Genomic DNA, 64,986 nt, shown 5'->3' with positions numbered 1-64,986 from the left:
GTGAAGGTGTGTGAACGAACTCGATTTAATCAAATGTTAATCGATATTTATAGCCAAAAAAATAAGTTACAGACATGTGATGAGTAGGATAAGAAGTGCACACACATAGGCTCATATAAAAACAGTTAAAGTTGATAAGCAAATAATTGACAAAGTCAAAATGTGGTTTAGGAAGAATGAATAAATTGGACTGTACGGAAGCTAGAATAAGCTGTGTGTGCTTAACATAGTAACTGACACTACAGATATTTTAACCGTACACAAGATGCTATTACTTCGGACTAAAGGAAGTACCAAACTTTGTCAAGATGAACAATGAACATTGTCTTTCATAAACTTTTCAATATTTTGTATCTGCGACTTAATATCTTCGTTGCTAGGTTTATAAAAGAAAAGTATCAGAAAATATCAAAGATTTGATTTGAATATTAGATTCTAGAGTGTGAGCGTGCATCAATTTTTGGTGTTAATAGACTGACCAATCAAAAGATGAAATGATGGATTTTTACTTTCTCTTTTTGATGGAGTTTTGTTCTCTCAGATGGATGGTTTGGTCGTGAAAAATATGGAAAGCATCATGGCCCCTGCGCGAGGATGACACGCAAAATCGTGAAGCGTTCCATATTTTTTACGACCAAACCATCCAGCTCAGAGAACAAAACTCCATCAAAATTATCCACCTGAGCTACAAATCTTTTCCACCATCTCAAAATTTTACCTTCTCTGTTTTAATTATTGTTTGCAACGTACGACAAATTAATCGTTTGTAATTATTTCCACATCATAAGGTGCTATGAGAACGGACAGCTTACGGATCTCATCTTATTCAAGTGAAACGATGATTAAAAATCGTGTACTAGTTCAGTGGTTAAAGAGTTTTCTTATTTGAACACACCGATTCCTCACCTAATCATAATGGTAATCAACTGAGTAGTAGAACGATTATATGACGAGAACCGATTGTCCAAAATGTACATTTTATGCTTATCTTAATGAACGTTTTAGGCATCCTATAGAGAGAAACTCATTTATTCTAATTCCTATGCTGTGTACAACAAAGTAACTGAGTTTGTCAGTCTTTCGAGTAACCTTTATGTTATAATTATTGTTATTATTACCGTATATGCTACTTATATCTTTCAAAATAGATATTATTTAACACCAACTAGAAATGTATTGTATGAAGGTCGAGTTAAAGAAAACAGAAAGGGGGATAGAAAGGAATCGTAAATTGGGTACCATCAGCAACAGCCTAGCCTACTGTGGGAGAGGACAAACCAGCTTCCAACTGCAGAGGAAATTAGGAAAAGGTGATGGAAATGGATAGGAAATATATTATGAAAATCACCAAACTGCATCGCGAGGCAATATTTTATGCAGAGTGATGGTAACTAGTAGTGGAATCCAGGACATGCATTTCAGAAGGGGTTTTTGTGGATATTATAATAATTTCAATAGTTGAGATCATGAGTCACTTGAATCTAGATCAAGCTGAACTCAATTTCGTGGATTAGTTGAAGTTAGACATTAACATCGTTGAATATCTGTAAGCCCAGTGGTCTTGTGCTTAAACACTCACGCTCGAGACTGATAGGTCCTGGGTTTGAATCTCGCAAGACGGGATCGTGGATACACACTAACTTCAACTGACTCATGATCTCAACTATTTAAATAAATCACTTGCTTATATTTATTTCATCTATTTAAATTGTAGATGTAAAATTTTAGTTCATAACTTCCAGAAAATAGTTTAGTAAAACAGATCTCTTTCAAAGAAAAATCCATTTTTATAATGGTATCCTTTTCATTTTTTTTTGCATAGTTTATTTGTTATAACTTGTCAGTTAAATGCTACCTGTTATACCTGGTCGTCGCTGGTTGTTGTGTCGGAGACGCCTATCACTTATACTCGAAACAAGGGACCTCCTCAATTCCCACGACGCGAAAGTAAGCACACAAAAACTGGTATAAGTGAAGAGTTATTAACCCCCAAAACACAACCACAGCAAGTCTAGTCGAAAATACACTCATTTATATATTGATTCATACACCCATTTTTGAATAATAATTAGGATGAAATCACATATATGATAAATAATTGGGGTTATAACAAATCATATGATGAGTATAATTCATGTTAGCTTAATACAAGAATATCGTTATGATATACCGAATAAAATGTCATACTGGAAAAACAAAACAAATACTACATTGAGTAATCCATACATTGAATTAAAACGGAACTAATGTGGAATAAAAATCATAATGAGTAGATCAATATAATTTTGACTTTTCATCACGTCATATCAATTTCTTCAAAGATGATTTCCATCTATTCAAAATGATCATCATCATCATCATCATCTTGAACAAGAAGGAATTGATTCACACATTAAATAATCAATAATCATAAATAACAAATAAGAGAAATGTTTACAAAAATTCATCATCATCTTTTCTTTTAATGATTTCATCATACAAATATTCATAGAGATAATAGTTGAAAGAAGAATAACAACAACAACAACAAAAATCATATTCACAATAAATTTTAGCAAGAAGAAATTGTAAGTATGAACGCCTGTTCATTTAATTGAATCAACAACTATAGTAAATGAATATATGTTAACTAGTAAAAACCATGTTATTTAAACATGACTAGGCTTTTAAAGAGATATATTATGGACAAATATTATAAGTTTATAAACATACATTTACATCCATTAATGTTTAACTAGTAGTAAAATTAAGCATTAGAAAGTCACATCGATGCATGTATATATATATATACCTTGCCTTATCCCACGGAGTCCTGTCTCCGGCGGTAAGGTCTCAACAAATACGGAGCTAACACGAAAACTACTCACTAAAATGTCGTGTGTGACCAACCTCAAGCAGTTGTCCCTTGGGCACTGCGGCCACTCCCTCAGGTCACTGAGACCACTTCTAATCCAATTTCCTTTTCAGATACCTCTAGAAGAACCCTTCAACGGTGTGGGCAAGCAGGAAGTGACAACCACCCTCATACCTCTAACAGCACTCAAGAATGACTAATGGGCCACCCACCAGCACTCTCCATCCAATCCTGTACTAGTCAGTCCTTTCCAGCTATTTCCAGTTGTTATTCATCCTTTTCATATCTGCTACTGATACAGGGACTGCTGCTACACTGACTATCTTCGCATTCAATTTTATGGGATAGAAGAATCAGGCGATCTGCAAAGTGCAAATCGTCAAGCTGGATCCAAGCTCTTCCGTTGTATTCCGTGGTTCCCATCGGATGTCGAAGTCTTCATAATCCAGCTAACCATGAGAAGAGAGAGGAAGAGCAAGCAGCCTTGTCTGATTGCAGTTTTCATTTTGACTGCATCTGTCAATAGTCATCCATGCACGACTTTGCATTGTTGTTTGTTGTATGAATTCCTTACAATGTTGACGATCTTCTCAGGTGCGCCATAATGTCGAAGAAGGTTCCAGAAGGTCATCACATCTGCACTACCAAACGTTTTCTCACAGTCGGAGAAGTTGTTGTATAGTGACGAACTACATTTAACTGATTACACAATAATGATCCGTAGTGTTTCGATTTTGTATGTGCACGACCAATCCTTACGGAATCTAGCCTGTTGATCTCAAATTTGGTTGTCTACTGAATCTTTTCTGGTACTGACAGTAGTGTAATGCCTCTGTAGTTTTCACATTTGCTCAGATCTCCTTTCTTTGGAATCTTGATGAGGTGTCCTTCTTTCCAGTCCATCGGCACTTGTTCTCCCCCAGATCTTCTTGAATAGAGTGTGGAGCATATTCGTAGTTACTTCTATGTCTGATTTCAGTGCTTCAAGTGGTATATTTTCAGTTTCTGCTGCTTTCCCATCCTTGATTTGTCTGATGACCATACTGATTTATTCGGTCGTTAATGAAGTGACATCTATAGGAAGGTCTGTGTGTGCTGCTTCGATGTCCGGTGGATTCAATGGAGCTAGTCTATTCAAGAGTTCCTCGAAGTGCTCTACCCAATTTTTCTTCTGTTCTTCAATTTCAGTGTTTGACTTGCTTTCTCTGTCCTTTACTGGTCTCTCTGGTTTACTATATTTCCCTGCTAGTTTCTTCGTTGTATTGTAAAGCTGTTTCATATTTCCTTCTCTTACAGCTTTTTCCGCTGTCGTTACTAGTTCTTCCACGTATTTTTGTTTGTCGGCTTTAATGCTCTTCTTCACTTGCTTGTTTGCTTCTATATACTCATCTTGTGCTTGAACTTTCTCTGCTCTTGTTCGGCTGTTGTTAGCTGTTGTCTTTTTGTTCTTCTTTTCTTGAGTCTTGTCCAAGATTTCGATAGAGATCCTGGAAGCACTGCTGAGGAATCCCACAATTGGACGAGACGGCCGTCCAGTGCTTCCAGATTTTCCATGGTGGTCTAGCTTCAATTGACTGATGATGTCAACCATTGAAAATATATGTATATGTTAATTTAATTTGTTAAACAATTTCTGATAAGAATATTCTATAATTGAGTTACTCATAGTTCACAACTAACACTGACTTTTTCTCAATACAGACTCATTTAAAGATGGTTTCGTACTCTTTTTTTAAGCAGGTTTCTTTATTAAAGTAAACAAGTTGAATTATTTATTGTTTGTTAAATTGTTTATCAAATTTTTAAGCATAAATAATAAGTGACATATTGAATACAATTAAACAATTAATTTCACTTATTTATAGATAATTTACAGCTCTGTACTTTTTTGTTTATTTCACACTTAGTTAAAGTAAAACAAACAAACACCATGACAGATGTTCTTTGCTCAATTGTTCAATTATGTTTTAATATAAATGAAAATTGAATGAGTAACATGAAACAACAAACAAACAAACAAACATGTTTATTGTCAATATTGTTGTTGTCAATGTTCTCAATATAAACAATATCTCATTAAAATGGTATTATTATCTTGCTTAGGACAACATGAATTTATATAGAGAATTGATATTGATTAAGATATTAATTAATAAAATAATTATTGGTCATTGAAATTACAAAGGGCACAAACATTATGCATAATCATTAGAAAATTAAATTAAGTTTTATTCTATAAACCTGAGATCATGAGTCAATTGAAGTTAGACCAACATGGAAAACATGGAGGAACTGGACGACCCTTTCGTCCTATTGTGGGGTTTCTGAGTAGTGTGCATCCACGATAAAGCCTCATGAGATTCCAATCCAAGACCTATCAGTCTCGCGCGTGAGCACTTAACCACTAGACCACTGAGCTTGCCGATATACAGCGATGTTAATTTCTAACTTCAACTAATTCATCAAATTGAGCAACACATCCACCATTGTCTTCAGTGAGTTACTATCTCACAACAAACCCGGTTGAACTCCACTAGTCACTGCTTCTCATTAGAACTCCAGGAAATACCTCTTGAAGCCAATCACTAGTGGGTATATGATGATTATAATCAAAAGGGTTTTTGTGAATATTATAATAATTTCAATAGTTGAGATCGTGAGTCATTTGAAGCTAGACCACCATGGAAAACCTGGAAGTACTGGACGGCTGTTTCGTCCCACTGTGTTATTACAATTTTCAAGTAAAAACAATTACTCTCAAGATCATGATTTCTCATCCCGGTCTTTAAGTGATAGACTAGTTAAATACTTACATCTTTGAAATATGTTTAAAGTTTTATTGTTTAAGCTCTCAGTAGATGAATTGCATTCAAGAGTTACTATTATGTTCTAACAATTTAGGCTTATATACATCATTAGCTGTTGGTGTTTTCTGTATTCACTAACATGAAACTCTTTCTCAGAATATCGTATCTGTTACCATTTTATCAATAAACATTAGATAATAATTATCATTTATAAACATCAATAAGGTTTGATCAACTCCAAAGATTAAACAATATACTACTGAATGGTTAATTCGGGATTTTGTATAACTTTCTCGAGGTTCTTGATATAAGTTTCAATAAACGTGAAAATTTTACACCGTTCCGATTACACATTGCACTTCGGAGTGCAAATTACTTCTACAAGACTAACAGGATTTTATTCCTGAACTCACCCTGGATGGTGAGCAGATAGAAGTAGTCGAGAAGTTCGTGTATCTAGGTAGCTGCATAAATGCTGGTGGTGGCGTGAGTGATGAGATCGATTCACGTATAGTGAAAGCCGGAGCGGCTTATGCAAATCTGGGCCATCTTTGGAGCCTTCGTGATGTTAGTCTGGCTGTAAAAGTTCGGATCTACAACGCGTCAATGAGAGCAGTTTTGCTCTATGCTTGTGAAACCTGGCCTCTCCGAGTTGAGGATGTTAGACGACTCTCTGTGTTGGATCATCGTTGTCTCCGAAGGATTGCTGACATCCAGTAGCAACACCATGTTAGTAATGCAGAGGTTCAGCATCATGTGTTCGGACACAGAGACGATAATGCAATTGTTGTCACCATCTTGAAACACCGACTTCGGTGGCTTGGACGTGTTCTCCGAATGTCATCCCAGAGAATTCCACGTCGTGCATTATTTGCCGACTCTGGGACTGGTTGGAAGAAGCGGAGAGGTGGTCAGTGCATGACATGGTGTCGTGGTGTGAAAGAAAGCTGCAAAGGACTGGCTTCTGTTGGTCCTTCACGACTGCCTGGCTGGGGTCTGAGAGATGGTGCTACACAGTAGCTAGAGACGTTATCAGATATGGCTCAGAATAGAAGCCAGTGGCGATTCTGCTGTAACCTTCTTTTACTTTGTTCATAAAAAGTGGTTGTCTCTTCCTTAACTGAAAGATTTCTTCTGATTGTACCTTTCCGTTGCCCAATTATTACTATTATTATTATTACACTACCCTACACCAATCTCTTCGTTATTGTTCTCTTTTTATACACTCCTTACCTTCTTTTCCTTCTCTTTAAATTCTCATTTTTTGTTTGGCGCATATATATTTGGTGCCCTTTTGTACCACTATTTATGTGTCCAAATAAAATAAATAAATAAAAACATTGAATAGTACTCAAATTTCCGAACTGTTTTAGTTGGAGGCTTGAAAATTGTCAGTTTCTCAGTTACACTATTATGATATTAGCTAATGTTACTCTTAAAGTCATCCACAATTTTTATTTTACTCGACAATAAGTAAATACGATGCTTTAACAGTTCGAGTTACCTACTTATGAATTTATAAGTAGTCAATCAGACAGATTTATTTGTTTTCCTGACCAATCACTCAACTGTTATATGTACCCGATTTGTTTTTCATATAGTAGTTAATACTTTATAAAACTGAAAGATATAAATACACCTTTCTGAAAGCAATAACTGATTAGGCTCTGTGTAATGTATATTTGTTGATGCTGAAAATTTTAACAGTAAACTGTTTTTTTAGGAAATAAGATTATATACTTCGAAGAAAAGCCTATAGGTGAGACTATAGTTTATGAACAACCTTTGAGCGATGCTAGACTGACCTTGAAAGTGTCCATCTACTTAATAGAGCTAAATGACGGTTATAAACCTGTGTGAAGGATAAAGATTATGATTTACAGTTGATGGCTGAGGTAAGGAATTAGATTTAGGGTTTTCATCACGAACTGACATCAGCTTTAATGCCTAAACTCTATTTAGCCAAATGGATTAATTGATTTCGCGCCAAAACCCGAGACTTGTTATCTTATACGTGGTTGGTTCGTCCATGAATTACTGTCTCGCCAAGCCTATAATGTGGTATAAAAGAAATTAGTAAGCTAGCGATCAATATTTACTCAATGCTATCGAAAAATTTAATTTTAGTAGTTGACGCAAGACATCAAGCACGTAAACTGCTGTCTAACCAACTCTTCGACATTTTGTTTACCTCTCAGTAATGAATATTGATTAAATATGTATGTTTGAATTCTAGTCTGAAAAAGTTTAGTTTTCATTCCGCTTCAAAATATATGATTTTCCGGAATACAATAAATGTGCTTTGAAGTATATTATATGACAATCTATGGCCAAATATTCATACATTATTTCAATCTCTGATAGAAAATATATAAAACTTGTTTTGTTTTTGTCTAACTACTTGCAAGTAGTTCAATTGCTTGCAAATATTTTCACGAGGGCAGAATTTAATTTGACAAGGATGATTGACAGAGAATCTGAATATTAACAGGCTTCAGGTAAAGATTTCCTAGACAATTATAGATGAAGTAGATATTATTTCACAAAACAGTATATTGTAAACGTCTTTTATAATTACCGTCATATTAAAAGACGCCAACCAGAAAAAACTAATTCAAACCATTTAAACTCTGCCCTGAAAATTAGGTCTTCATTTAGAAGAGTTATGACGCCCCATGGTAAAAGACGAGTTCCTTTGAAAATCACGAGACTGATGCCCCTCCTAACAACCAGAGCAACAGTTTCTGTAGGTACATTGAACGTCCGGACAATGTAGGAGACCGGGAAAACCAGTCAAATAGTAACGGAAATAGGGAGATAAAATTGGCAACACCGTGACTCAGCGAAACCCATTCGACCCAGGCTGGACAACAAAGGCTAAATGGGGAGAGATGCTGCTATACTCCGGCCACGTAGAGGAAATCCTCAACACACTAAGGAAGTTGCTCTAATGCTGTCCAAAGTAGCACGAAATGCACTTGTAGGATGGGAATCTCACAGATCCAGAATCATCAAAGCATCATTCAAAACGAAGAAGGAGGGGATCACAATAAATATTATCCAATGTTATGCACCCACCAATGGTAGCAATGACGAAATTAAAGATCGATTCTACGAGCGGCTGCGGTCAATCATAGAGAAGTGCCCAAGAAAGGACCTCACCATTCTGATAGGAGATCTAAACGGCAAAGTTGGAATAGACGACACCGGATATGAAGATATCATGAGACGACATGGACTGGGTGAGAGAAACGAAAATGGAGAAAGATTTGCAAATCTGTGTGCATTCAACAAATTGGTCATAGGAGGCACAATATTTCCACACAAACGTATGCACAAGGCTACATGTCTCTCACCGGACCACACCACAGGGAACCAGATAGATCATATCTGCATCAATAAAAAATTCCGAAGGACAATGGAAGATGTGAGAACCAGGAGCGGAGCTGACATAGCTTTAGATCAACACCTAGTTGTGGCCAATTTAAAACTGAAGTTAAAGAAAAACTGGATAAGTGGACAAACAGCACTACAAAAGTTCAATATAGCCTTCCTTCGAGATACTAACAAACTCAATGAATTCAAGATAGCTCTCAACAACAGGTTTCAAGCCTTACAGGATATAATGACGGAAGAAGAAACTACTATGGAGGATAACTGGAAAGGTATCAAAGAAGCACTAACTTCAGCGTGTCAAGAAGTGCTGGGCCGCAAGAAGCATCATCATAAGGAATGGATATCTATAGAAACACAGGACAATATCAAAGAAAGGAAGAACAAAAAGACAACAGCTAACAACAGCCGAACAAGAGCAGAGAAAGTCAAGGCACCAGCTGAATACACAAACGGAAGCAAGTAAATGAAGAGTAACATTAAAGCAGACAGGCAGAAATACGTGGAAGAACTAGTAACGACAGCGGAAAAAGCTGTAAGAGAAGGAAATATGAAACAGCTTTACAATACAACGAAGAAACTAGCAGGGAAATAATAGTAAAGCAGAGAGACCAGTAAAGGACAGAGAAAGCAAGTCAAACACTGAAATTGAAGAACAGAAGAAAAATTGGGTAGAGCACTTCGAGGAACTCTTGAATAGACTAGCTCCATTGAATCCACCGGACATCGAAGCAGCACACACAGACCTTCCTATAGATGTCACTTCATTAACGACCGAATAAATCAGTATGGTCATCAGACAAATCAAGGATGGGAAAGCAGCAGAAACTGAAAATATACCACTTGAAGCACTGAAATCAGACATAGAAGTAACTACGAATATGCTCCACACTCTATTCAAGAAGATCTGGGGGAGAACAAGTGCCGATGGACTGGAAAGAAGGACACCTCATCAAGATTCCAAAGAAAGGAGATCTGAGCAAATGTGAAAACTACAGAGGCATTACACTACTGTCAGTACCAGGGAAAGTCTTCAACAGAGTGTTGCTGAACCGGACGAAAGACTCAGTAGATACCCTTTATTCTTCAGATTCTCCTACATTTATATCTTTCATTGTATCTACATGGTTGCTGTAACTAACTAGTAACTACATCTGGATTGTTAAGCTTATCAGTTTTACAATAAAGCTGATAATTTAAAGATAAATTAGACAACCATTGAATATGACGACGATATTTGATTGTTCATTAGTCAGCTGACATATTAATAATCACCTAATCCTTCATTTAACCATGAAAATATATATGAGATGAAACCAACTGTACGGAATCTGAAACACAAACTCTAATACAGAAATCCGTGTTTATTAAGAGATGGTAAAGTTGGCAAGTAAAACTTCTGATCTCATAGACGATTACTGGTGAAATTTTGGATCGGATACAAGAAATGATTTGGCGTTCACCATCTTGTACCACATATAATACGGGTAGGATATTCGTTTTCGTACGAAGAGCCAAACATACTATAAATCAGTCATCTGTGTTTGACATATATTTGTGAAATACAATCTTTGAAAGTTGAAATCTGAATAGGTAGTTAGTGTTTGATCATAGATGTGTTCACGAAGTTCCACACATACGTTGGAACAACATAGTGGCCTAAATAGTTCGTGTTTAATTCATTTCCCCAACTAGGATTAGCCATTTTTAAAAAAAAGATAACCGGATAATTATAAGATATTGATAATTCAGAGAGTGGGCAAAAGTCTCATATTCAATTCAATTTCTAGCTAAAATTAAATATCAGTAATTGTTTAAAATGAATTTATTTGGAAGAGTATAATTGATTAGGTGTTGTTTTAATTACTTATTTGAAATAAAAGGTATTTGACGCAAAGCTTTATATACATTAAAGAGACAATTAGGTATTATGGGTCTCGTATATGATCTATGGATAGTTGTTTAAAGTTATCTGTGCCAAAATATCAGAATCATAAACATGCTTTCAATACAGTATAATTTCGACATATACACTTCAAAATGAAGAGCTTTAAAGTAAGATAGATTTGAATCAATGTTGGAAAAAACTGAAACGTGTATTCCATATTATTTACATAGCTTAATTGAATTATTTTCCTTATCGTTAGCGTTTCTTTAGCGAGTTAGTTTTCTACAGGATGGGGTCGCTAACCCTGTACTCAACCCTCTTCCTTTATCCGGCTTTGGACCGGCAGTAGCCCCAGGGGGGAGGGCAGGCAGAGTTACGTAGGTTGATAACTTTCATTAAATTGCAGTAAAACAATTATTCAACTCTATTTGTTTTTCGATAATTCACTGAACGATATATTTAAACAATAATTTTCAAGTATACGATCGATTCCCCAAAACTTCTAGGTATTTATTAATCACTTAGTTACTAGTTACTACATCCATGATGAGTTTCTTGAGGTTCTAATAAAAAATCCCAATATATAAAGTCAGCTAATTCGTGAATGAGACTGTAATTGACTGACAGTACTGAATGAATACTGCGTTAAAATATAAATCAACTTTACTTGGAAATATGAAGTGATAATTTTCTATTTAGTGGGTGAATGGTACTGTACTGACTAAAAAAATCGTGATATCTTAGGCTTGACCTTGTCTCTGAGCAAAAACTTTTTAGGATGATGCCAAAATAAAATAGTTGGAGATATTTTTCATTTCAAACTGTTGCTGAGTCGAAAATTATTAAAGATCATGGATTATTTGACAGTTGTTTTGATACACTTAGAAAATTTATCAACAGTATATAAACGTCATACTGGATGGGACCGAGCATAGGACTTTTAAATCATTTAGTTTGAAGCTCATAGTCTACATTTCCGACTGTTATTAACTCATAAGATAGCAAGACAATTAGTAGTTTAAATGTCTTTTTAATTTTCACTTGTTCTTCAGGTGATTCTAGTTTTTGGTACAATTTGTTTAGCGACTAGACTAAGTTATTTAAACTTACTTACTTACTTGTGCCTGTTACTCCCAATGGAGAATAGGCCGCCGACCAGCATTCTCCAACCCACTCTGTCCTGGACCTTCCTCTCCAGTTCTATTCAATTTCGTTCATTCTTCTCATGTCTGTTTCCATTTCTCGACGTAATGTGTTCTTTGGTCTTCCTCTTCTCCTTTGACCTTGAAGATTCCGATTGAGGGCTTGTCTTGTGACGCAGTTGCGTGTTTTCCTCAATATGTGTCCTATCCACTTCCAGCACTTCTTCCTCATTCCTTCCTCCACTGGTATCTGGTTTGTTCTCTCCCACAGTAGGTTGTTGCTGATAGTTTCTGGGCAACGGATCCGAAGTATTTTGCTTAGACAACTGTTAATAAACACTTGTATCTTCTGAATGATGGCTTTCGTAGTTCTTCAAGTTTCCGCCCCATACAGTAGAACTGTCTTGACATTTGTATTGAAAATTGTGACATTTGTGTTGGCTGACAGACAGTTGTTTCGAGTTGCAGATGTTCTTCGGCTGTAAATATGCCCAACCATCCTCCTTTATCCGGGCTTCCCAATTACTTTTCCTAGTAGACTAAATAAACTAACATTATAAGCACCAATAGTAGCGTAGTGAACACGAACACCAGCGGGGAACAATCGAATGTACCCGATGCAAAATTACAAGACTTGTTAATAAAATCTAACAATCATAAAGTAAATGCTTAATTTGCAAAATGTCCATGAATTGTCTCAAAATGACTCAGACTTCATCGTTCTTGCATTTCCATACAAATTTTATCCCGTTTCGATTCTTTACTGTTCGATCCTCTTGTCTCTCTGATGCCAGACATTCTCTTCACGAGTAACGTCATATACTACTTATGTCAATATAAGTAGCACACACTACAGGAGAATTCTGGTTTGTTCCATTGTTAAAATGTATTATACAAACTTATCAGTAATAGTTTCCGATTATAAAATATGTTGGCAAGCGTATGCATAAATTAGTTGTTATTTTTATTTTTAAATGGACTTGGGTAGTATAGTAACTAAGCTAAGTAATACGACTTTTTAATGCCATATAATTGACGGTAGGTGGTTGGAGGATTTGAGCAGCAATCTCTTATCAGTAATGAAGCATTAATAACACCACATTATTTGCTAACTAGTGATAGATCAGTATTAAATATTCAGCTCTACAGTAGAACTGCAGCACTGGTCTACACAAATGTAAGTCTTCAAAAGGTAAATTAACGTCCATACCAATTTAAAAATGATATGCAATTGAATGACTTCAACCGTCAGACAGTTACCTATTTTTATATGAATATCTGCAATGCGACTATTTGAAATGTTTCGTTCCGTATAAACCACATCATACTGCGTAGCGAACAAGCATACGAGAGTGGGCAATCAAATTTGTTTAACACGAAATTGCAGAGCATCTCACGAAAATCTGAGAACCATATAGTAAATAATTAGTTTGCAAAATATTAATTCATCGTCTCAAACCTCACTGTTCCTTTTGAAAATATCAGTCTGCTGTCTCAGATTTCATTGTTCATGCATTTTCATACCGATTGCGTTCCGTTTCTGTTCTTTCCATATCGATCTACTGCTGGAATACATTCTCTGCCTGATCACAGTTATATACTACTTATGTGAATATAATTAACCAACACCAAAACTGTGTTGTCGAAAATCATAAGATTTCATTTATTCTCCGAATTTATTTCTTAAAACGTAATCGCGTACATGACCTGATTTATATCTGTGACACATTTAACTTAATAAATGCTTAGGAATACTTTAGCAAATTCGATAATATTGTGAGCCTATTTTACGACCGATATTATCCACAATTTTCTCAATGTTCACTGTGTTGCATCCAACATTTCTCCATTTATTTAATGGGTAAGTGCTACACCTCCGACATACTTTACCCCCAAATGCCCTGGTACTGCCGAGAGTGGGTAGAGTCAACTCTCTCTTTCAAAATGCTCTTACATTGCCACAGGTATACACCCAGTGTCAGGGAAGCCCTACTCACTACCTTCTCGTGGAAGGGTGGCTGTTTACGAAATTGAGAGGATGAAAAGAGAATTCCGTCGCCTCAACCGTGCTGGTGGATACGGAGGATCCACCTAGGAGAGTTGGAACACACTGATTTCAAACCAGTGGTGTACATGGGCGCCAGGATCCTACGGAAACAAATAGCGCATGAACCAATTGTTGGTCACCGGCTACCATGGGACTACATCTCCTGACGTTACTCCACTGCCTTTTGGATCAGACCTTTAGGTCAAAAGCTCGGGGTGTGGCCCATTGAGAAAACCACCTGCTTCGGTTTGGGCACCCGGGCAGTACCCTAGCCCCCACACGAATCGAATGATTTATGTGGCCCATATCTATTTGGTGCCTTCTTGTACCTATATTTATGTGATTAAATAAATAAAGTGCTACATATTGGTGTATAGTTTTCATAAACGATTTCATTTAAAGCAATACCTTTCACTATATTTGTGCTGTTCATCTGGCACAAATCCATGAAGTCACTGACAAGTGGACTGAGACATGTTGATAGGTGAAGACTACATGGTTGGGATCCGCAAGACGATAGCAACCGATGGTTAGAGACCTTGAATGACATGGCTCAAAATCGTCTGCAATGGCGCAGGTGCATCCACTCTTTGTGTTCTCCCAAATGCTAATCTTCTGAATTCTTCGTGTCCCTTTTTTCCTCTCTCCAAACTTATTACATTGGATTATACTCCTTGAATAACATCTTCAAATCCTAATCTTTTCGATTGCCGCTTATACTGTCACTATCTCTACCACTACGGGATTTGAATCGACAATTGTATGTGTGGGCTAATGTGGTATGGCAACTCGAACTAATGTACGTACGTACGAAGTTCTACGTTGTTGCTGACTGACTGATTCATCGGAAATTTTGGAGTGCACTACATAAAAATATTTAAATTAGCGAATTACAGATGGGTGTAGACTCCTGGAATGAAATATTTGGTGAAAAACACACTTCAATATTCAGCACTCACTCACTAAAACTTAAGTGCGTAATGACTGAAAGTATTAAATACAACCCATTTATTAAACACCGAAGACATCCCATATTAATTCTGCCCGGTTTTATATAGTACATATTTACAAATAAATAACTAAAGTGGTTTTACATTTTTAAAAGAACGAAACTATATTGAACTAACTAATCTATTTTGTTGGAAATTTGAACGTGATACACTGAAATAGAAAATCAGTCTAAGTGAATGAATGAACAAGTAAACGGCGAGACTAAAATTTATGGACGAACCAATCACGTATGAGATAACAAGTCTCGAGTTTTGGCGCGAAATCAATTCATTCATTTGGCTAAATAGAGTTTAGGCATTAGAGCTGATGTCAGTTCGTGATGAAAACCCTAAATCTAATTCCTTACCTCAGCCATCAACTGTAAATCATAATCTTTATCCTTCACACAGGTTTATAACCGTCATTTAGCTCTATTAAGTAGATGGACACTTTCAAGGTCAGTCTAGCATCGCTCAAAGGTCGTTCATAAAATATAGTCTCACTGACTAATTTTGTCTACAAATTAAGTGTACACGCAAAAATGAGGAGCTATTGCAACAGTTTTAATATAATGGGAAGTTTTCAGCAATTAGAATTTATATATCTAATATATCAATGGATGAACAAATGTGTTACGGGAAAAAGGTTGATCATAAAAATTTTGGATGAATATGAATGATTCCTAATTACTACTTAAAAGTTTCACTTAGTATTGTTTTGCTTGTATCTTCCCATTGAGGTTTAAGACTTCAATTGACCAGTCTGTTATTGGCATATATGTATACTGTGCGTACGCATCGATATTGCCTTAATTCACAAGCTTTTATAAGCAAAGATGGATAGCGGCTAGCAGTGGAACCCAGGACGCGCGTTTCGTCCTATTTGGGCCTCGTCAGCTGGATGGTACATTCAGCAATATCGAGGCATACGCACAGTATGCACATATGCCAATAACTGACTGATCAATTGCAGTCTTAAACCGCAATGGGAAGATACAAGCAAAACAGTACCAAGTGAATTCAAATTCACCACATTGCACAAGCAAGCGGCTATCAGGACTCAGTAGCTGAGTGGATAACGCGATGGCGTTTGAAGCGAATGACACTGGGTTCGAGTCGTAGTGTTATATCCCAGTGAAGACTACATTACGAGTAACGACTGAGACCTATTAATGAACAAATATTATTTGTATATTCTCGTGGTATAAATATTCAGTAACTAGATTATTTATATTTATATTCCCCTTGTTATAAGCTTTGTTTTGACCCTTGTTTATTATTGTACGATTTACTGTTCTTAAGCTATGTTCAGTTTATTAACTACTGCCTCCCACGCTCACAGTCACTTTTTGGCTTTATTGTGTACAAATGTTATTTCCTATTTTATGGTGCGTTGCGGTCTGTTTGTGTGATATATAAACCTAGTATGTCTGAAATAAATGATTCGATTCGCATAGTGGAAGCTGGTATTGGTGTTCTGAACTCAAGTGGACGGGCTAGGTGGACATAGGACCAGTAAAGACGCTAGGCTGCTCATACCGGTCGAACTTCATTGGTTTCGCACAGTGCTAATATTGTATAAGTCGTATTTGGATTGGTGGACAAACCACTTGATAAGAAGCCGGACATAAAGTCACAACACCAGAGTGAACATCAACTCTGAGATGCAAGTACGTCAAGCTGACGAGCCCCAAATAGGACGAAACGCGCGTCCTGGATTCCAATGCTAGCCACCACCCATCTTTGCTTATTTAAAAGCTTGATTTACATATTTTAAATATTTACACCTTAAATGTTTATAAAATAAGAAGTTTGGTGTAACTTCTATATTTTGTGCTGAGATTCCTTACTGAATGAAGTGATTATTATTATGATTATCATCGTCTGAAATGATCTTGACCAGAAGCAAACAAATTGAATCAGGTGTCCATCTAGATTGTCGTTCTATCCGATTTGTTTGTGAAAGAAAATGTAACTAGGATGCCCATTTTAATGAAGCATAAACTGTTAGACATTTCTTCGTAGAATTGGAGTCTAGAGTAAAACTACTTATTTGGAACTCAGTCAAATGTTTTACAAGTTTGTTAGTGAAAATTTATGCTAGTAATTGAAGAAAGTTTAAAACAGTCACTGAGAGTATGAAAGGTTGTAGTTGGTAAATCTCCTGCTTGGTATTAAACAGTATGATGGAGAGGAGAAGGAAAAGCAGCCTTAAACTGAATTATTAATTGTCGCAGCTACTTTTGGAACAATAACGGTGTACTACATAGTAGTATTTATCAATGATACATTGGTTATAATATCATGCTAACATCAAGGGCTTACATCGACCGACCGACAAGTTACGTACTTACGAACTGTTAATCATATATTGTTTTGTAATATTCACTGTGAATTTTATAGATATTATTGGCCAGTTTACATTAGCTCAGTAATTTAAATTTAAAACTCTATATATTAACCTGGGGTTATTAGTGAATAATCGGAGAACAATATTCTCGGCTTCTCATTGCAATGAGATAACACCTATTCAAACTTACATCTCACATACCATATGACATGCCTAGCTTTGCTCTGCAGCAGTCGTAATAACTGACGATATTAAGATTGACAATCATTAACTAGTCAGGATTTTGATAAATGAGAAAAGACTTAATATGGCCTCATGAAAGGACATATATCCATGACATTGGGTCAATTGACTAGTTACATTCACTAATAGTCTTTAACTTGAACTTTGATCGGAGAGACTAATTTATGGACGAACCTTGAACGAATCTCAAGTGACCTTGACAATTATTAGCCAATCAGAAGACAGTTAGTATAAAGTAAATATATATTATAAGAAACTAATGAATTACAGTGGATATTCTTCTTTTACGTGATTTAAAAACTTGTTAACGTTTGATAAAGATTCAGATGTTCTGAAATCATAATGCATACGATATAGGAACTCGTTCATATGGCTCCATAATAGTCGTCCTCTGGAGTCATGGTACGGTCTTAAAAATTCCTTCAATCTCGACCACATGGCTTCAATGTTGTTAGTATGAACGCCGGTAGTAGGGTCGACGAAATGGCGTTTATGCACTACGACATGATGGACATACTCAAGTCTATGAAGGCATATATACGCTCTCCAATCATCTGTATATAACGTAGTGCCCGGCTGCACGTATTCCTTTATAACTGGTATTATTGTGCTTGCTTGACGGTTTGTCACCCTCTGGAAATGCCCCTTTTGCGTTGAGCGATCATAAATTCCAAGTACCTGTCAAGTATATTTACGGAAGTGCTACTTAGCCAATCTTCCTTGATACTACGTCCTCTGTTGTATTTTCGCTCTCGCACTACTGTTTCATCTATTTCCACAATACTTCCGACTCCTCCGAATGATTCGTGTAGACGTGTCATTTTAAGTGCACATATATCACGACAATACTCATACCACTGGACGGCTGGAGTTTCAGTAACATCTGCAAATGCCGCAGCCAGTGTTACTGGTGCCTTTATAATCCAATTTGCAACTATTATCATGATTCGCCTCAGTCGCGATCGAGCGAAGAAAGTCCCCGTTCGAGCAGACTTTCTTCTCCAACATAAAGAACAACGAAATACAATCTCATCATGATAGTCTGCACACTGTACCGCAGTCACAGGTACAGGAACTTCTTAGTAGTCTCATCTCTTGTAGCCGCTCAATAATCACCTCTTCTCTAAAATCCGCTGTAAACCGGTCGTATGTGAGTATCAGGTATTGAAATTAACTCTGTGACCTTGAAATTCATCAAACGCTTCTGATTGGCTCATCCATAAATTAGAGTCTCGCCCTTTGATCGAATAGGTTGACTAGTGATTCATTATTATGTTGCATTTAATGAAATAAAATACACAACTATGTACACACAAAAATAAATAACACAACATTTAACAATTAATAACTGAGTGAGCATAAAATCATTTCAGAAAATCATTGAAAATCTAACTTGATGTCAGTTTTGGTACAAAAAATCACATTTCATATAACATTGACATATGATTAGTTAACTCAGTACCATTGAAGTATGTTTAACCAATCGACCATTAGAAAGATAATAATGAATAAAACTAGGTAGTAGTATAAGTATCGATGTTTTAGAATGTTCAACCATTGTACTGTTAGATCAATATAATCTTTATTTAAGCTGAACTAATAATCTCTACCTTATTAAGTGATATTTTGTAATTACATCATACTCTGTTTCCCCCCCCTCAAGTATAGTAAATCTAAATAGATTAACATAGTTATCAAATGAATAGATGATTTTTTTTCTTTCATAGTTGTACCAAATAAAACCAACATTAGATAGAATAAAATATTCGAATAAATCAATTAAAGATTTTCCAATGAAGGGTTCATACATATTATAACTGATTGTATTATCATTATAAGGTAATATAATATTAAGTAAAGATAATTACGTTCAACTTTAAAAAAGATTTTCTCTTGTAAACAAAATTAACAATAAGATTAAAAAAGACAATATGGATCTTATTTTTTTAATAGTTGAATTGATGAGTTAATTGAAGTCAGACGAATACGGAAAACGTGAAAGCACTGGATAGTCGTTTCGTCCTAGTATGAGACTCCTCAGTAGTGTGTATCCACGGTCCTACTTCGTGAAATTCGAACCCAATACCTATCGGTCTCGCATGCAAGCGCGAACCGGTCGATATCCAACGGTGTTAATGTCTAACTTTAACTAATCTACGAATTTGCTCCACCGTCTACTCATGAACTCAACTATTAAATTATTATAACATCCATAAAAACCTTTCTCTGATTATAATTTTGTTTTTATTTATTAGATTCTAAAATTGAAACAAAAAAATTCATATCAAGAAAACAGCATAGAAAAACAAACAAACAACAACACTAAACTGCAATTTCAAATCTCATTCAAATATGCTCATTTTGTTTACATATCAATGTTTGTAAATAAGAATGAATGAATGAATGAATGAATAAGTAAATGGATATATAAATAAATAATAAAGTTAATTATTCAATAAATTAATAAGTAGTCTGAATAATTTGCTTAAATAATGTTCATACAATTTATAAAATTAATAATATTAGTCAAATATAAGATTATCTAATTCTAATTAGATAATCAGTAATAAAAGTATAGGTGGTTGATGTTCCATAAATATGGAGGGGGGGGAAAGCAACAACGAAAAAATAAACCAACTTATACTACTTATTAACAATCAGAAAATACTATCCTATACAAAATCTAATTAGAATTATTCAAAACAAAAAGGAAGAAAGAAATATAGTAACGACAATAATAATCATGATAAAAATTATGAGAATAGTTGTGAAAGACAATAACTCGTAATTGTCATTCTTATTTCAAGGGTTTACAGTACAGATGGAAATTTAAATGATCTAAATGGAACGGTTGAAAATAAAAGTAACTTAAAGCACGAATGGAAATGTGATATATAACGTGATTTGGAGAGTATATATATGCATCATCCACCTATGAGGACAACTATACATTTACGATGATTGTCATACTTATAAATGAAATGATTCTTGTTTAGTTTGTCTCAAAGTTTTAAGTAGAGACAGAAACTATTCCGTTTGTTAGAGTATACAATTGTGGAGAATCAGTAAATGTTTGAATTCTTTTCATTTTTGCCTTACCTGACATTAGATGACCATTTTGATTAATATTACGACTAGTTATATGTGGCAATAGCTGTACAACATCAGTGAGTTCAGAATCAGAATGATGATCAGAGATTAACTTTTCGGTACTCAATTGATCGAATGATAAACGTCTACCATGTCGAGTTTTCCAGTCATACAATGTTGGTTTGAATGCAGTAATACGACGATAAAGTTTATTGTGGATGTCAAATGAACTGTTTGATGACGAGTAGGTTGAATGCTTTGCCTGAAAAAATGTTCGTAAGCTCTTCCATGAGAAATTGGAATCCTAACAAAATAGTGAGGAAAAAACAACAAAACAACACACAATTACAACAGCAGCAAACAGACATAATGAAGATATGGTGAATTATTTTGTAGATTTAAAGGTTCGAACAGCATTTAAACATGATTAAATTGATGTGTATAACTGATAATATAAGAACGAACTGATTAGAATACTTCATTTCATTGAATCAGTTGATAATTCTACTAATTTACAGATCATCCGCTAAGTTATAGTTCAAATAACATGGTACTACTTGGTTAACAGATTTACAGAGGTGAGTCTAGGTTTCATTGAATCTTCTCAAAAATTTATGCCAACCATTCAATCACTGAAAACCAAGACACACTAAACATTAGTAGTATTTAGCTCAACAGTGCATATTCACGATCATCACAAGAATCGGGTATTCAGGTAACACGACAAACACGGTCCTTTCAGATCAGCCAGTCAGGATTCAAAGACCTACATTCTATACCTTAAGTAGTACACAATATAAAACGACCATCATGCAGTATCCTTGGTAAGCTACTGTCTGCTTTCCAACCTGGTTTAGATCTCTATTGATCATGATTTTCAATGAGGACATCAAGATTATCTTTCAAAGTTGGTCAATACTGAACAGATGATCATTATTATATAAAGACAACAAAAACTAAATTCACATTAAACGATCCTCACGAACACTTATCATAAGTATATATTTTAACAAACCAACTGTATTGTTTAAACTAATAACGTCGAATAGAAATCTTACTCTTTACTGTATGACTTCCTATTAAATTAAACATAACGAAAAACTAACTTTTTACCTTTAACCATGGACAAAAAGGTACTACATTAATCAACCATTAAAAGAGTGATTCTTACCGAACAACTTTCGATTAAACAAGTGTAAATCACATAGAAATCAAGTTCAAAGTCTCATGAAATTGTAGACACATTTTGCTGACGAATGATAACTAATACCGTTCTAAACTACATGATGTTCGTCTGCAGTTGCCGGAATAAGTAGATTATATCAAAAATATGGAGATGAAATTAAAAGAAAACCTGGGTTGCGTTTTATTAAACTCATAATCAAATAATGCTATACGTCATCAATTTAATGAGATTTTACTGACTACTTATATCATGGTTTCTTTATGCAAAAAAATTATACTTTATTAAGTTGTAGGACTAGAGAGTTAAGCTGGTATGATTTGTAGTTATTTCGGAGTTCAAGGTATAGATGGTGACAGATACTTCTAATATACAACAGGTATATAGTGACTAAACTGACTGACAATAATTGGTAAACAAGAAGCAACAAGATGAAACTTTAAAGACAACTCTCATATCTCAGTAAAAACCAATAAGATAAGAAGACACCAAAATATATATGGTATTTTATGAGATGGAATAACAAATCCAAATAGGTTTCAACTATATATTATTGCTTAAATTGGACAAATCACAATAATAATGCGAAAAAGGTCATAATACTGAATTTCGCTATGATCAATTTAGTCATAATATTGATCTGGAGCACATGTTTAATTTGTTTACATTTTTTTCAGTAAGTTGTTTTCTACGGGATGGGGTTGCTGACCCCACTCCTATCCCTCATTCTTTACCCAGGCTTGGGACCGGCAGTAACACTAGAAGAGCTACAGGGGATTTTGTATTGACCCCAGTCAACTCTAATTAAAAGCACATACCAAAAAGTCAACACATTCTCAATAAAAGGAAACCAATACCCAAGCATCGATTTCCAGAGTTCATTTTCAGGAATTTTAGACTTATGTCGCTTCATAGTTGATCTTTTCTAGCAAGGCATATCTTCATAATCAAAGACCGTATCATTGAACTATTTAGGATCAGTAGTTTAAATAATTAATTTCAGCACAGGACCAGCTTATGTTTAGGCAACTAAGAGAAGTGGCAATATCATTATTGCTAACACACTTAACTTTTTCAGTATGTGAACCTGCATACGACTACTGATCCAATATTCATAATTTATAAATAGATACTTCTCATAGACAAGATTTCTGATTATTAAACCGACTATTTACATCTAAAACCTTGGAAAAATGTACAACACTCTCAATGTACTAAACGAACTAAATCAATTTGTTACACTGAACCAAAAATAAAACAATTATAATGTCTCTAATATCATAGAATTAGTGCTCAAAACTGCACAAGTATCGATAGCACATAATTCAGTTCCGTCTAACAGAGAGAGAGAGAGAAGTGGTGTGAAAAACTTTTCAGGTTTTCGTTTTAAAAATCAGATCTTTTTTTCATTTTTTTTCTTCATTAGTAAATTGTTTGATCCTTAGTACAAAGTTGTACACCACTTAAACAAACTAACATGCTGACACTCACCTTTAGCACAGTAATCATAACAATACCTAACACTGTGAATATCAAACCGAATATTAAACCAACATAATCCATATAATTCAATGCATTTAATTCATGAAATAACACTGTTGATGCAATGATTACAAAGCCAGTGAAGAACACATATAGTAACGGTGTAATTATGCCAGTACTGAATAAATCTAATGCTCGATTTAAATAATACATTTGTATTGTGATTGCACCAATAAGCCAGATCATCAGGAACCAAAAAAACCATGATGAGAACATTGATGAAAAGCCAACAGTGAATGCATTCTAAAATATTTTTTTGTGTAAAAAGTGATTTTTGTGGGAAAAAATACGAAGAAGCTAAGTAAATGACATATAGTTATTATTAAATAAATGTGATTTAAAAAATACAACAACATTTTTGATAATTCCGTTAGATCATAAAATAATCGATTTGAATAGAATTAATGTCAGAAGGGGTTTTGTGGATACTATAGAAATCTTAATATTTGAGATCATGAGTCAATTGAAACTAGATCACCATGGAAAACCTGAAAGCACTGGACGGCCATTTCGTCGTATTGTGGGACTTCTCAGTGGTGAGCATCCACGATCTCGCCTCGCGAGATTCGAACCCGAGACCTATCAGTCTGGCGCGTGAGCGCTTAACTACTAGACCACTGAGCCGGCATCCAAAGGCTCATGATATCAACTATTAAAATAGAATTAATGCCGAGAACACTTTCTCATTAAGTTTGGATGTTATATATTATGCGGATGCTAATTCTACAATTGAACGGTGGCTTAATTTTCAATTTGTTCACCTTTCAATCAGTAAGTAGAGGATTCGAATTTTGTCCCATTTACTTCATTTACAGTTAGTCATAATCAACGTAGGGCATACCACAAATGTGCGTTGGCCCAAAATGCTATGCCCTATTAGCATGATGACATGAAGCTAATCAATCGCTGATAGTGGTCATTAACTGAAACCCAACCAAGTAGTCGGCATCTACTAACATAGATCAGTTCAACAGTCTGTGACTTAGCGGGCTAATATCATGTTTTCATTTGACCACTCCTAGATTCCTTCCAACTTTCTCCTACACCAGATAACATTACCCATCGAGTGATGGTTAGATTTTCGTAACTGGGTAGCACAATTAGGCCTGATAATTGGAGTTTGAGACTTAGAAATGAATAGACAAATCTGTACTTTGCAAATAAGTTACATTCAATCATTTTAATTTATTTACAGATTGTAAACGTCTTTTGATCTGATGAGTATACACCTATGGGTAAAAATACTCAAGTTTTCTACCTAACTCGTCCTTAATTCAACACCAAGATAAGCAGAGCAAAAGTGAGCTACTGGATTACAGTTTAATCACTGTTTGCAAATAATTTAAGTATAATCAACGATTTTGAAATGTGTAATTAAAAGGAATATAGAGGATAAATCAAAAAAATCTTTTAGGAAAATATGAAGCTTTTTTGATAGAGTTTTGTTCTCTGAGCTGGATGTTTTGGTCGTGGAGCTTTGATCGTTCTTCTGAACGACATCATCAGCACAAACTTCAGGTAGAAGTGGTGTCCGAATTTCTTCGCATATGGCTCACAGATTGTCCTGTAGACCTCGATGTTAAGGAGAAATTCGAACACTTCACCTCTACCTGAAGTTTGTGCTGATGATGTCGTCCAGAAGAACGATGAAAGCTTCACAACCAAACCATTCAGCTCAGAGAACAAAACTCTATCAAAATCATCCACCTGAACTACAAATCTTCTCCACCATCTCAAAGCTCATTTTCTACTCACTTTTAATCCTACACCAATACCTTTACAAGCAACAACTGACAATGAGCCAATACTTCCACTGACCAATGTGAAGATAATTGGGTTTGTTTTACCATAACGTGGACCCAAAATAAAAATCAATACGATGGACATTAATATAACGAATAAACTGTAGATAATGAAAGCTGAGAAGAAAAACAATCAAATATAATAACAAAATACTTAGATAAATAAATGCATCAGTGCAATGTATAATGAGTAAAATATAAGAATATTGAAGTGATCGCTTCACGGTTCCAAGCTCGAAACAAGCTGATTTTTTCTGAATTTTTATCTGAAGTTTTGATCAAAGTGCATGTGATTCTTCAATGAAATGATTGATGAGAACCTACAAACACAGAAACTAAGTGTATGCGTCTATGCAATAGGCTTTGGACTTACATTTATGATTAGACTATACTGTACTATGAGGTCTATCAGAACAAAGATAACATCAATATCTTAATGTGAAAATTGAAAAGAAATGCCGAACACCAATCTTTTAACATTCCGGTTTTTAGAAAAAACATGTAGAGTGCAGTGTCAACCCACATCGGTTACTCTAAATTTCAGACAGATCGATTGATTTTACTCTACTTGAGCCACATTTTGACCTTGTCAATTGTTCGCTTATTGACCTTGACTGGTTTTTAGATGTGTGTGTGTGTGTATCGCTGACTCCATTTATTACAAGTCTTTAGCTCGTTTTTGTCTGGCTGTAAATATTGATTCACACATTATCAAAAGGAGTTGGTACAGTTGTATTCTTCGTCTCGCTTAGCTCTCCCGCTTCTCATTATTAATTTCTGAATAGTCTGAATAAACTATTGTATGAAATAAACCAATCCAGCTTAATCTGCATTTGGTTTTTTATTATCTCCACACACACAGGTTAACTTAAGTGTAACATAATTAAATGGAAGATCTATATTCTTAGAGTATTCATACGCTCGTCCAAATCGGAGTCAGATCTCGGGTCGCTAAACTGGTGAGCCAACATAAGAGTTAAATAAATTCTTTGAATTTACTAAGACATAATCTGTTGTGACATTGTAGTGACTCACTTTTATCACGAGAACACGACTGGTTTATTGAAAACAATTATTATAACCAATTGTACCAGTGAGTTTTAATGTGCTTTTGTTTAACTGTGCTAAAAAGCATTCATTATTCTTACACTTTGATTGTGACCTCGCGCGAATTCGGTTACGTTCTGTAACCAAGCTTGTACCTGGCACGATCTCGGTATTCTTTCGATACCACGAGATCGCCAGCAAATATATCTCGACTTGGTCCATTAACTGCCTTCTGATATTTGGCTTCCGGGAGGTTTTATGGATATCCTGGCATGCGTTCCTTTGTAGTGGTGTTCATAGTCTATCGCGACCTGACACCACGCTACAACATTATGAAGTAGGAATGAGTTCGTATGAATAAAAAGGCATGTCAGATACATGCTCCTTTTGATCTAAATTGCATTGGGAACATTAATAAATCAGGTTTGTTTTTTGTTTGTTCAAAGTAAACTCTAAAGTGAAGTACGATGTTGGTGACACGCATAGTTACAAATCACAAGGGTACATACCGTCGATGTTCCATTGAAACATTTCATCGTCTTACTGGTGAGTACGCAATAAAACATGGAGAGTAAGTAGAATCGTGTATAGAAAAAATAAAGGATTGACAGGGAAAACCGATTTTGAACCTCAACAATTTTATATGCCATGTGAAGCCGTTGTAGATGAACAAGATTCTTTGCATTCTTAATGATACATTCTTAGAACAACTTATTTGTGCGCTTATTGATGTAGATACTCCAAGGTAATTTAGGTGTCAATCAGAGTCTGAGGTATAGTATAGATTTCAGTACTATTTAGAATGTAGAAATACTATCCGAACTGAGTCAAGATTGAGTAGTTAGTAATCTTTGAGTGAGTAGAGGAGAACTTCATCGGGAAATATCAAACTCTCTTGTAAATACTTCAGGGACACTGGACAGACATCATATTACATACTGAGGTATTGGGATACGTGGAACAATTTTCTGGTGTTATGGGTAAGTAATATGTCTTTCTGAGTTGAGTTAAAAATTGCTCATTACCTTAAAGAATGACAAAATAGATTTGTGTGCAACACGTACAGAAAGATATAATATCGGCCAGTTTTTCAACATACGTTTATCGATCACCCATTTCTTCCCTAATTTTGTTTAAATATCAGCCTAAAACCAATGTTCTACTATTATGGATGCTTGTTTAGTTTACTTAACTACTAAGCTGTCAGAAAAAAGTTCCTATGCTATGAAAGAAAAAGGCTAATCTAAGTGAGCAACCAATTTCATCAAGTTATTGTGGAAATTAGTCGAATATGAAAAGACTCATATCAACTAGAGAATTATAGAAAATCATGGGACATTGCAAAAATGTTTCGCTAACAACTTTACATGGATGAATGGAGTTTAACTAAAAAGTTTACAACTAGGACTGAGACAGTTACCTGTGATGTATAATTGAACTATGAAAAACTATTCAAATACTAACAGTTGCTGATAAAATCTTGTTTATAGTTAGTATCTAATCAACTTGTATAAATCACTAAACCAAATCAAACTATAAAACTTGGATAGTTAGTGAATTATTTTGTTTGTTCCTCATGATGTAATCAGTCAAAATGATTGTTTTATAGTACATTTTTTGAATGAATAATTTTAATTGTAAGTTCTTTCTTTTTTGTCTAACTCACTAATTGATGTGATTGTCTTTCATCGATCTGTAAGTAACACCCCAGTAAACCACTCAATAGTTGACTGTTTTATATTTTAAAAATCTTAATTATGCACCCATTGAGACTTATCATTTGTAATATTGATTGTGATTTGATATTTTACTTGTAAAATCATGCCAAAGTTATAGAGATCCAAATAATAAATATTTTGTGGCCACATCAATTTAGCTTGTTGTTATTCTTATTGGGAATTCTTATGCTTCATTGATTATGTAAAAAGGAACACGAATAGTCATATTAGAGATAAAATGTTGTGAATGTACAATATAGAATATAAAACTTACATGGATCGGTAGCTCTTAACCACATTTCATGTAGTGATGTTAAATTTTGTTCTTTTGGTGCATGTAATACAATTAAAGTTGAACCTAATATACATATACCGCATCCAAATCCACCAATACAATTTAAACGTTCATTTAAAAAGCGTACACTTAACAGTGCACTAACAAGTACAGATAATGCACCTAACGGTGTCACTAGTATAGCTGGAGCGAATGTATACGCTACAAAATTGGCAAATTCACCAATACCCATTAGAATAAAACCCATCCACCACATCCATTCACACAAATAACTTAGGGATCCATCACCTAGTAAAATAAATAATAATAAAAAAAGCATTTATAAATTAGTTCCACATAAATAACTATTGAAAAGAGGATTGTAGAAATTGTTGAAGTACCCATCACGGACTGAAACAGGCTAATTTTAGTCCAATTATAATATGACAATATGTGTCAGCTTAGCAGGTTCACTTTGGTAATCTCATCAACTGGTTTAATTTCTTTGCCATCCAGACAGGTAGGTTTACTAGCCATCACAGACGTACAAAAATTCGGTTTAAAACTGGTTAAGTAGACCCTCTCTATTGTTGTCATACACATACACATATGTACGACGGTTCATACATTTCCTTTTATGTATGGATATAATCCATTGATTATCATATGAAATACAGTACCGTACAAATTGAAGGTTTGGATTTTATTGACTAAAATATTAGACTTTCAGTTAGTACGAGTTCCAGATCCAAACCTCACATTCCACTCAGGTGTTTACATTGTAATTAAAAGCCGACTACATAAGATCCATACTTGATATTTAAGTTACAATTCATTAAATGTGAATATAAGCAAATGCATAGATTTATGAATATTCAGAAATTTTAAATTAATCAAACAAATTGATAAAACTAATTTATTATAGACAAATTTATTGAAAATAAAGAGATTAATTCTTGATGTTAATTAAGGTCATTTGAATTCGAGTAAATCATTTAAGTCAATTGTGATCAATTGACTCAATAATAATAAGTTGAAAAGTAGTTTTTTTTTCTCAAACGTTTTTATTTTAGAATTTTAATAGTTGAGAGCATGAGTCAATTGAAACTAGGTTACCATGGAAAACCTGGAATCATCGGACAGGCATTTCGTCCTATTGTGTGACTCCCCAGAGATGCGCATTCACGATACCGCATCGCGAGATTCTAATCCAAGACCTATCAGTCTCGCGCGTGAGCGCTTAACCACTAGACCACTGAGCTTGCCGATATACAACGGTGTTAATTCCTAACTTCAACTAATTCACCAAATTGAGCAACACACCCACCATTGTCTTCAGTGAGTTACTATCTCACAACAAACCCGGTTGAACTCCACTAGTCACTGCTTCTCATTAGAACTCCAGGAAATACCTCTTGAAGCCAATCACTAGTGGGTATATGATGATTATAATCAAAAGGGATTTTGTGGATATTTCACATTCCACATGATTAAATTATGAGAGGGAATTATCAAAATGATGACTAATATATAGTGAGATAACAATAGTAAAACTTCCAGTGGAGAAGAAACCAGAAGCAGTCTAGTTCAAAATGAACTAACGAGATCGATAACAACGAATTATGAAGTAATACTAATACTCATTCATGAGCAGAATACGAAAACTGGATGCAACTTCCCGATCAAAACGGGTTTAAAATCACGTTATCTAAGCTCGCTGATCATATCTTATGGCTATCATGTGGTAAATTTACCGATTATTCACCAACTATTCATTTTTGACTATAATAATATAGCTTACTTAACAGATGTACAAGATATATATATATATATATATATATATATATATATATATATATATATATATATATATATATATATATATAGTACATTTTTAGTAGATAGTGAAACAATAAACTGTTATCTTTAGGCTTTAATCACATGGGATTACCTATTAACAGTTGCCAGCTTCAATACTAGGTTCAAGTGGATAGAGAATATGCACACTTCCTTCCTTCCTTCGTTAACCATTATAACATGTCAAAAAAGCAGTAGTCCATGATCGACAACGCACATCCCAACCAATGAAGTAAATATACAATCATAATTAGTAAGCTACAACCAACTCATTTACAAAGTACGCTTTTGTATATCCATACTCAAGCCAACCTGGGATATTTGACAGCTAGAGAGACTATCTGGTTAACCATATAAGAGATGACATATAATGACCCAAACATCTGAATTAATGACTGAAAACCGACTGCTTAAACCAATAAGTAACTGATCCTCGATATACGATTCTGACTCATTATAAGAATGACACCGTTTGTCCGAGTTCTGTGGAACTGGATGTAACATAACTTTGCTACTTCAATATCATAGTGCTGAAATGTTTAATGAATCTATTAACAAACTATGAATAATATCCTTCAAAATGTAACACTAGAATGAATAATTCAACCTGAGTTTCCACCTACAACACCGACTTAAATTTCACATGAAACATATGTTACTTCAAACTACATACACCTTACAGATATCGTTAAATTTATACATAAATGAGGTCAAAATCAATGGGTTCACTCACCAGCGCTAAATCCATTCCTGGAACTTCGACGAAGTGCAAGCTTTTTAAATATAAAACTAGTTCCAATGAATAAGGTCGACAATAAGGCGAGGCAAAGTCCAATATAAAAGTTAACAGGTGATTTCTGCACTATCAATGATGGTAAATAGTCTGATTTATTAACACCAATATGCATAGTATAATATTCATAACACTCTAAAACGGAATAAAATCAAATGGCCTGAAAACTAGAATGGCCATGCATAGAACTAAGGTAGAACAACAAAAACATAAGCGGTATGCACTAAACAATTTTTCAACTACCGAACTTTAGCTGCCACTCAACTGTGTCGACCAAACAGACTTTACAACAATATGGACTGCTGAAATTTGTGCCAAAGGAGTAAATAAATTTTGTGTAGGCTCGCCTCAACTACTACTAGACGAGTATGAACTCAAAGTGAATTCCAATCTACACTTTGAGATTCAAGCGATGTACATTAGCTTTTCTTGATAACTATATCTCTACTTAATAATGCAATGGACGTACTAGTGCAAATAAAGTTTTCGTCATATAGCATTGCAAGGAATTATTTACATCCTCAAAATTAATAATAGATACAGAGCATGTAAGTGGCATCGTGCTATTTGGTGAAAACACTGGCAAAATGCAGAGTATTCCGATGCATGCATGGGACTTGTTTCTCTCCTTCTTTATGTAGAATTTCGTTTCAGAACACCGATCATACGGACTGAGGAATTTCAACACCTATCTAATTTAAAAGTACCATCAGCCTTGAGAGGTTGTTATCTGGAGAAATCTCGTCACTTATTAAGAAACCTTGTTAGGATTTTGTCAACTTGGCCCATTTTTAATATGACAGAGATGTCCGTCTGCCAATCAAATGGCGTGCGTAATACCTATCAGTCCCATCTATATTAATCTGTGTTTGAAATTTTATCTTTGAAACCAGAGCATATGCGTAGGCTGTGAGGTTCTCATAATACTTGACTTCCAAGCATTTCTCAAATTTTGTGAAACAGGTAAGAAATATTGTGGATAGGCATACTATAAAAAGCAAAGATAGCAAATAGTTTGTCAAAAATGTAAATCGTCACAAACAGTAAGTTCACTGAACAACATTACCGAATATACAGCAAACAAACTAACTAAATGCGCAAAATTAGAATGCTCACGAAAATATTTACGAAAAAAACATGGCGAAACCCAAGAATTCATTGTCTACTGATCCGAGTTACTTTGATAGGCGTAGACTACTTGGTCAGGGTCTGCTTGACAACCGCGATCAGTAGCCGAAGACGATGGGTGGCACAACTCAGGATTGGTCACAGTCGAACAGATACATTTATTTTTTTATCTCCATCCAAGTCTTGACTACCAGTATTTCTTCACATGTATCTTTTCATCACATTCTGTCGAACTATAATATTAATGTTTGGTCTTTCTTATTACAAATATTAATACATTAACTGCCCTTCTTTGATATTCAATAGTATTTACCTAAATTGATTTTACTGGTATAACTAGTTTAAATACAAAGTCAATTCAAAAGTAAACCACTTCTTAACTTGCAAGTATTTACAAGAAAAGATTGTGTTCAGTGAGTATTTAGTTATTCCGAGTGGGAAAGTGGCTCACTAGTCAAAGCAACCCTCTGTCAATTTGCGGTCTATAGGTTCAAATGCGAATTAGCGTGCTTTGGTTTGGGTATTCAGGTAGCCTCAGTGGTTCCTACAAAATGGAATTCGATCAAGTATATGAAATGCTATTTTTTTTTACCAAGTTTCACTGGTTAATCATCGATGACAACTACTACAAATCCGTAATAAAGCAACAGCTCTGACTCCAATGATAACTACTCAGACGTTTATCAGGTCACAACACCACTTAAAATAAAGTCAAACTGCTTTAGTTAGTACTTTGAAATGTAAGTGATGGTTAAGGAGGTCACAAGTTCAGTTCTTAGTTTCAAACTTTGTATTTTGCTTATCCCAAATTTGATTGTAATTACACCTCAATTTTACAAAAACTCTAACTCTATGGGTTAGTTAGTTAACTCCATGAGCTAGTTCCATCCACGAGTTCTGACTTGTTCAGCAAGTCATCTACCTTATATTAATTAACCAACGCTCAACATATCTTAGATTTTCTTACAGGCTACCATGAACATAGAGGACTTATTCATGAAACGAAGACCAATAAGTTTGGAATACGTTCAGTTCTTGTAGGATGATTTATAGATACTGATCACACGTAGGTCTGAAAACTCACCAAGTGTATTTTTAGTCCAAGGTTCTGGGTCGGGAGAATTTTGTGGCTATTTTTAAGTAAATTACTTCTGGAACAACTCCAGGACGAAGACTTTCGAGGTGGAGCACAATGTAAAGATATAGTGACCCTTCACATCTCCTATATGGATGTATTCTAATTGTTGGACAAATATTGATAAATCAGACACCATGTGACTATTGAGTCCGTCTTACATTCCTAATAATTCTATATATCTTACAAGTAATCGTGACTTTCTATATACTTATTTTTTTTATCCATGCCCTTGTTGACTATATTTATGTTACTATATGCGCTTTGTTTGTGTGCATGCCTATTCACCAACTACTCTGTTTGTTGTCCACTTACTAGCCTAAATTACTCTGTTTTACCTAAATAAGGTAAGGCACAGAATTAATTAACGAACTGGTATGTCACCAACCTCAAACCTTCGTTTATTTAGTCCACAATCACAGTTTATCTGTGGATAAGCATGAATGAAATATATAGCTTCTACTAAAATCCCGTATTTTTACTTCAGGAGTCTTTATCTGAAAGGACACACCGTTGGCAGACCGTGTTAAAAGACGGGAAGCCGACAAAGAAGTAAAACTTAGGTTAGACGCTGGCGAAAAGGACCTGAAAATTGTAAATTTTCAGGTTGTAAGACTTCGAAAGAGAATGATGCCGAAGCCACTCTGGGTGAAGCACGAAGGCACTTAAACAGGCTTCGGATCTGTTACACCAATGCACGAAGCTTACTTAATAATCGATCGGAACTAGGTGTATAGATTGACTCTACAAAGCCAGACATAATCGCAGTAACAGAAACCTGGCTGACACAGGCTGTAGATAGTATGGAACTTGATTTCGAGGGTTTTACGTTAGTAAGGGCAGATAGAACACAAAAGCGCAAAGGAGGGGGAGTAGCTCTATTCATTAGGAATGCTATTCCATTTGCCATTATCGACAGTGTATCGCATGAGAGCGGGATGTGTGAATGAGTTAGTTGCCGCTTGAAATGCAAGGAACAAGTGCTGCTGATTGGTTTGGTCTATCGCAGTCCAAGCTGTGAGGTAAATGAGATCTTGTTAAGCAGTCTCAATACTTGGTCCCAAAGTGGTCGATGTCTAATCCTAGGGGACTTCAATGCACCTATGGTAGACTGGGAAAATCTGCGAACTAAATCGTCGGAGAATTCTTTCGTGCAGGAACTAGTTGATGGGGTTATCACATGTGCTCTAGTGCAACATGTGAAAGAAGCGACAAGGTACGACCCGGACACTGAATCATCCTTATTAGATCTTATACTGACTCACTATGAAGATGATGTTGCGAACCTCCGTCATATGCCACCCCTAGGTAAAAGTAATCACGCAGTTTTAACTTTCGACTTCCATATAACTGCCAGTCACGAGCACGCGTCAGTCCAGTCCAGACCCAACGTCTGGAAAGCAAACATACCAGACATCATGCACTCAGCATCGTTAATAGATTGGACAATAGACCCAGAGTCCTTAATTGAAACAGCCTGGGACGCATTTCAAAATTCATATTTAAAAGTTACCACACCTCACATCCCTTGGACTATACCAAAGGGGCCGAAAAACTCACCACCATGGTTCAGTAGGGAGGTCCGTATCCTTCTCCGTAAGAAAAGAAAAATGTGGGATAGATTTAGGTTACTGGGGACTGATGAGTCAAAATTTCAGTATCGAAAGGCTCGGAATACTTGTGCCTCGACCCTCCGTAAGTCTAGAAAATTGTACGAAGGAAAACTTGTTAAGGAATCCATAATGTCCTAAACGCTTGTATTCCTATATAAACCAAAGGACAAGGAGAAAAGGAAATATTCCTGCTCTATGGGGAGACAGTACTGCTTCATCATTAGTGGAGGACGACTTTGGTAAGGCTCAAGTGTTCTCGAACTACATTAGCAACGTATATACCATAGAAGCGCCCTTCCCGTCAGCGTATACAGATTCCCCCATACATACACTGGATAGCGTGACCATTAAAGAACTCGATGTCTTTGGTCTGCTAAATAAGCTTGACATAGGTAAATCCACGGGCCCGATGAATTACATCCTAGGCTACTGAAGGAATTATCTAACTTTGTTGCAAGCCCTTTAAGTACATGCTTTAACCTATCCGTTACGCAGGGTCATTTACCAAAAGACTGGAAAAACGCCACAGTAAGTCCTGTCTTCAAAACAGGCACGAAACACAAACCTGAGAACTACCGCCCCGTTAGCCTAACTAGTGTGGTTGTTAAAATCTTAGAAAAGATTATTCGGAAGGAGCTGTTTAAGTATCTCGATAAAAACTGGATCCTCTCGGAGAAGCAGCACGGCTTCAGAATAAGTTATTCTTGTCTCATTAACTTATTAGTAGCTCGTGAAAGCTGGTGCGCTCTTAAGGACCAAAAGCTACCTGTAGACGTCACCTTCATTGATTTCAGTAAAGCTTTTGACAAAGTTCCGCACAACCGGCTGTTATATAAGTTAAGACATGTCGGGATTGGAGGTAATTTATCGATGTGGATAAAAGACTTGTTAGTTGGGCATCAACAAAGAGTAAGGGTGAACTCAAAGTTATCTAGCTGGGAAACTGTGCTTAGTGGAGTGCCCCAGGGTACAGTTTTGGGGCCAGTGCTATTCCTCTTGTATGTAAATGACCGTCCTTGTCTCCTATCATAATCGGTCCTGCTATGTGCTGACAATGTCAAGATATGGAGAACGATATGATGTGAGGGTGATAGCTTAGAACTCCAAAATGACCTGAAGAAGTTATCTGAATGGTCCCAAACATGGCAGTTGCCGATAAATACTTCCAAGTGTGTTGTGATGCATATCGGTCATCAAGGCACAGACACATACACGATGAATAACACTGAGCTACCTGTCGTCCAGAAATATAATGACCTAGGAGTTATTGTTAGTCAAGACTTAAAGACTACTGCACACTGCCGTGCAATAGCCGCCAAAGATTTTAGAACCTTATAGTCAATACGTAGAGCTTTTAGTCATGTCGACGCTAAAACGTTTTTGACTTTGTATACAGTGTCCGTTCGTCCTAAACTTGAGTACTGCATACAAGCGGCTAGCCCCTGCTTAAGAAAAGACAGTGAGCTTCTGGAAAAGGTTCAGAGAACGGCGACTAAGCTGATTCCCGGAATAACGAAGCTTCCGTATGAAGTTCGACTGGCCAAGCTGAACCTTTTCCCGTTGTCATATCGCAGAACTAGAGGCGACTTGATTACAGTCCACAAAGTGCTTAGTGATAAATTTGTACCTAATATGCCCTCATTTTTCTTGTCTTCCAAAACAGAGAATTTACGAGGACACTCAAAAAAAGTTCATAAACCGAGAACAAATTACTTGTCAGCTGACTATCGACTTTCCCATCGAATCATCAACGACTGGAATTCATAACCTCAGCACGTGGTTGAGGCTCCATCCGTCGACTCTTTCAAAAGAAAGTTGTATCAACCGAGAGACCACCATTGCCAGGATTAACATGGGCCATCAAGCCTCCTGTCCTTCGCAAACTGAAACTGTTTTTTACTTCTGATATACTGTCGTATTAACATGTTAAGTTGTAGGAATATATATGAAAATTAACATGCGACATACAAGTGTGTACATCACCATGATTCACCATCAATTGGAGTAAAAAAGAGCCAAAACGACCATTTTGAAGAGATTATACGTGCACTTTCCATTAACTAACTCTATAAATGACTTAATGAACAACTCAACACATAAGATACTTCAGGTAGTTAGCTTCGATTGGGTTCCAAAGAGCTTTAAAGTTGTGTTAGTTCAGTGTGTAAAATAAACATGAGACACTAAGTAAGTTAGATTATGGCTTGAAGCGTCGAGACTTGTGTTAGGTCTGAAACAAGATATCTTGCCAATAAACCACATTTCTGAGACTTACCACAGACAGCACAAACAAATTAAAAGACTAAGGAACTACTGAAATATACTTGGCTTTTTTAACGATACTTTATTTCATCCTAATTTTCTGTAAAATTGCATACTAACAGTGTTTGTGAACGATAGTTGCAATTGATCGTGAATAACAAGCGCAATAGATAACCTTCCTACTGATAACAAAAGTCTAAGCAAACAAATGATGGTTCACGCTATCAAGATATAGGGAATATATTAAAATAAGTTCATAATCTACATATACTAGTGAGATGTTACTATGGTAAATTACTGGAGCTTTCCAAATGAGTTCAGGCTGTTAGGATACAGAGATAGACGTTATCGAAATAAAAAAACACCTTTTAGTAATGTAAAGAATCACGAATTGAAAGCCCACAAAGTTGTCCAGTACTAAAATGTCCAATTCCAGCAAACTGTATCCCCAACCAAAAATTTGCCATCACACTAGCTGGTGAATTGCTAGCATAAAACAAAATAGTAAACAAAATACGGTTTGCATTAATGACACGAAGTATTGTGAGTTATGGTTATTCCCACAATTCGACGTGATGTGATAAATTATTTTCATCTCAGAATTATCAATAAGCAGTTGCGATTCAATGTATAATGTCTAATATCATAGTCCAGTGTGTGCTTTTCTAGCCCTCGACTGCACTGGTGCATATAATCAAAGCGCGTGATATACGAATCAACAAATAACTATAAATTTGACCAGAACTGGCTCGTTACAATGATATTGGACATTACACATTGAATCACTACTGCTCAATTATAATTCTAAGACGAAATTAATTTATCACATCACTTTGAATTGTGGGGATAACTATATTATCATATTACTTTGTGTCATTAGTGAAAACCGTAGTTTACTATTTTGTGGGCGAGACTCTCTTATATGGACGAAACAGTCAGAGGCGTCTGAGGGATCTCAAGGTTACGGCGCCAACTTCTGCGCTTAGTGCTAACGTACGATGGGTTCCCAAGGAATTTTGTACAAAACGTGATAATTAAGCAATTTTGTACAAAACGTGATAATTAATCTGTGGACGAACCAGTAAGGTATAAGATAACAGATCTCGGACTTGAGCACTAAAGCCTTTCATCCATTTGGCCAAAAATATTTCTGGCATTACAGCTGATGTCAGTTCGTGATGAAAACACCATATATTATTCCTAATTGAGACAAATTATGACAACTATCACGAACTGGATAATAAAAGTATCAGTAATACTGCTTGCAGGCAGATACTACAATATATAAGGAAGATTGAAAGTCCTACAGACTCCTACGTAGCCTTGGTTATGTGCATCGTGTCGTCATCCACAAGTAGCATTATATGTACTGAACAACCGAAGTGCACATAAACAATAATGAGACTACGTAGTCAAGGCTGAAAGAGTTTTTGACACTCTATCATGGCTCTGGCGTATGAATGATTTCCTCTACTGCATGCATTACCATTTAAGAACCTTTGAACCTATTTTTAAACTCGACAAGTTTTTGAACCACGTATAAGAAGTGTATCCATTATATTTCCTTGGTTTTGTTTAATATATTTCCAGTACATACTGTTCACTGATTGAATAATATTCTCAAGGTCACTAAACATTCGTTCACACTTCGTCCATAAATTAGTCTCGTCGTTCCTTAGGCTTCGGTTTATTGGCAAGATATCTTGTTTCAGACCTAACACAAGTCTCGACGCTTCAAGCCATAATCTAACTTACTTAGTGTCTCATGTTTATTTTACACACTGAACTAACACAACTTTAAAGCTCTTTGGAACCCAATCGAAGCTAACTACCTGAAGTATCTTATGTGTTGAGTTGTTCATTAAGTCATTTATAGAGTTAGTTAATGGAAAGTGCACGTATAATCTCTTCAAAATGGTCGTTTTGGCTCTTTTTTACTCCAATTGATGGTGAATCATGGTGATGTACACACTTGTATGTCGCATGTTAAATTTTATATATATTCCAACAACTTAACATGTTAATACGACGGTATATCAGAAGTAAAAATACGAGATTTTAGTAGAAGCTATATATTTCATACATGCTTATCCACAGATAAACTGTGATTGTGGACTAAATAAACGAAGGTTTGAGGTTGGTGACATACCAGTTCGTTAATTAATTCTATGCCTTACCTTATTTAGGTAAAACAGAGTAATTTAGGCTAGTAAGTGAACAACAAACAGAGTAGTTGGTGAATAGGCATGCACACAAACAAAGCACATATAGTAACATAAATATAGTCAACAAGGGCATGGATAAAAAAAATAAGTATATAGAAAGTCACGATTACTTGTAAGATATATAGAATTATTAGGAATGTAAGACGGACTCAATAGTCACATGGTGTCTGATTTATCAATATTTGTCCAACAATTAGAATACATCCATATAGGAGATGTGAAGGGTCACTATATCTTTACATTGTGCTCCACCTCGAAAGTCTTCGTCCTGGAGTTGTTCCAGAAGTAATTTACTTAAAAATAGCCACAAAATTCTCCCGACCCAGAACCCTGGACTAAAAATACACTTGGTGAGTTTTCAGACCTACGTGTGATCAGTATCTATAAATCATCCTACAAGAACTGAACGTATTCCAAACTTATTGGTCTTCGTTTCATGAATAAGTCCTCTATGTTCATGGTAGCCTGTAAGAAAATCTAAGATATGTTGAGCGTTGGTTAATTAATATAAGGTAGATGACTTGCTGAACAAGTCAGAACTCGTGGATGGAACTAGCTCATGGAGTTAACTAACTAACCCATAGAGTTAGAGTTTTTGTAAAATTGAGGTGTAATTACAATCAAATTTGGGATAAGCAAAATACAAAGTTTGAAACTAAGAACTGAACTTGTGACCTCCTTAACCATCACTTACATTTCAAAGTACTAACTAAAGCAGTTTGACTTTATTTTAAGTGGTGTTGTGACCTGATAAACGTCTGAGTAGTTATCATTGGAGTCAGAGCTGTTGCTTTATTACGGATTTGTAGTAGTTGTCATCGATGATTAACCAGTGAAACTTGGTAAAAAAATAGCATTTCATATACTTGATCGAATTCCATTTTGTAGGAACCACTGAGGCTACCTGAATACCCAAACCAAAGCACGCTAATTCGCATTTGAACCTATAGACCGCAAATTGACAGAGGGTTGCTTTGACTAGTGAGCCACTTTCCCACTCGGAATAACTAAATACTCACTGAACACAATCTTTTCTTGTAAATACTTGCAAGTTAAGAAGTGGTTTACTTTTGAATTGACTTTGTATTTAAACTAGTTATACCAGTAAAATCAATTTAGGTAAATACTATTGAATATCAAAGAAGGGCAGTTAATGTATTAATATTTGTAATAAGAAAGACCAAACATTAATATTATAGTTCGACAGAATGTGATGAAAAGATACATGTGAAGAAATACTGGTAGTCAAGACCTGGATGGAGATAAAAAAAATGAATGTATCTGTTCCACTGTGACCAATCCTGAGTTGTGCCACCCAACGTCTTCGGCTACTGATCGCGGTTGTCAAGCAGACCCTGACCAAGTAGTCTACGCCTACCAAAGTAACTCGGATCAGTAGACAATGAATTCTTGGGTTTCGCCATGTTTTTTTCGTAAATATTTTCGTGAGCATTCTAATTTTGCGCATTTAGTTAGTTTGTTTGCTGTATATTCGGTAATGTTGTTCAGTGAACTTACTGTTTGTGACGATTTACATTTTTGACAAACTATTTGCTATCTTTGCTTTTTATAGTATGCCTATCCACAATATTTCTTACCTGTTTCACAAAATTTGAGAAATGCTTGGAAGTCAAGTATTATGAGAACCTCACAGCCTACGCATATGCTCTGGTTTCAAAGATAAAATTTCAAACACAGATTAATATAGATGGGACTGATAGGTATTACGCACGCCATTTGATTGGCAGACGGACATCTCTGTCATATTAAAAATGGGCCAAGTTGACAAAATCCTAACAAGGTTTCTTAATAAGTGACGAGATTTCTCCAGATAACAACCTCTCAAGGCTGATGGTACTTTTAAATTAGATAGGTGTTGAAATTCCTCAGTCCGTATGATCGGTGTTCTGAAACGAAATTCTACATAAAGAGGGAGAGAAACAAGTCCCATGCATGCATCGGAATACTCTGCATTTTGCCAGTGTTTTCACCAAATAGCACGATGTCACTTACATAACTTTCTGTGAAGCACCTGAGTATTTTTCTATCGTTTCGTTAATGGATCGTTAACATTTGTTTCTTAATTGATGTTTTTCATTCTTCCTTATCTGACTTTTCTTCACTCATGAAAATGCTGGGAAACAGGTCTTCGCACTAGAGCATGATCGCAATTCAAGCATGTGCTGTAAAAGATGCAACAGTTTTCTGTCAAGCTTTTTTTACGATATTTGATGTGAATATAGTCTCTTTGTGTTGGTGTTGTAGATTTTCCAGTTGAACTTTGTCTCATATCAAGCTTGACGTTGACTCCTTAATATTAAGTGATATTTGATCATAATTGTAGGTCACCGTTTTCTGTTTAGTTGGTTGGGATGAAAATATACCCGCTTATTTGTTCAACGTTGTTCACAACTAATTCACCAGCTTGACTCGGCCTACCGACTTCAGGTCTAATGTCATCTCCCTCAATGATCGTTTCTGACTCCATGACTTTCCGAAGGTCATGAAGCTTCCAATGAAATGATGCAGAAGCATTAGCTTATATCTCCATCTTCGTAGGTTCTTGCTGTACCGTCTAGCTGGACAGCTCATAAACTATTACGAAAGTATTTAGTCTACTTTCAATCTCAGTGCTACATCCATATGTTTTGGTTTCATTTGTTTTTTGTTAGGAACTACTCACTTTCTCATCTCATACTCAAAAAGCGGCAGAACATTATTAAGGTGGTTTTATGAGTTCGTAGAATTAATCCGATTACTTTAGCTTTACCAGTCATCTTTTAAAAATTACCTTGTCATTCACTTGGTTCTGTTATAGAGCAAATATTTTTGTCATCAAGTAATTTACATACATATGATTGTGTGCATATGTTTGGAAGCCCGTTTGTATATATAGCTATAGCTTTGAAATATTATTACTAAAAATCAATAAAGAACGTGACTTATCACATGTTTTGGTATGGATAAATTGATTTATATTTATTGCTCCCACTGTTCGCCTTTATGAATATAAACGTTTCGGCTTTCAGCATCTTACCAACTAGTTTTTGTATATTGTGTTTTCTGCTCAAATCTCAAACTATTATTATCTTTCAGTATAATATAATTGGTTGTTTGTTGGCTTCACAGACAAACCAGCTGGCATATATTTCAATGTTTGCTGTTTTACACCATTAACATTAATTTTGATCACGTCACGAAGAGATTCTGATAGTCTGGGTAGAAATGAAGGAACACGCAATATTTTAAGGTAGTTGATGTTTATAGTTTATTTTACGCAAATTCTTTTATTCCAGGATGTTTCGCGTCGTAATATGATAAGGTAATTTTTATTACTATTTTGCATTAAGATATCTATCAATATTTTTTAGACCTATAAATTCAGTAATTGATGGTTCTTTATCATTTTTTGGCTTTGATTCTCGTGAAACTACTATTGAGGATTGGAATGAACGACGGTTGAGGTATTTAATAAAACGTTATGGAAGCATAAAAGGTGATCGTTTAACAGTTGTAAGTTAATCATAGTTTATTGAAATCACTATTGTTCTCAAGGATGTAACTACTAGTTGCTAATTAGTTGTTGCTGTGTTACGTTACAATACATTTGACATGTGTACCATTAATACGCTGCCTAAGAATTAAACCTTACATTCAGGTCTTAATTGATTGGAGAGCGATTGACCTACGAACGGATTTTCTGCAATCGCTTATGACTTCTTATTGTGTGAATTTTTGTGGTAATATTTTGTATATAAGTATGTCATTGTATTGCAGAAAAACCCTACTCTTCTATACATCAGTATCATGTTATAGTGTAACGATTTCAACAAATTCATTACGCTTAAAAACGTTGATACATGATATTAATGGGAAATGATTAAATATTCTGTCGACGTTAATTAACCATTATTGTTACGCATCTACGTTTACCTACTGAATTGAAGAACAGAAAATCTAATCCATGTCTCAAATTTCACAGTCAATTTATAGTTAATTTTTTTTTTTTAAATTATCCAAACATGTCATTCTGTCAAAATTAATAACCGAATGCGGCACAATAGTGCTCATGTTTTCGAATTTTTAAGAAAGTATTGATTTGATGTCCTATTTGCTTTTTTTGTTATTTATTATAGCTGACTGCCTCTCCAGCTCTATGCGATATATCGAGATCGTCGTTAAGACATCGTGTAAGTTACTATCGCTAAGTTATTCTTTATTACATGTTTATTTTTTTGTTACGTCTCATATCCTTTCAAAATTTCAGCTGGCTTCAAGTTCACATTCTGTACCAATGAAGATTATCAATAGACGAAAAGTACGTTATTATTATTATTATTATTATTATTATTATTATTATTATTATTATTATTATTATTATATTGAAGAGCAACAAAACAGGTGGGTAGAACACTTCAAAGAACTGTTGAATCGACCAGCTCCACTGAACCCACCCAACATCGAAGCAGCACCCACGGACCTCCCAATCAATGTTGGCCCACCAACAATTGAAGAAATCAGCATGGCCATCAGACAAATCAAGAGTGGCAAAGCAGCAGGACCAGACAACATTCCAGCAGAGGCACTAAAAGCAGACGTACCGGTAACTGCAAGGATACTCCACATTCTCTTCAATAAGATTTGGGATGAGGAACAAGCACCAACAGACTGGAAAGAAAGACTCCTGATCAAAATACCGAAGAAAGGCAATCTCAGCAAGTGTGATAACTACAGGGGCATCACTCTTCTCTCAATACCGGGAAAAGTCTTCAACAGGGTATTGTTAAACAGGATGAAGGACTGCGTAGACGCCCAACTTCGTGACGAACAGGCAGAATTCCGTAAGGATCGATCGTGTACAGACCAAATCGCAACTATACGGATCATTGTGGAACAATTAATTGAATGGAATTCATCACTCTACATCAACTTCATTGACTACGAAAAGGCATTTGATAGCGTGGACAGAACAACACTATGGAAACTTCTTCGACACTACGGCGTGCCCCAGAAGATAGTCAATATCATACAGAACTCATATGATGGATTACACTGCGAAATCGTGCATGGAGGACAGTTGACAAAGTCGTTCGAAGTGAGGACCGGTGTTAGGCAAGGTTGCTTACTCTCACCCTTTCTCATTCTCCTAGTGATCGACTGGATCATGAAGACGTCAACGTCTGAAGGAAAGCGCGGGATACAATGGACATCTAAGATGCAGTTGGATGATCTAGACTTCTCAGACGATCTGGCCCTTCTATCCCGAACGCAACAACAGATGCAGGAGAAGACGAACAGTGTAGCAGCAGCCTCAGCAGCAATAGGTCTCAATATACACAAAGGGAAAAGCAGGATTCTCCGATACAACACAGAATGCACCAATCGAATCACAATTGACGGAGAAGCTTTGAATGATGTAAAAACCTTTACGTATTTGGGCAGCATCATTGATGAACAGGGTGGATCTGATGCAGATGTGAAGGCGCGGATCGGCAAAGCAAGAGCAGCATATTTACAACTGAAGAACATCTGGAACTCAAAGCAACTGTCTGTCAGCCAACACCAAAGTCAGGATTTTCAATACAAATGTCAAGACAGTTCTACTGTATGGGGCAGAAACCTGGAGAACTACAAAAGCCATCATCCAGAAAATACAGGTGTTTATTAACAATTGTCTAAGCAAAATACTTCAGATCCATTGGCCGGACACTATTAGCAACAACGTACTGTGGGAGAGAACAAACCAGATCCCAGTGGAGGAAGAAATCAGGAAGAAGCGCTGGAAGTGGATAGGACACACAATGAGGAAACCATCCAACTGTATCACAAGACAAGCCCCCACATGGAATCATCAAGGCCAAGGGAAAAGAAGAAGACCAAAGAACACATTACGCCGGGAAATGGAGATAGACATGAAAAAATAAACAAGAATTGGATGGAACTAGAAAAGAAGGCCCAGGATAGAGTGGGTTGGAGAATGCTGGTCAGCGGCCTATGCTCTATTGGGAGTAACAGGCGTAAGTAAGTAAGTAAGTATTATATTTAAGACTATCATGACTATTTTTTGGCATTTTTGACAATGTTAAACTATTTTAAAATGTTACTATTTTTGAAGGATTAGTGACTTTATTTCTCTGATTAAATCGAATTTACTGACGTAAGTTTCCATTTAATGATTGATTTAAAAATAAAAAATTCTACTCTAAAATATAAACACTTACCGTTTAAGAAATTTGAAGTATCACTTTTAATTTACTTAATAACAAAGAAAATAAAAAAAAGTGCTGGAACGTACAGCTCGTGGAAGCAATCACGCTACGACTAAGGATAAGATGTTCACTTATACCCTTGTTTGATTGTCGGGTCTCACTGCAAATCAATGAGAATTGAAAAAAGTGGATTGTCTAGAGTAAATTTCGTCGGAAGTGAACCTATATCCGATTCAAAGTTGCTAAAGTTTGCAGAAGCCATTTTACCACTGGGTTTTGATATGATTCTCGACTTTCTACGACGCCTATTCAACTTTAAACTACCAAAATCTGAGATAACGTCTTCCAACTATGCAAACGAATTTGTTTGTTAAAACATATGGAAAGACATCGGAGTTTTGGATATTTATACTTGCAAATCGTTGAAACTACTTCATTGGAATACTCTAATCTTGAGTACTGTCTAATATCTTTAAAAGAGAATAGTAAGAAATCTTTCGGGATCGATTATACAATTCATAAAATCAGAATAACTATTTTAACTTTTATATTTATTGTATCTTGTAAAATGCCACAATGAAAATCTAAGAATTTAAGTTTATTTCTATTTTTTGCATTTAAGTCTCTTATCTATGAATATCATCTTATACCAATTCTTTATGTTTTAGGTTTCTTTTGCTAATTCTTCTGTCGTGCCACCGATTGAATCTCAGAGACCGGTTTATCTACGTGAAGTAAGTCATTGTCATTAAATTCATAACTTTCATGATGGCAGATGTTCGAAATAAATGTGATTTTGTGGACAATAAGCAAAGGTGATTAACTTTTTAGAAACTAGTTTTGTTTTTGTTTTTTCATTGGATAGATAGAAACAGTATACTGTGTAACTCTTTGTATAAAGGCCAATGATAATAATACCTTGCTGTCCAAACCGAAGTAATGGAGGTTTGGTTCGAATCTGTGGCCTGCTGGTTAGGAGCTAAACTCTACAATCAATAAACCATTGCTCTATACGTGTAATTCGACAGTTGAGCTGTAGCTTTGTATCATATAACTAACCAATAAAACAATTTTTTGCTTTAATAACTGCTATATCCTTTAAGAACGATAGTTTGATTCACATTTTGTTAGGCTCTTATTTACTTAATTGATCGTATAGTCTTGACTTAATCTTTTTATTTGTATTTCTTTTCAGTTGAGTAGTATCACGAATTTTAGTCTCCCAGTTGCACCTGCTGCAACTTCTACTCATAAACCGCACGCAATGAAAGTTATCCTATCAGCTATGTGGAATCGTCGAATGTTACGAACTCGTAAAAAGTTGGAAGGCATTGAAGTGAGTTGAAGATTTTGTCTATTAAATGAATTCATATTTCAACTCACGAACAATTTTCTTATATAAACATCCAGTGGTTTACATGTTTAATTTCAGTAGATTCGTAATATCGCTCAACCGTCTTCCAATGTATAAGTTAATCGGCTCTCCTCAGTAAGTGACATGATTAGTCAATAAATTACTGCTTTGATTGAGTTCAAGTGATCTTTTCGTTTGATTTTCGACTTGACTCTTTTTCTGATTGTTGCATAAACTAAATCCTCGAGATCAGATCAATGATTATATCATCTAAACAAAGATTTTCAGTGAATTTGCCCATGAAACAAGAATTTATTTTGCTCATTATATGTATATCATAATGGCTTTGGATTGTTAAGGCCAGTAGTCACTCAATCCAGTAATGTTTGATATCTATTTATTTCCATAACATTGTTCCAACTGGATAGATCGATTTGTAAACAACATCTACTTTACATTTTTGGATAACCGAATTGGGATTGCTGGAAAAATGCTTTGTGTACGAATTAAGTTTTCTCTTAGAAGTGATCAAGAATTGCGTTGTCAATAGGCTGTTAGCTAGGTGCTTCTTTATGAACTTGTAACCAATCGTTTCTTTGCAAGTTTGATTACAATCAAATATTACCTATATGCACTCTTTATGCATGTTCTCATAGCATGAAGTTCCATCCGGAACCTAACTTAAAACCATCAAATCCCATGGAAACCACCTAACCTTCAGCCCACTGATTCGGAATAAAGTGGTCAATGTTTTCAACTGCAACTAGTTCACAATATAGCACGATGACCATCTGATACCGTCGACGGTACTTGTCACACATCTGACATGACTAGACTCCACCAATAATGACTTGTTACTAGAACTTGAGAGGTTCACCTAGAAGCAAGTCTCTAGTAAGCACAACGTTACATCTTGATCGGAGATTTTGTGAATATTTATTTGATAAATAGGCAGAATAGACTAATGTCAGCTGAGGATACTGTTGAACAAGTGAGTTGTGAGTGAGTGTGTCCTCCAGTGAGATAAACATATATTTTGTTATAGGGTATTTTATAATGTATTTTTCTTTTTTTTTCTAAACTATTTCTCTTCTTTATAGGTTAATGACACTGGATTTGAACGCTTTCATTCAGCTCCAACTGGTAGAATATTCTTATTAGATACAACAGATACTCATTTTAACAATGATAAGTGGGTAGCTCTTAAAGATGCTAAAAATGAAGAAACACCATTTCTAGCTGTATCGTCAACAATACCAGTCGGTGGTGAAACTAGTGTTAATACTGTTAATGATAACAGTCATAATGATATAATCAGTTGTGATGCTTCAATGGAGCAACAGAAATCAAATGATATTGTCGATGGTCATAATGATAATGTTATTATTTCCCAATGTAGTCCGTCATCATTTGATCTACCTGCTACATATTCATTTTTTCAACATTCCAGTAGTTCTGCCAGTGAGTGTTTTTATTTTCAGGATTGATAATATCAGTTATCAATTTTTTCCCTCTCTCACCAAAATAAAATATTTTAGCTTCTTATAAAAATATCATGAAGATACTTAGAAAATTCCCACCATGTATATTAGAACAAGATTTATAAGCGAACCATTCAGTTAGATCGTCATCAGGCTTTACTCCAATAGACATGGATAATTGAAAATATTAAGCCAGTTAAGGCAGTTTATGACACTTAGTTGACAATGGTCATGTGGTAGATAAAAGCGAATCATTTCGAGTAATCTATTGTATAGCTTCATCGTTCCCTAACGGAATGACTGTTTCGTCTTAATATGGGACTTAACAGTGCGCACCCACGACCGTTGTTATTTTAGTGTCCATTAACCCAAGCTTAATTTACTTCTCATGCTGAACTACTGACTACAATTTACTTACGCCTGTTACTCCCAATGAAGCATAGGCCGCCGACCAGCATTCTCCAACCCCACTCTGTCCTGGACCTTCCTCTCCAGTTCTATTCAATTTTGTTCGTTCTTCTCATGTCTGTTTCCATTTCTCGACGTAATGTGTTCTTTGGTCTTCCTCTTCTCCTTTGGCCATGAGGATTCCAAATGAGGGCTTGCCTTGCGGCGCAGTCGCATGCTTTCCTCAATGTGTGTCCTAACCACTTCCAGCACTTCTTCCTCATTCCTTCCTCCACTGGTATCTGGTTTGTTCTCTCCCACAGTAGGTTGTTGCTGATAGTTTCTGGCCAACGGATCCGAAGTATTTTGCTTAGACAACTGTTAATAAACACTTGTATCTTCTGAATGATGGCTTTCGTAGTTCTCCAGGTTTCTGCCCCAAACAGTAGAACTGTCTTGACATTTGTATTGAAAATTGTGACATTGGTGTTGGCTGACAGACAGTTGTTTTGAGTTGCAGATGTTCTCCAGTTGTAGATATGCTGCTCTTGCTTTGCCGATCTACATCTTCACATCTGCATCAGATCCATCGTGTTCATCAATGATGCTGTCCAGATATGTAAAGGTTTTTACATCATTCAAAGCTTCTCCGTCAAGTGTGATTCGATTGGCGCATGCTGTGTTGTATCGGAGAATCTTGCTTTTCCCTTTGTGTGTGTTGAGACTTGCTGCTGCTAAGGCTGTTGCTACACTGGTCGTCTTCTGCATTTGTTGTTGCGTGTGCGATAGAAGAGCCAGATCATCTGCGAAGTCTACGTCGTCTAGCTGCATTCTAGCTGTCCACTGTATCCCATGGTTCCCCCCAAATGTTGACGTCTTCATGACCCTGTCGATCACTAGGAGAAAGAGAAAGGATGAGAATAAACAATCTTGATTAACACCGGCCTTTACCTCGGACGAGTCTGTCAATTGTCCTCCATGCACGATTTTGCAGTTTAATCCATCATGGGAATTCCGTATGATATTGACTATTGATAAGTCTTGTCGATTGAACGCTATATACGATTCCTAAGCTATTCTGGTAACCCGCAAGCTAGGACTACACAGCGACTTGAACACCAGGGAGGAGACGCGAAGTATGAGAGAAAATACTTTACTCCAAGGTTCATTCTTGTGAAGTTTCTAAAAATCTCCACAAAACCCATTCTGATAATAATCAATTGCTCACTAGTGACTGACTTCAGAAGATACTTCTGGAGTTCTAGTGAGAAGCCGTTACCAGTGGAGTTCAACCAGGTCTGTTGTGAGATATCAGCTCACTGAAGACAATGGTGTACGGTGGCGCAACTTCGTGGATTGGTTGAAGTTAGACATTAACGCCGTTGGATGCCGGCTCAGTGGTCTAATGGTTAAGTGCTCTCGCGCAAAACCAGTAGGTCCTGGGTCCGAGTCCCGTGGGGTGCCGGGTTGTGCATGCGCACTACTGAGGAGTCCCATACCAGGACGAAACGGCCGTCCAGTGCTTCCAGGTTTTCCATGGTGGTCTAGCTTCAATTGACTCATGATTTCAACCTGTGAAATTTCGAATTTATTACAACACAGAGCCTGATGAAAAAGTGATCAAAAACGGTCGTTGGCGTTAATACACTTTGTTACAAAATTACGACATATTGAAAGTTGGATTATCACAAATAGGTCATTTTCATTACAAACATAGCCAACCTAGTGTTCAATATATTTCAAGTTATCAACTTGAGTTTTGGCTATGATATTTATGAAATAAAAAGATTCACGTTAGCAATATGTAAAAGTCAAGTGTGGTAAAGTTGACAAGGGACTTAATGAATACCTTTCTACCCATAACTTCACTTTAAACATTAAATCTGTGGTTTGATTTGTTTGTTTCTCTTTATTAGCTCGAGAAATAATCGGAGAAAATCGCCCACGAACAAGTACCACAGTATCACCGATAAATTTTCGTCCTAGTCCAGTAGTAATTCCATCTCTTTCAAGGCGTTTAACTGAAAGCTTATTGACTCCAACACGTTGGGCTTCAGCAATTATCTATCCGCATAAAGATAATTTTACAGAAGATATTTTTCGTAATAAAACAACTGAATATATAGAGTATAGGTAAGTTGTCTTTATTGATCTCGACTGTGTGCATATTTTGTTATTCGTAAGAGTATGGTTTCTGTCATTATTGATTGAATAATTTAGGTCAGCTTGTTTTCCTTGAAATCTCAGATTTTATTCTCACTAAATATAAATCGTTAAGATCCCTGAATTTTAGGCTGAACTGAATTATTAATTATTAGTATAATGGTATATTCAACAATGAATGATGAATTAGGCTCCACTTCGAAATAACCTCATCTGATTTCGTTGTGTACGAGAAGGATCTCTTTATTAGTATGTTCTACAAACTTTGCTGAGATTGACATTTTACCACTATTCTAGAATAAGTAACTTGAGAAAACTATATGGTTCCCAGAATTTGAAGATAATACATTGATGGGGTCCATATCAATTATCAAGTTAAAGAGGGATAGTTATGAATCCTCCAGTGCTTCCAGGCTTTCTGTGGTGGTCTAGCTTCAATTGACTCATGATCTCAACTATTGAAATTACTACAATATATATATATTGATGATACAGAACACAATTCAATAACTTAAATCTTGGTGAGTTTATAGCTATCATTACCAAGGTTAGACATAATGATTCCAAGTATACTGAACATTGAGTAGATTGTCAGTAGTAAGATAACGATATAATAGTATCACATCTGACGTTTCGTAATTCAGTGTAAGACACTTCTTCAGAGAGTACCTAACTTTTATTTATTTAAATTTATTTCTACTACTCTATTACTAGTCTTTCTCAACTTTTTTTTGTAAAAATAATCTTAATTAGGTCGTTTTTTTAGTTTTCGATCTTCACTTATATTTTCACTATTCTATGAATAATTTTGTTTTATTTATTTAATTCGAAAACAAACAATATTCAAATGTAGACCATATTTTACATATTGGATATCATTTATTCATATATTGATTTTTATTGCTGGTTCAATCGGTTACGGATTTGCACCAATTGGTTTGGGGATAACTACACGTATTGTTGGCAAAGTGTTACTGCCCACATTGACTATTGATCAAGTTTGTTGGATAGAATATGAAAATTTATGGATAGGTCCAAGGCAAACAGATTTAGTCCGATTAGGTGCACGTTTTCCGCCTTGTATGCGATTCGATCCAGTATTACATGATTCAGTGATTAAACGTCAAAAGAAATTTGATCGTGCGTAAGTTTCTTCATTTAATAATTGAACAATTTGTAAGTATTTCTATAAATTCCAAACTGTATAAGCATTACAACTTAATTTAGTTAAGCAGCAGGGTTGGTAAAAATAATTCTACTTGGTTTATTAAACCTTAACCCACAATTGTTATTGATAGACCATAAATACGGAATCATTATGTATGGTTTTGGGTCCGAGTCCCGAGTGCGGGATCGTGTGTGTGCACTGTCTAGCAGTCTCATACTAAGAAGAAACGGCCATCCAGTGCTTCCAGGTTTTTTATGATGGTCTAGCTTAGATCAAGTCATGAATTCAACCATTAGATTTTAAAAATGTCTACCCATGAAATGTAATTTAAAAAACCATTTTAGCGAAATCCTAAATGTTGTATATGAACTGATCTCTGACTGTACGAAATGTAATAGAAGGATCATCATCAGGTTCTACAGTTATAAGTCCACAATTTTGTTATTTTACAAAGGCCAAAGTACACCATGCATTAATGGATTTAATAATGTTATATGTTGAAAATGGTGAACTTTTACATCTATTGCGACATATACACTTCAAAATTGTGTTATTTGTAAATTAGAAAGGTCATTCAATAAAGGTCAGAATGATTTGCAGTAGTGCCTATTATACTGATTGTGATTTGACACGTTATAATTCGTTACTAACTTATTAAGTCGATTGTTATTATTCGTACTACGTAATCTAGTATTGTAATCTTTCTATTACATCATTTTGGTTGTTCCTTGTTCACATTTCCTCATGGAATTTATACGATTTTACAGCTTGATAATAAATTCGTTGACAAGAGATCCCTTCACTGAACTTATATATAGGTTTGGTAAGCTATAGTGAGCATGTATACTATTCACTTAACTAAAGTTATCTCCCGTATATTAATTTCTCGATCATTGTTTACTCATTTGACAATGCACCTTAGTATCCAATCTTATCATGTTCCTCAGCCTAATTCGATTGACCCGAATGTTAGAAATAAAAATAACCGTGAAGTAGTAGATTATATGATATAAATACCATAATTTTCATAATGTGTATTTGCTTAGGTGTTTATGTATGAGTTGATTTTTTTCTTCACTTTTCTTCTATAGTTCGGGATGTTGTATTCGTAATGATGGTGGTGGTTGTTATCAGACGCATAGAGAAGTATGCTCTCGTACACTAGCTACATGGCTTCATTATGAAACAGTTAATTTCAGTAAGCCACAAACTAAAGAACTACTTTCGACTAATATTGCAGATCGTGAAATTCACGTACATATATTGAAGGCTTCTCATCCTGAAAATAATTCTCACAGTCATAATAATAATATATCAAGTATTATACATTCTCTACGTTCAACACGACTTGTTGGTCAAGCTGGACCTGTATGTGGATTAGATCCAGATTTTTGTGCTCGACCACGTTCTATTGGAGCATTTGCTTGGTCCGAGACAGATGTTACTAAATGGCCTGTAAATGTAAACATATTTTGTCGATTTCTGTTTTTTTTTTACTCCGTATACCCCGTTAATCCCTTTTAAATATAGGTTCTGTACGACACCCAATATTCACAAGACAATGACAAACTGACTAATCCTCTACCTATCAACTAATGAATACGATACAACCATTCGTGGAAAAGCATCATACTGCAATACGTTGTATTCTGTTTCAGATGTTTAGAAGCAATAAGTGGTACCAAATAGTTTACATTCGAACGACTGAAGAAAATATGTCAGTGTGCTTAAAGTCCTCAGTAAATACCACTTTTTATTAATACTATCCATCTACTGGAATCAAAGTAAGCGGAAGAATAGTTGATTTAAACCCAGGGACAAAATAATCGAAGGTCAAATGTCCATATTCATTATGTCAGCTAAGTTTAAAAATGTAGTTATGTATATTTTGTCTGGAGTTCAAACTCAGTGGTTCGAAACATTGATATTCAATCATTGCTTAACGCTTTCGAACCCTCTCCAAGCAGTAGCATTTGAACTACTCAGTCTACTACAGAAAATTTATACGAGGACTTGGATTTATATTCTTGTCATTATTTGATGATTATGCTAATTTGAAAGTAATTTTATTCACATTCAGACTTGTCTTGTATTTTAATGCATTGGAAATTAACAGATGAGCTGAAAAAGATAGTTTTTTCCATTTGATAGGAGTCATCAAATATTGAATTAACTAGTCATTGAAGCTTTTGGTGGCAATGATAAACTTGAAAATATCGATATGGTGTCATTAACTGTGAAAATATTTTCTGTTAAGTTTATGAAACTATTTTGCTTCCCAATGATTCGAGTAGATGAATGTGTACTACTGAGGTCAGTTTTGTATCTTATCATCTAAATTCAAATAGTCAGTTCTACTGTCCCTATGATCTTACCTAACACATTTGTAACTTTGCTGTAAGGACTATGGTTCATGAATTGGATCATCAGTTTGAACTATGATCCACATTTGGCTATCTATTTCTCATTAGTTATTGCTAGCCACTTTACGAACAAATATCTGTACATTTATTACACAATTCTATTTACAGAACTAAAAACAACAGTTATTAGCCGTTTACTGTCAATTCATATCTCTGTATTAAACAGTTTTGAATATTATAATTCGAGTAAATATTACTGTTTTCATGAATGTACTATGAATGTTTTGTTCATTTTAGATTTGTGAATTACCTGATACTGTACCAAATATGGGTGGTTATGCACCACATATGGAATGTCAAGTAACTGGTCATCCATGTTGTTTAGGCATAAAAGGTGAATGCATTATGACTACACAAGAACATTGTGATTTTGTTCGAGGATTTTATTATCCAAATGCTGCACTATGTTCACAAGTAAATAAATTCAACTTGATAATAATGACAATTTATTTTTGAGAAGTAAAATTGTTCCGTTTTATCCCCTCACCCATACATTGCAACAATGTAAGAATGTTTGAGATTTGTTTCTTCACTGAATACAAAATATTACTTCAGGACTGATCTATGTCAACGCATATTGTGACTGTTGGGAATAGGTTAGCCCAGCATTTTATTTTTTGATGTGATGTATCTCGACGGAGATTTAAGAAGCTCGCTTTTTATTTACGAATATAGCACCATCTTTGGGACAGGCTAGATAATCGGCTGTTTGTCGTAAAGAAGAAGCTGTTCCACTCGTATTGCTTTAAGGCTGTGGGATATGGTTGATAAAAGCGAAAACTCGCGTAGGTTGTAATGATTTGATTAAAAGTGTCTACAAATGTTCCTTACATCTAATGAAATTATTAAATGCGTAATGCTGAGTTTTGCGTACTGTTTCATTTAAAAATGAAAAGCTGATCAGTGAGGTTGTAATTCATTATTCGTTGAGTGTCTTCTATGTCTCCCTAACTTTTTTAGTCTGACTTTTCTTCACTTCTTTCATGGTAGCTGGGTTTATTTTCTCTTTTGTTCTTACAAGAATTATCTACACCCATATTCTCATAAGTTGAATTTCTTTACTGATCTCTTTAGTTATTACTAATATTAATTACGATTGTTTCTCTGGTTTTAGGTGAATTGTTTAAATCAAATTTGTGGTATGTCACCTTTCATAAATAATGAATACCCAAATCAAATGTATCGAATATTCACTTCATTATTTCTCCATGCTGGGTAGGGTTTTATCGTCATTATTTGCTTTCAAATTACAGAATTGTATTTAAACCGTATAACTATATATGTATGATATGAAAATACTTTCTATCAAGAACTGACATCCAGCTGAGGAATCATTGAAAATTGGAATGTTCCAAACGACTATTTTGTCATACATTCTCGGTTATCTTTATGTTCCAGCAAGAAATTGTGACCATTGGGGTTCATTCAACTTAGGTAAGAGACATATCACAAATGTTGTAGTGAACACGAACACGAGTGGGGACAACCAAATGTATTTGAACACAAAATTACAGAATCTCTTAACAAAATCAGAGAACCATGCAATAGATTCTTCATTTGCAAAATGTCAGTCAGTCGTCTCAGACTTTACTGTTCCTTCCTTTCCACACCAATAAATCTCTGTTTTCATTCTCTTTTCTTTGATCTCCTTGACCTTCTGCCGCCAGACATTTCACTTTCGATCGATCATACATACTGCTTATATCTGTCGACATCAGTAGCACACACCACAATGGTACTGGATGGCGTTCTCTCTGTATCGTAAACTAATTAAAGTTATAGATGTGAACAATGGAATAATAACCTGGGTTCTTAAAGGCATCTTGATCCCTTGGATGTATGAAAGTTTTGGGTTCGATTTTCTAGTCGGATTACTCACTGTTGGGGAGTTTGTCTTTGAGAAAAAAAACATCTGCATACTTTATAATAAATGCTGTTTATCTCAAATCAGCTGAAGAACAACATCCAAATTGATAAGATGTCATGCATAAAAGCTTATGATTGCCAGCTAACACGAGATCCTTGTCTAGGATTTTCTGTTGAGTGCCTCTTATCACCTAACAATTATTATTTCCAAAGAACTCGTGACTAAATAAAAAAATATAAATCAGTCAACACAGTTTTATTCACTAGACAAAATAGACAGATTGATGTTACATTTGACTGCTTTAACTTGCTTTATTCATAAAAGTGTGCAAATATGAAGTCGGATTGATAAGAATCAATTGCATAGACATGCAAACTGAAAACGTAATAAAAATAGCGAGTCAGCCGTCTTATCTTAATGTGACATCATGATCCAAATCCTCTGAGCAAAAATTGTAGACCGTAGTTTTACTCTTGGTAAGCTTTAATAGCATCAGGATCTACCTTTCAATGGTAAGCAAAATCATGATTCTTCCAAACTGAAAACATTGGTCATTCACCGTCCGAACTGTGAAATTTAATGATTGTTTGGGACTGTGTTCGATACAGTTATATCACGTAATGACTTACCGAAGTAAAAAATGTCAGTTTCTTCCTGAATACTTTTTCCATCCATGTGCTATCGATTTTTTTCTAGTGTATTACATTTAATCTTGTCCCTTGGTGTTCAAATGATTTTTATGCGAGACTTGGAAAAAATGATTGGTTGGCATCGTATCACTTTAGTGTATATTTTATCCGGTTGTATTGGAAGTTTAACATCTGGAATATTCTTACCATATCAAGTAAGTCATTTGATTTGATTAATAAATGGATGTAAACCTAGATTTGTTTAAAATAATTAAATCTAAATAAACACTGAAGAGGATTTGTTGCTCTAGTAGATGCTTTTGGTAGTGTTTAATTCCGAAACTTCTGTTATCCCTATTGACCATATCACTAATCCCTTCACTTAGAAGTGAGCTTTCTGATTATTTAATGAACATTAAATCATTCTATCATGATGGCTATCTACCAACCAGACAAGAAAAAAAGAAAGAATAAAGTCTCTAAGGATATGAAATTTGGTCTGTTTAACTGTCTATCCGTTCGCTTTTATGACCAAACAAAAATGTAGTTTTAAACGTTAAATTAAAAGCTTATTCCCAATAAATAAGGTGAATTTTTTTCGAATTCGGTAACAATTTGCTGTACCTTTTACCTTAATTATTTGATCTTATCTGTCTCGAATAGCATGGGATGGATTTTCTTGAGAAATACGTTTGTGTGTTGGAGTTCCAACAGAAGAGTTTCTTCAATAATTTTAGGTGACTAAAATTATAAACATTATTGAATAGAATTATGACTAATTAATTGTATTAAAAATGTAATCGTTTGTAAAATAAAGTTCTATCTATTTTAATGTTTGAGATCAATTGAAGCTAGACCACCATGGAAAACCTGTATACGGCTATCCAGTGCTTCCAGGTTTTCCATGATGGTCTAGCTTCAATTGACACATGATCTCAACTATTAAAATTAATATAATATCCACAAAATCCACTACCGATTCTATCTATTAGTTTTTTAAAAAAACCCAATTATTTGATGAGTTCAAAATGAGGCAACGAATTGACATCCCAGATTAAATTTATTTTACCTCATCAGAATGGAGTTAGAATATGTAAACATTAACGAGGTAATTGATTTCTTGATATTACGTTGTTCTATTCCTTTAGAAAATGGAAGTAATTAATGACAATATGACTTGGAGATGTACAGAATATCGTATAATGAGGTGTAGGTTGTGTTGCCATATGAACTATGGATCGTACTTCTAAGCGTATGATTGATTGACGGAGAGATGTGCGGTTCGAGTTTTAAACGTTAACTGCTCTAACCTAAAATATCACAACAGTTATTCAAGTAATGATTTTAAAATTTAGTTGTTCACTAAACCTATCGACTTCATACTTGCAATTTTAATGAGAATTCGATTAGCTAACTTAAAATTAACCCGGCTACACATATGTGACTGTGACGACGGACCACCGGTGAACTCGAGGAAGCTGTAAGAGGCACAGAAGAAGCCGAAGACGTCCCATCCAATCACCTTTCGGAAGAATGTTCTAGAATTCCAATGTGTAGCTTCTTGATTGGATAATGCTAATAACCCACTGTATGCGGATTGGAAGACTAATGATGATTTCGTTCTCACTAAAAACTATAAATACCTGACAATTTTGTACTATGATTGACACTGTTTGGAATAATATTCCTTTCGTTAGTCTTCTGTCTTCTTACTGGAAGGGTTTTGGTGTTCTAGTGCTCAGTTATTCGCGATATATCGAAAAATCAGCTTTTTCAAGATATAACAGTGACACTATGCTTCCTATGGACGAATTTCATATATGAATGTCACCCACCTAAAATGACTAATCTAACACATATTAAACATATTCAAATGAAGAATACATCATTAGTCTGACTGAAACGTATTGTGTTATAACAAACAGCAAGGTTATGGAAATATATGACAAGATACAGAAGTTTCATCGTGCGCAACCATGACCCAGATAAATAAATTATTTTATTTATTACATAACTACTAGTACAAATGAATAAATTAGGGTTAGTAAGTATATAAAAAATTAGGATAGTCGGATAACGAATTATGAACTAGTCAGAGATTGATTCAAAAAATTAAATGGCTACATAATTAAACACCAATCGTTCTTACCTACTTGCGCCTGTTACTCCTAATGGAGCATAGGCCGCCGACCAGCATTCTCCAACCCCACTCTGTCCTGGACCTTCCTCTCCAGTTCTATTCAATTTTGTTCGTTCTTCTCATGTCTGTTTCCATTTCTCGACGTAATGTGTTCTTTGGTCTTCCTCTTCTCCTTTGGCCATGAGGATTCCAAATGAGGGCTTGCCTTGCGGCGCAGTCGCATGCTTTCCTCAATGTGTGTCCTATCCACTTCCAGCGCTTCTTCCTGATTTCTTCCTCCACTGGTATCTGGTTTGTTCTCTCCCACAGTAGGTTGTTGCTGATAGTTTCTGGGCAACGGATCCGAAGTATTTTGCTTAGACAACTGTTAATAAACACTTGTATCTTCTGAATGATGGCTTTCGTAGTTCTTCAAGTTTCCGCCCCAAACAGTAGAACTGTCTTGACATTTGTATTGAAAATTGTGACATTGGTGTTGGCTGACAGACAGTTGTTTTGAGTTGCAGATGTTCTCCAGTTGTAGATATGCTGCTCTTGCTTTGCCGATCCGCGCCTTCACATCTGCATCAGATCCATCGTGTTCATCAATGATGCTGTCCAGATATGTAAAGGTTTTTACATCATTCAAATCTTCTCCGTCAAGTGTGATTCGATTGGCGCATGCTGTGTTGTATCGGAGAATCTTGTTTTTCCCTTTGTGTGTGTTGAGACTTGCTGCTGCTAAGGCTGTTGCTACACTGGTCGTCTTCTGCATTTGTTGTTGCGTGTGCGAGAGAAGAGCACCAATTGTTCTTGGAATCATTTGATGGGTTGTATTGATAGAAATATATTTTTATTCCCTAATCATTAGTTGCCAAAGTGTAGTGAACTAAACTACATCATTTTATTTATTCAGATTGTTTCGATCCACTTTTCTCTGATTTATTTATTTGAACACATAAATATTGGTACAAGAGAGCGCCAATATATATGCGCCACACACTATCAAAATCATTCATGCACTCAATTTGTTTTCAATCTAGAGATGTATTTCGATTAAAAAACTCATTATTATTAACACTATTATTGATAAACCAGTCAGTTTATTTCATTTTGATTGTTTTTTTGTACTACGGGGATTTTTCTTTTCCTTAGGTAGAAACTGGACCTACAGGTGCACAGTTCGCTTTACTTGGTGTCACTTTAGTTGATTTTATACATTGTTGGAATTTTTTAGCACATCCATGGTATGCATTACTAAGAAATATTTTACTGGTATTTATATTATTCACATTTGGTTTGTTACCATGGATTGATAATTATGCAAATGCTGGTAGTTTTCTATCTGGTATTTTATTATCATTTATTTTATTACCATTTCGTGGTTTCATTTATCCACCTGTATCTCTTAGTGCATCCATAGCTACATCAGTTAATCAAAATATATTTGATAATAATTATTATAATACACCTATAACATCACCAACAACACCATCTATTCTATTTAATTTCAATTTACCTGATATAAATCGTAAAAGTTGTACATCATTACAACATCATTCCTCTATGCATCCACAATATCTTCAACAACAATTACAATTACAACAACAAAATTCTAAATGTCATCATCGTTGTTTTATTATTATATTATGTTCCATTCTATGGTTAATATTATGTATTGGTTTAATTCTTATGTTTATATGGGGTCCAATTATTAATTGTCGATATTGTAATTATTTTACATGTTTACCATTAACATCAAATTTTTGTGATAATTTACAAGTTAATGTAAAACAACGATCTGATTGTATTTTACCAAATTGGATTTAACACAATTTATTTTGTATCAGAATTATAATCATTTCAATAATTGCTATCATAAGTCAATTGAAGCTAGATTATCATAGAAAACGTGGAAATGACCATCCAATGCTTCTAGATTTTCCATAGTGCTCTAGCTTCAATTAACTCATGATCTCAATTATTGAAATTTTCATAATGTACATCTTCATTATACAATATTGATCAAATATCATGACGTTTTAACAGATACATTAAAGTAATTTGTTTTTTATTTTATTAAAATAAACTATTTTGGGAAAACCATTTTTTAGGTATCTCTTCTTCCTTTGTGTGTGCGTGCAAAGACACCACTTTTGTTTGTATTGTTGAATATTCAGTTTATAAATATAAATTTCGTATATCATATTGTGATTGCTTTTATCATTATAATTTTATGATTATAAAATTTCTGTTCTTAAATTGAATTAGGATTGTTGTTATCTTATACTCTATATTTTCTCACATACTAAACTGTAAGCATATTATAGGGAAAATATTTAATACTGATGATATCTCCCCATTGAAATGACAGACTTGATTTTAATCAGAGAGGGATTCTGTGGATATTATAGTAGTTTAATAGTTGAATTCATGAGTCAATTGGAGCTAGACCACCATGGTGGGTGGTGACGCGAATTCCTGGATTGTTAGAAGTTACACATTAACACCGTTAGATGCTGGCTCAGTGGTCTAGTTGTTAAGCGACCGCACGCGAGACTGATAAATCCTGAGTTCGAATCCCGCGTGGTAGGGTCTTGGATGCACACTACTGAGGAGTCACATATTAGAGTGAAACGGCCGTTCAGTATTTCCAGGTTTTAAACGGTGGTCTAGATTTCATTTTGTAAATCAAAATTTGTTCATAAAAAGACACTATATATGTATTTTCGAGTTGTCAAATCAATCTAGCTTAGGCGAAGAGAAGAAACGTAGTTCCGTGTCCACATGCTTGATAATACTTACTCCTGTTACCCCTCGTGGAGGAGCATAGGCCGCACACCAACATTCTCCATCGAACTCTGTCTATCCTTTGTAGTTACTGTTATATCCTGTGAAGATTAAGTTACAGGTAACTTCCGAGGGCTATTCATGGACTAATATTCTATAAATATTCTTATTGTATAACTATTCAACAATTACATTATGTATATTTATATTCCTTTTATGATAAGCTTTATTTTGACCCATAACTTATTATTGTACGATTTACGGTTCTTAAGTTATGTTCAGTTTATTAACTAATGCCTCCCACATTCACAGCCACTTTTTGGCTTATTTGTGTACAAATGTTATTTCCTATTTTATGGTACGTTGCGGTCTGTCTGGTTGATATATAAACCAAGTATGCCTGAAATAAACGATCTGCTCTGATTCGGAAGCTGGTATTGTGTTCTGGACTCAAGTGGAAGGGCTCGTAGGACATAGGACCAATAAGGACGCTAAACTGCCCACACCGGTTGAACGTCATTGGTTGGCCTAGTGTGAAGATTCGTATAAGTCGTATTCGGATTGGTAGATAAATCGTGCGATAGAAAAACCAGACATCCAAGGTCATAACAATTGGCGACGGGGATTTTGGCAACAAAATAATAATAATAATAATACAACAAGTGGTGACTCAGATTTTGGAAATAAATTAGCGGTTATAATTGCCGGTGATTTTTGGAGCTAATATTATTGGCAGTAAAAAAATGTCGATTTCCTTAGAACAGTTGCAGTTATTATTACAACAACAGCAGCAGCAGATGTTAGCTTCTCAACAGAAACTCTTGGAAACACTTTTGGGGAAACTATCTATCCAACAAGAGATTCCAGAACATAAAAGTATTGAGTCATACCTTAATCCAGTTTCAGAATTTATATTTGATGCAGACAATGGTCACACTTTTGAAGCATGGTTTGGTAGAATTGAAGATATTTTCTGAGTTGAATTTGCTGCTATAGATGATGCAAAGAAAGTTCGGCTGCTATTACAGAAACTTGGTCCTAATGAGCATCAAAAGTATAAAAACCATATTCTGCCTAAACATCCGCGAGAAGTTAATTTCGATGAAACTGTTAACATCCTAAATAAAATGTTTTGTGAACAGTCGTCTTTATTCCGTATCCGGTATAACTGTCTACAGCTGACTAAAAAGGCTGATGAAGATTATACTACGTACGCCGGAAGAGTAAATTTACAAGCAGGACGATTTAAATTAAATGTATTAACCAGTGATCAATTTAAATGCTTATTATTCATTTCTGGTCTGAACTCTCCTGTTGATGCTGACTTTCGCATGAAGTTGTTATCCCGTATGGAACATGGTGATGAAATGACGTTACAAACTATCACCACTGAATGTCAACGATTAATAAACCTAAAACAAGATACAGCTATGCTGGAAACCAAAAGTGCTGCGCCATCGAATTCGGTTCATGCTGTTAAGACAGGTCAAAAACAAAATAGTACCAGAAGTCGTAAATATCACTCGAAAACTCCTAAACCTGCAACTAAGTGTTGGTATTGTAGTGCATGGCATTTCTCAAGATTTTGCCGGTTTAGAAATCATAGATGCACTATATGCAATAAAGTTGGCCACAAAGAATTAGTCTGCCGAACTAGAGAAAGTTTAAGATCAAAACGAACCAGACGTCCGCACCAGTACGAAAATAAGTATATAAACAGCGTATATTCTACACTGGCTCTAAGCGTAGCGAATAAAAGAAGATATGTGGAATTAATTGTTAATGGTGTTCATATTCGATTGCAATTGGACACAGCGTCAGATATCATACTAATCTCGAAACGAACGTGGTATTTAATTGGGTGTCCGAAAGTATTACCAACAGAGCACACTGCACGGAATGCGTCTGGAGATATATTGAAACTTGTGGGAATGATAAAATGCTCTGTTAAATTCCGAGGTAATTACTTTACAGGAAATTGTTACTTAACGAACAGACATGAGTTAGACCTTATTGGTATAGACTGGATAGATAAACTAAATTTATGGGATGTACCATTAAATGAAATATGCACAATGAAAAGCGCAAGTAATCCTAGAGATCCACCCACAGTTCATGTAACTAAGAAAGTCGTAACGATAGAAGATCTTTTGCAGAAACATAAAAACTTGTTCCAGAGTAAATTGGGATGCTGCACAATTGAGAAGGCAAAATTATACCTACGACAGGATGTAAAACCTGTTTTCCGTCCAAAGCGTCAAGTTCCATATGCAGCTATTGACAAAGTCGACAAGGAATTAGACCGACTAGAGAAACTCGGTGTTATACAACCTGTTAATCATTCGGCATGGGCAGCACCAATTGTAGTAGTTCAGAAAGCGAGCGGAGCTATTCGCCTGTGTGCAGACTTTTCAACAGGATTAAATGACGTTTTACAAAATCATTCATATCCATTACCTTTGCCAGAGGATTTATTTATTAAACTGAACGGTGGACGTTATTTTTCTAAACTTGATTTATCTGAAGCTTACTTACAGGTGGAAGTTGACGAAGATTCAAAGGAGTTATTAACCATTAATACCCACCGTGGACTTTATCGATTTAACCGATTACCGTTTGGTGTTAAGCCAGCTCCAGCAATTTTCCAGCAGATAATGGATACTATGGTGTCTAACATCGAAGGTGTAGCAGTTTATTTGGATGATATTATAGTTGTTGGCTCTTCCACGCAGGAATTAATGCGTCGGTTAGATGTGGTGCTCACTAAAATATCACAAGCTGGGTTTCAGTTACAAAAAGAAAAGTGTGAATTTCTGCTCGAGTCTGTTAAATACCTGGGATATATATTTGATAAAGATGGTCGTCGACCGGATCCAGACAATATAAATGCTATCAAAAATATGCCCAGACCGACTGAGGTAACAACCCTTCGTTCATTCTTGGGGATGATTGGTTATTATAGTATGTTCGTACCCCAGATGTATAAATTGCGACACCCATTAAATCAACTCTTG

At 35.3% G+C, this 64,986-nt stretch overlaps 2 protein-coding genes across 6 annotated transcripts; one reads left to right on the top strand and one right to left on the bottom strand.

Moving 5' to 3' along the window:
- Positions 1–17,942: 17,942 nt before the first annotated feature.
- On the bottom strand, positions 17,943–37,861 carry NIPA2_1 (Magnesium transporter nipa2). 2 transcript variants are annotated; one of them, XM_035732528.2, is made up of 7 exons: positions 37,675–37,861; positions 37,523–37,632; positions 30,960–31,154; positions 28,370–28,678; positions 25,284–25,447; positions 23,478–23,771; positions 17,943–21,107 (listed from the first exon to the last, which is right to left on the bottom strand). In XM_035732528.2, exons 3-7 carry the CDS (start codon positions 31,132–31,134, stop codon positions 20,724–20,726), a joined length of 1,326 nt encoding a protein of 441 aa, XP_035587216.1. In that variant the 5' UTR covers positions 31,135–31,154; positions 37,523–37,632; positions 37,675–37,861; the 3' UTR covers positions 17,943–20,723. The 2 variants fall into 2 exon arrangements, with proteins under 2 accessions (XP_035587216.1, XP_051067019.1); XM_051216429.1 differs by having other exon boundaries at positions 25,284–28,678; positions 30,960–31,152; positions 37,523–37,861.
- A 243-nt stretch (positions 37,862–38,104) lies between these two features.
- Positions 38,105–62,415, top strand: RHBDF1_1 (Inactive rhomboid protein 1). 4 transcript variants are annotated; one of them, XM_051216425.1, is made up of 17 exons: positions 38,105–38,994; positions 39,034–39,131; positions 42,479–42,632; positions 42,679–42,704; positions 42,754–42,895; positions 43,519–43,572; positions 43,650–43,700; positions 46,260–46,325; positions 46,787–46,927; positions 48,046–48,406; positions 50,730–50,946; positions 51,830–52,120; positions 53,236–53,599; positions 54,805–54,981; positions 55,682–55,782; positions 57,131–57,278; positions 60,338–62,415. In XM_051216425.1, exons 4-17 carry the CDS (start codon positions 42,697–42,699, stop codon positions 61,010–61,012), a joined length of 2,796 nt encoding a protein of 931 aa, XP_051067016.1. In that variant the 5' UTR covers positions 38,105–38,994; positions 39,034–39,131; positions 42,479–42,632; positions 42,679–42,696; the 3' UTR covers positions 61,013–62,415. The 4 variants fall into 4 exon arrangements, with proteins under 4 accessions (XP_051067016.1, XP_051067017.1, XP_051067018.1 ...); XM_051216427.1 differs by lacking the exons at positions 38,105–38,994; positions 39,034–39,131 and having other exon boundaries at positions 42,406–42,632; positions 53,236–53,605; positions 60,338–61,421; XM_051216428.1 differs by lacking the exons at positions 38,105–38,994; positions 39,034–39,131 and having other exon boundaries at positions 42,406–42,632; positions 55,682–55,706; positions 60,338–61,388.
- The last annotated feature ends 2,571 nt before the right edge of the window (positions 62,416–64,986 follow it).

Source organism: Schistosoma haematobium, chromosome 4 (assembly GCF_000699445.3).
Source record: "Schistosoma haematobium chromosome 4, whole genome shotgun sequence".
Lineage (NCBI taxonomy): Eukaryota > Metazoa > Platyhelminthes > Trematoda > Strigeidida > Schistosomatidae > Schistosoma > Schistosoma haematobium.
The sequence above is the reverse complement of the archived record's forward strand: the minus strand, read 5'-3'. Positions and strand labels throughout refer to the sequence as shown.

Coding starts and splice junctions, on each gene's coding strand:
- NIPA2_1 (XM_035732528.2), bottom strand. CDS start 31,134: ATGCATATTGGTGTTAATAAATCAGACTATTTACCATCATTGATAGTG. Junction 25,448..28,369: donor GTTAAGAGCTACCGATCCAT/GTAAGTTTTATA, acceptor TTTTCTTCTCAG/CTTTCATTATCTACAGTTTA. Junction 23,772..25,283: donor GTATTGGTGTAGGATTAAAA/GTGAGTAGAAAA, acceptor AAAATATTTTAG/AATGCATTCACTGTTGGCTT.
- RHBDF1_1 (XM_051216427.1), top strand. Junction 42,896..43,518: donor AAGGTGATCGTTTAACAGTT/GTAAGTTAATCA, acceptor TATTTATTATAG/CTGACTGCCTCTCCAGCTCT. Junction 55,783..57,130: donor TCATTATTTCTCCATGCTGG/GTAGGGTTTTAT, acceptor ATTTTTTTCTAG/TGTATTACATTTAATCTTGT.